The following is a 60,948-nucleotide window of genomic DNA, read 5'->3' on the forward strand; positions in this document are numbered from 1 at the left end:
TTCAGGGCTTAAGTCCCTTAATTTATGAAGGTTTTGCACCATTATTTTAATACCACAGATCACCCCCTGACTTGCAGTGGAATAAAAGGAAAAATTAACTTCTCTCTCCATTTAGCAGTGACTCATGTTACAGCCCGGATGTCTGTATTGGTAGAGATCTTATGCCTAAATTAAAGATTGCCAAATTCGGCAATCATAAGATCTTTCCTCTATTTATTGATACAACCAAAGCTGATATTTTCTCTAAGTGATTTGAAGTAACAGCCCAGAAAGCAAAGCAGTATCTGGCTGCTACTTCAGCAGTGTTTCACACAAACTTTTTCTGACTGTTCTCCCTTTAAGAGCAGGATTTAATATTTTATCTAACAGGATTCCCTTGTGTTTCTGTAAATCTCTAAAGTCTTGAAATAAAGATCAGGAACTGATAAACATCCTTTATACATATTTATGTCTTTATACTTCTGTATGAAGAGTGCAAAATAGTCATATGCTACCTGGGGGTTACAACTGGGATGTGATCACTGCTTCTGCTAGTGTTGGCCTCCACCAGAAAGCAGGCAGGACTCTTGTGGCCAGCCAGGAGCATGCATATTCAGTGCAGGAAGCAAGAGCCACACTGAGTTCTGGGTCAGCCACGTGTAATCTGGATGTGGCCTTCAGCAGACTGAGGTTCACGTTTGAAATACCAAAGTGCAAAGGAGCTGACACCAAATTCAACCTCTCTTGCTATACAGCAACACTAAAAAGTACATTTAAGGAACAAAGTGCCAGACAGCACTAAGACAGGTAATGGCAACCAGCTAATAAAAGAGATGTTATCACAACAATTTCAAGTTATACTAGAGAGCAGAGCTCCAGTTTCAAAAAGCTTGACATTGCACAAGCACATTCTAATCCCCTTTTATTCTGTGATGTGAGAAGCATCACTGTGCTAATGGCTTGGGTGTTTCGTTGCATTTATTTTCAAATGAATAAATTTAAAATCTGTATTAAGAAAGTAAACAAGCAAAGGTGAACCTTGTTTTTTCTGTGAACACCTACAACAGATTTTTAAAAAGATTGATGTAAAACAAAGCACAAGGACAAAAAATGCGTCAGAAGCATTTGAATGACAAGGAAACTGAAGGCGGTGCAGCAAAAGGCATTGGTGATTCAATAACATTCATCAAGATTTGTACTAGTACAGGACCTCTTACAGATAAACAAGAAGACACATGGACAGAAAAAGAACCAAGAATAATTGCTAAGACTCTCGGGGCACAGAAAATAGACTGGAACTATAAGAGAAACTGTTGACTGGCAGTAACTATTTGCACTCATCTAATTCCTTCATATCATAAGCCAAGAAAGGAAAACTGATATTCAAGTAAAAGCCAAGGCAAGCCTCAGGGAAATTCCAAGTTTAAATGCTGAAAGCTTGTAATAAGTCCCTTGATTTTAGAAGTTTTACACAGCCTGGGCCTATGAAGAGTGTCCTGACAAAATAGAATAAAATGCAGATTTTTCCCTTAGGAAAAAGTTAATAGTTGAATTAATAACAAATATTCCATTGTAACAAATCTAAATTACTTGAAACTGAACAGACAGAAAAAGGAGGAAAATATTCAGGCCCCATGTTCTGAAGCAGAGGAGTGCTTAATCAGATGGCTAGGGCAAACATTGCCAATGCTTTGCTGTCAGCTAGGAGGGATTACTGTACCCCTGTCCAAATTATCCCAACTGGCACACACAGGCTGCTCTCTGCATAAACTCCCTGTCTCATTTTCCATGAGGAAAGCTATCGCAACTTTTTCAGGACAGTCAAAGTGCAAATAGGCATGATTTATAACATTGGGCAGATATCAGAGAAGCTTCTCAAAGAAGGTATTTAACTGTTTCCTTGTCTCTGTGCTTGGGGCATGTGATGAGGCAGATGCAAAGAAAAAGAAAGAAGAAAATTAAAGTGCAAATCAGACATTTAAAAAAACGGAATTTCCAGTAGGAAAATCAGCTAAAAGTTAACATATTTTACTGTGAAGCAGGGCAATGGTTAAATCATTATTGCTTCTCAGAGCAAAGTTCTGAAATATTTAAATCACAAATCTTGAAACAAAATAATCTTTTCAGGTGTTTGAGCTGAAACAAAAGAGTTATGCTTATTTATTTTCAGTCAGAATCATGAAAGTGAAACAAAATCTGAACCCTTTAAATAAGAAGTTTTGAATCAAAACCTGTACCCCCTTAAACAGGTAGGTTGCAATCAAAATCGAAACTTGATGGCACAAATATATAAGAAATATGGCTTCCCCCCTTCAAATCTTCCTCAAAACAACTTTTATCTTTCATAATGACCTTTTGTGTTTTCCACTGAGTTGGAAGCCTGATTTGTGAATTGTCTTTGAATGTTACTTCTGTTCCTTAGATAAAATATACTTCTCATCTTGGCGTAGAACAAGCTTGGGTTTTGTTTTCTGTAATGTAGCAAGAAGCCAGATGTGAGCTGGCGTTGTGTAATCAGGAGTGTTAAAATATCATTAAATCTGCAACTAAATGGCATTTGAGAACCAGAAGCAGGTAGACCTTACTGGCAAGTCATCTGCTGTATCTTTCTGGTATGGATAAAACCAGTGGATCTTCATATTTCCAAGGAGCACACTATAAATTGACAAACGAGATGCAGAATTATTGAAGTGCCATATTACTGTAATGTGCACCATCAGTTGCTTTACCCTAGTGTTTGAATGATGTGGGGAATGGGAGACAGGACCAAAAATGTACAACAGCTGTTCCATTAACAAAAAGTGCTTTCACTTTGGTTCTTCTCTGGACGTGGACAGTAAAATTACGGCAATTGAGTGCCACCTATATACTTGTCATTTTGCAGAATGACAGAAACTAGATTACTTCAGATTAACTTCTCATTTAGTTCAGATTTCTAGCTAAATGTAGGTCAGAACACAGCCTCACTGACACTGAGGCAAGGAGCAGGTATAAACTGATTTATTGCTGTAATTCTATGCCTGCCTTGGTCCATCTGTTTCCATAAACCCTATGACAGCTGAAGTGCACGTGATGCCTAGTTGTTGGAGAGGATTTGTGATCTTCAGAACTCAATCAGTTGTAATTGCTATTTCCACCATGCTGCTGCTTCTACAGCAGCATATTTACACAACAACAACAGCAAAATACACTTGTTGATGTACAACATTCCTCTCGAGGCTGTTCCAGGCCAGAGTCCAAGCCAGCCAGAAGTACACACTGCACCAGCAGCAACTGGAGCCTGAGCATTTTCACCCTGCAGAATGGGACCTCAAATGGCCATTGCTCCTCTCCCACCTCGCACTGGCACCAGGTATCCGTAACATGAGTTTGCTTCAAGGAATGTTCAAGCCCACTTCTGAGGGCAGGGCGCTGTTTGGCTTTTCTGGTAAAGTTCCTTGTTGCTATGAAAATTTTCCAAAACAGGCGATTAATCTTGGAGGAACATTGGGTGTCAGGATTTCCAGGATTGTCCCGGGATTAAAGTATGCACAAGATGTCACTGAGATGATTTATTGCTGAATCAGTCTCATGTTTATTGAAGGATGAGACAGAAGAGTCATTACGAACAGCATCTCTAATCTCAAAGGCAGCAGTTACAGTAGCAATAGCAGAAGCGGTAGGCCTGGCAGCTGCAGCAGGTACAGATGCCAGGCAGCAGCAATTCAATGAGGCAGCAACAGCTTGCTGAAGAAGCAGCAGCCTGCCTCACTATACCTCTACAAGGCTTTTTATAACTTTTTTAGCCAATAAGCAAGTGCCACAAAGCTTGCTACACATTTGTACCAATCAACACTGTATAATTTGTCGCAATGCGCACTTTCTTATCCAATGAACATATTGCTATTATAGCCTATTGCACAAGCTTACACTAATACAACTTAACTTTCTAGGAAACTTTATTATTAAACTTATTATTAAACTCAAAACTCTTTACTCTTTTATTTATCACTACTATTTCTTGTATAAAGTATATTTTTACTACATTTCTATTCTTATAAGGCACATTTATTTCGAAACTACAAAACTGCATTTGCTTTAGTTTTGCAAAAGCTTATTGCTCTAAGTCAGGCAGTTTTCGCCAAGGCCACAAATCGAAACATGTATCCATTTCTATCTGCTCAAGCACAATGTCGTTTATGTATTCTGTCAGCACCTGCGGGCTCTCTGTGAGAGAGCTCCCTGCAACTTCATTTACCACAATTGGGGATATTAGAAGAATTAAATGTAGCACTTGAAAACCAACCTAAAGCTAAAAAGTTGAAAGTTTACTCACTTCATCTATTCAAAAATTTACTAATTGTATCTTACAGCTGTGTCTCATTTTCCCGCTGAGATCTGAGACACAAAATTATGAGTCATCAGTATTTATTGGCAATATTTATGTGGATCATCCTTATACCATAATGCTCTCTGGACCCTGATGGATATTATAAAGAAATTTGCTACATGGAGAGATTTGTCTAGCACTTAATGGAATTAGTGGTGATCATTATTTCTCCCATTATTCATCCCAGTCCTCTTGCCATCTTCATTGATGGCCGTGCTAAGAAATCACTAACACCTACTCTGAATATAGCCTGCATCCACTGTGTAGGACAGAAACTGAAGCAATTGACTGTCTTAGGCCCTGTGGGCTTGACTTAGGCTTCTCCTTGTGTTTATAGCAGTGAAATCATCTTTGTGCAAATCAGAAATATTTGACTTGAAGTTAGGAAAGATGCATAGCTTTGCATACCAGAGGCGAGGGTAAAACAGCTTAGGCCTCTTTGTGACCACAAAGAATTCTGTCATTTTCACTTGATAACTTTATTCCAACTGTTGCGCCTTCATTATAGCATTTATTTATATTCTGTTGAAACATAGTGTGGTCACATAATGATAACGTATACCATTATTTAAAAGTATTTATTACAAATAAGAAGGGATTAGGTAATGCGCTGGACTTCTCAGTGGGTTGGAACAGATTAAGCTTCTTTGTGAAAACTCTTTTCTTCTCTCATCCTAGTTCTGTAGCACTCTTAGAGCCGATATCCAACTGCAGCCCAAATACACAGAATGCTCATGCAAAATGTTAAGCCTGATCTTTCATCATGACAGCTATCATGCTGCTTTCCATTAAGGAAATCCTGTTAGAGGCTTTTATCATTATGAATCAGGGGGTGACTAAACACCAGTCTCTGATAATACAAAAGATCCCTGTGATCTTGTACCTGCTTTTGGTTTGTTCATCCCCCACCACCTGCACTTGTGTTTCTGCAAGTAGCGATTCTGAATAGTAATACAGAGTGGAAAGTTGATTTATATTTTAAAACTTTTAAATTATATTCATTTCCAGTTTGGAAGCAGGAAAAAATACTATCTCTATTGATTTAAGACTTTGGATAATATGTCTCTCCATGCCTTTAATAACATGATGGCTAGCAGTGAATTCACTAGCACTGACTGATCACACTGATACCCTGCAATTGTGAACAGCTGACTTAATCCTTCAGTTGTGTGCTTCTAATCAGATGTAACAACCTGGCTATAGATACTGCTACATCCAGAGTACAGGGACTGAATGGCAGGGAAGCGACTCTCTAATTGGATAATTCAGGTTACTTAAGAAAGAACATATCAGTAAAACAGCACCCAGCTGGCTGTTTGTGAGGTATTAACTGTGCACAAAGTGAGGGAGGTATTTTATGAAGCACAAGCTTGTGCTGTGACCCAAGAAGTAAATAAGCACTATAAATACAGCTATTATTACATGTCTGATATATAAAGGATGGAAGCTAGTCACTTGGCAGCTGTAATTTCTTACTCAGTTGGCAATGCACGTTTTTACAAGGGTAGGTCATTTTAGATACATCGTTATAAAGAGTCACAGTGCCATCTAGAGACTGCAGACAGACAGCTTTCAGAACTGGTACTAGAGGAACAGAAAGGCTTTGTTGTCATACTTAGGTTTAACACATTATGCCTCGAGAACGCTGCTTTTCACTGAAACAATAGCTTGCTTTGTGGTTATTAATATCCAGTTTCGAACACGAGCCTACCTCTTGTCTTCATGAGGTTTTTTTGAAATCCGATCTTAAACATGAAAATGCAAAGAAGACTGGTGACCGGTGGGAGCAGGCTTAAGCAAAACTAACCTCACAACCAAGCAGAGCCCCTGAAGTATTTTTGGGTGAAGTGCAGCTGTGGTGTTATACACCAGAAGGCACTATGTACTCGTGAGATAATCCGAGGGAACTTCAGAGCAAATGCAAGTTGCTCATGCTTTCCCTTGCTCTATTTATTGGGGTGGGAGACAAGGCTCCTATAGGAAGTATTTTGCATTTCCAGCCTTTCTGATTAGTGTTGAGTTGGAAAGCCTGTGTGCTCAGTGTTGGCTGTGAAAACACAGCCTTCATGCCTATAGGAAGGAAGGCAGGCAGGCAGAGTGGCAAGAGAATCTGAAGAGCATCACCTCTCTTTGCTCCATTTGTGTGAGGAAAAAACACTTGGCAAAAGTCAGTTACCAGAAAGACCAAGGCAAACAATCTAGGATTAGCAAAGAAGAAAAGTAACACATTCTGTTTATTTTTTTTTTTATTAAACCAAAGAGATTTAATTAATGTCTTCTAACAACAAGAAGCCACTCTGAATTTTCCTGACACCTGAAGCAGTCACCTCCATCTGTGTCAGACAATTTGGGATTCAGATGGCCCAAGAGGAAAGAGCCAGTTTTGGGAGTTGGGTGACATGTTTCATGGCCATAGTTTGTATAATTCAGTCAGGCATCCAAAATCGATTGGGTTATGTCTCCTGTCTCTGTGGAGAAGATGCAAAAATTTCATTTATTCCCCACTTCTGGGGATTTGGGAACCCAGGGCCCACAGAGGTGTTGTAATTTGAGTTTACACTTCATATTCTTGGTGCTTTGGAGGAGAAGGGAAAGGAAGATTTGGAGGCCTGGAGGCTTTGCAGGTTATTTGGAAAGCCCGGCAATTCCCTGGAACTGGCAATCCCCCATTCTGCCCTTTTCAGTGTCTTTAAAGCAGTTTCAAAGCTGGGACAACAGCTACCCACAGCCTTTACACTGGATGCTGTCGCAGAACCGAATGGGAACTTCAGGAAAAGTTTATCAGGGAGACCGTCCTGCTGAGTCACAAGGTGCAGGATGGATCATCGTGCTTTCTAAACTCCTTCTCAGAGAGGAGTCAAGCTGCGGCTGGATCCAGTCCTATCCCCAGAGCTGGTCATGAGTTTATGTCTAAAGAATTGTATAGGTGAAATAGAACCTCTATACAAGTTTGTCCTGCAGGACTAAGGATGGCAAAACAGATATTCAATATTAATAAAATGAATGATTTTTTAAAAATTGTTAATGATTAAGTAAAAATGTGGGGGAAAAAAGGTAAAAATTGAAAAAGTGAAAATGGAAAAGAACACAAGGTCACAAAAGGCTTTAATCAGAATTATTTACTACACAATAAAACTACAAATATAGTGCACTTCTTATTAAATCACTAATGTCAGAGTTAGCTTATCAAATATATATTGATGTTACTCACCCATACCAATGGGCATGGGCAATCACTTTCACTCAGGCTTGAGGAGTATCCTTGAGGGACAGCCCCATGCAAGGGAAGGATCTTCACACACCTTAGAGAGGATTGCTAGAAATCCCCTCCATGAAAAAGTGGATTGGTCTTTTATAAAATTACTGACTGTCAATCATATACAAATATGTGTTGTTGTGCCTACTGTGGTAGGCTGACCTTGGCTGGGTACCAGGTTCCCACCAAGCCACTCCACCGCTGCCCTTCCCAGCAGGACAGGGGAGAGAGAGTAAGATGGAAAACAACTCTTAGATTGAGATAAGGCAGTTTGCTAAAGCAAAAGTATGGGTGTGCATAAGCAAAGGGAAAAAAAAGTTTATTCTCTGCTTCCCATCAGCAAGACATGTTCAGCCACTTCACAGGAAGCAGGGCTTCAGCAGGTGGAGTGGTTGCTCCAGAAGACAAACATTCTAAACAGCAAGAGTCCCCCACCACGTTCCTCCTCCCCTTAGCTTTCATGTTTGAGCTGACATCCTATGGGATGGAATATCTCTTTGGTTAATTTGGGTCAGCTTTCCTAGTTGTGTCCCCTCCCAGGATCTTGCCCACCCCCAGCCCCATGATGGGGGTGGGGTAATGTGGGAGAGGCAGTGCTGATGCTGTGCCAGCACTGCTCAGCAGGAGCCAAAACACTGCTGTGCTATCAACAGCTTTCCATCTATCCATGCAAGGCACAGCACTGTGAGGGCTGCTAAGGGAAAATGAACTTCAGCTCAGCCAGACCCAACACACCTACTCAACAAAATATGCTTTATTGCTAAAAGAGATATTATCAGCTCTTGGGTTTCTCCTACTCGACATTTCTGGCTCTCACACTCCTCTCAGGGCCTGCACACCCATGTTGGTGCCAGCCTCAGCCCAGAAGCATCTGTCTGGCACTTGCTCATGATGGGTCTAAACTGCGATCATTTGGCAAGATGGTCTCAGCGTTCTTCCACACTAAAAATCCTCTTTGCTCAATCCGTCACTGCCAACTTGTAAATAAGGCAAAGTTTGATCTGCTGTACCCTGGCCTAGGCAGAGCATCCTACTACAGATGCTTGAAGACCTGATTTCTCTACATACCATGCAAATTTAAAATCTTCGTTTTTCCCCTTTAAGCAGAGTGAAAATGGAGTTTGGGTAACTGAATGATAATAATAACCTACTGTGTGGGCTAAGGAAAAAATCACTGGCAGGCCTATTGGAGCCTCATGTGTCCCAAAAGTACATCTTGTTGAAGAATTACTCTTCCCCTGGCAGAGGGAGAGAGACCCTGCTTTTTGTTGCTTCAGGAAGGAGCACATGAGGGTGTTTAACTATCAGACTCTCATCTCACTATTTAGTTTTTGTCTCATGAAAGGGTTTTTTCTCTTTGAGAAATGAAGGTAGAATGGTGCTAGGAGCTTGATGACTATCACAGCCAACCCAGGATTACCCTCCTGCAGGAAGAGCCATTGTGCATATTTGCATCCAGTGATCACTACGAAGGGTAAGTCTCAGCCCTCCCTGAGACAGCTGCTACAGTGTGTGTGTTGGGGCACTGAGGATGTTAGAGCCAAAGGAAGCCCTACCACTGCTTTTTGCTCCTGCAGTTGTTCTGTGGCCCATGGAGCAGCCCTGCTCATCCTGTACCACCACAGTGCTGTCTCTGAAGAAACCAGGGCAGCCCCACGCTGAGGTGGCTGTGTAAATCCCTGCCTTGCTGCCTTCTGTACCTATTCATTAACATGTAAGAGGGTTTGTTTCCACCTTATACAAGACTGGAATTGATTCATGAAAATGGGACATATTAAAATTTTGAGGCTGGCCTCAGCATCCTGCTGTAGCCCTCAATCCAGGGAGAAAAGTCAAAGCAAAAGGAATGCAGTGTACTGGGAGTTATCAGTCACCACTGGACACAGGGTGACCATGTACCCATCAGCCTGACTCTTTCCTGAGATGACAAAATGAACCTTCCTTTTCTTTTCCCTCTCTTAACTCAGCAGCATGAAATGTAAAGGGGAAAGAAAATGGCAGTATGTTCCAACCAAAAATATTTGTACAAGGGAGCCCCACAGAAGCTTCTTGAGATTGGTCTCAATTACGGGTCCTATTCCTCCACAGAGTTACTCTATGAATGGTGGTAAAAACCCTCTCTGCCTCTTTTTAGATAGATATAGAGAGATGTGTATCGCCTAATTATAATATGCTAATACAGAGATGAGATCTCTTTGTTTTGTTGATTTATATCAGTTACCTTGTTGGTTCCTTCTTAGTTTCTATACATAATTTAATTGCAGTTTAAAACAAATAACTGGACAAATCCTGTAACATTATCCAGAAGTCTGTTTTCTTTCCCACTATGAAAGGAATTTCTCACTTGTTTTGGGGATCTAAAGTTTAACAGTTGAGTACCTTTCTAAAGCCAAAGTCTACCCCACCTGTGGCTGGCCCAGTATTTGATGTAACCATTGTATATTTGTCTGTAACAAGCTGAGTGAGATGTTATTTTATGGAAGTTGTTGAGGAAACATACAGAGCAGCTCTCAGTTTGAGAAGGCAATTTAATGGATCATGAAGTGACAAACCAGCATGACAGACCTCCCATATTTTTCAGCAGTAAAACTGCTGAAAAAACTCCTCACTGAAACAAAAAGCCCAGCATGTAGTAAAGAGCAAGGGCTGCAGAGTGGAAGGGCCTAATAGGGCTCTCAGAGGGGGTACAAGAAAACAGATCTACTTGATAGTCTGCTGAGAGCTCTGCTGTTAAAAATCACCTTTTAGTATGAGACAAATAATCTCCAATTTTGCAAGGAAACTTGCGGGTAAAATCTAGCTTTGCTGCAAATCCAGATGTTCCACTTGCACAGTTTTACAGTCATGTTGAAGGCTTCTTCCATGGGGCTGGGGATAGGCTGACACCCAGGGAGCAGGCAGTCCCTGGGACGACAGTTTCCTGGTGGACCTTGGCTGGAAGCAGCTCCTGGGTCAGGTCACTGTCCCTTGGGAGCACCCAGGACACCCTGCAGCCATGCCAGAAATCCCTGGGGGCTGCATTCAGGGCCTTTGAAGTTTGTAAGTAAAGGGTTTCTGCACCGCATTTTCTTTCTTTTAGTTCTAATTACAGTTGCAGAACATTTGAATTTTTTTTGCATATATATTAAATGGTATCTCATACCAAGTTTTTTTCTTCACAGGTGAGTAATAAGGTCCTTGTGAATTCATATCCAAAAAGATGTATTCTCTAGATCACAGAAGTGAGGTGTTGAGCTGCAAGTAGGACAGACTCAACAAAACAAAACAGCGAGGGCTCTCCACGTTTACACTGCCAATGTGTCAGGTTGCAGAGCTAAGCTGAACCACAAATGGTTGCATAGTAAGGTTTATTTTGCTCCTTTTTAATGGAGCATATCTGTACAGATAGATTATAACAGTCTTTATGTAAGCACAAATTCTTACCCTTCTCTCCTCTACAGGAGTTAAGTAAGCTCTGTTGAGACTCCCAGACTTCCAAAGAAAAATTGAAGTGTTCATGCCGTTAATTTTCATTTCTGCTTCCTTCTTCCTGATTAATTTAACCAGTGCAGTGGAGTTATTTTCAGAGGCACCAAGCCAGAGAATCATTTCACTCAGCTTTCATGCTGTGAGATGGAGAATTTGGGTTTGAATATGAATTTGATAGTAGCAACAGTAGCAGTGGGAAGCTTTATCTGTCAAAGGGAGTCAAAATGGAGCAGAACTGAGAACTCCATCAGCAAGAGAGTCTGTTATAGCTGTGCTGCAGTAGTTCAAGTCCTTTATTTTCCCCCTCTTAATCAGGTGACAAAAAGTGTTCCTGCATGGCTCAGCACTTCTAATCTAGGCATGCTGTAAAAACACAAAGCTCTTGACAAATGTTGGCCTCTACTAATTTGTGTCAAAAAGAACAAAGGTTCTATAACTTGTTTGGGGCTCTATAAGTGCTGATTTGGGCTGAAATGCTAAATTATAATCTAATTTCCTAATTTTTCATCTAATTATTTGCAAAAAAATGAAAACTAGTAGAAGAACAGCTAAAGGTTAGGGAGAATGCTTCTCACTGAGAGACGCAGGTGCCTTTGCAGGCAAAGAGTAAGCTGCCAAAGTGAAGATCTTAGGCTCTGAAATCCACAGAAAAGCTGGGAGCCCTCACATGGCCTGCACTCAGGTCACTTTTATAAACGGCCCTTGAAAAATAGAAAAATTCACCTGCTCAAATACAGCTGTGCTGGAGATCAAAAAATAACCATATGAATTTGATCAGAGAAGCTGAAGCAGTGTGGGAAGAATATCCTGCAGTGCAGTTCATGGGCTATGTTCACATGAAAGTCATGGTACCTGTACTTCATACTGCCTTAATGAATCACTCGTCGTATGAGTGTTATGTCTTTAAACAAAATTTGATTAAATGGTCTTTAGATATTTTCCTCTTTTTATTATTCTTGTCAGCTTTTGATTGTTTTTAAGGACAATCAAGTCTTGTTTCACTTTTTTTTTTCCCTAGTTCACTTCCTTTCCCCCCCTTTGTTGCCTTGCCTCTGCCTTTCCCCTCCTGTGAGGCTGACCTCAGCCAACCTGCTGGGTGAGTGTAACTGGCCTTGAGACACCTGCCGCTCTTCCCATGGTTTTAGTGACCCTCACTTTAAGGACTCCTTACAGGATCTCACTTGTGCTTCCTATTGCATGCTGCTCATTCTGTGCCCCTTTTGTCTGTCTCCTTCCCTTCTGTCCTATGATCTGCCCTGTTGTGATTTGCACTCTCCTTGAGGGATTCCCTTTGCCTCTTTCTGGCTTTCCTTTGAGCAATCACAGAGGATTCCGACTGAGACGACTGGCTGACAGGCCCCTTTAATCTAATTGAGACATTCTCTTGGAATCTAGGGCTACCAAGCCAGTTTTACCTAAAACCATTCTTCCATTGTGTTCTCTACCACAGAGCACAACTAAAGGGACATAAAGCTGAATGTCACCTTTGCTGGGGCATCTCTAGGTTCCCATATTCAGTCTTCATCTCAACTTTGCAGCTTCTGTCTAGCAAGGACATGTCTTTTCCTACTGATTTTTACTAAGATAAGATTTTTATTAAGATAAGGTTCTTATCCCTAGCTGTCCTTTCACAGTATTTATCCTCTCTTGTACAAGAACTGTACTCACTTTTGTATACAATAAGTGTATCTTACACTTTCTTTTTCTACATATCCACTAGTAACCATTTTTGGAAGTGGCATATAAAAATGGCTTTTGGCTTAAACCAGATGGGCAATCTAAATGCTTTCTTTGCTTTTGATATGCTCCACAAATTCTACTTTAATCAGTTTTCCTACCCTATTCATTTGACCCTATTATTTTTATGTCTATGACTTAAACTCCCATTTGTGTTTTAGCCTAGTTGATACTTTCAAGTATAAGCTTCTGTATGGGGATTCATGTCTGTCTTGCCCAAGGTATGGATCCAAGCCCAAGATTTATGTGAACTTGTCTTTTAAACTCTTGAGAACTGGGACCATCATTTTGTCCTGTGCATGCACTGCATGTACTTGGAGAGCCTGGTTCTCTGATCACCTCTCTGTAGTACTGCCCATACCATCACTAAAGGAATAGGATTGTATGAAGGAAGCTTGGTAGTTGTAGGGTAGTAATTAAATGCTGGCACCCAAGTGGTTTAGGAAATGATGCAAGAGCCCTCTGAATTTTATAGTTGTCATCCTGTTTTTCTTTACATTATTCAGTGCCTAATTACTATGGGGGGGAGGGGGGAAAGTGTTGTTTTCAATATTATGCAAAGGTGGCACTGTTCCAAAGTGGCAAGCTGTAGTTGCCATGTACACAGCATTCTGGACATGGTACTGTAAGTTAGTGACTAGGAAAATATTAGTAAGAGAAAATTCACAAGGTAAAGATGATGTCACTGTTAATATGACTCCATATGTGAAAGACAAATGAACACCCTGATCAGTCTTGTCAAATATTAAGATAAACACTCCAAGTTTTATAGTGCAGTTGTGTTTGATGGATTTTTCAGCAGAAGTATAGAAACGTGATTAAGTGAGGTTTGTGACTTCCTACAGCTTTATTTGCACATTTCTTTACAGGAAGGCAATGCTTTAGGGGCATTATGATGTGAACTGATTTCTTATTGCATTTCATTAATTGATTTATGTGATATTTGAGACCAATAAATGATGTCTTAGAAGCTGAATTTTCAGAATATATTTTTATATTTTTCTAGAAAAGAACTAAAATGGCTACATACCTTCCTTCTGCTCCAATTAAATTGTTTTAAAATAAGTATGCCTCGTATATACACCAGTGATTCAGTATTATTTTACTCTAATTCACTCCAAGGGATCTATTAACAAGAGCCTGCCTCAGAGGCAGATCATAACACTTAAATACAAACATTGCAGCTATTATAAGCTCAGGGAGTAGTTGAATATGGATCACTCTGAACCCTAACAAGGTGGTAGCCAGTGAGAAGGAAATTATTGTTTTATGACTCTATCCTGCAAGAAAACTTTTAAGCAAAATTCTAGATAATTTCCAGACCAAAACCCACTCCTTACACATACTCATGTATCTTATACACCTTTTTTAACTGTTTAGCTCTGTGACCTTTTAATTCAAATTTTAGACAGACAACTTTGAACTACTATTTTCACTTCATTTTGAATGACCATTTTCTTTTACTTGTATTTAAAAAACAGGCAGTATGTTAAGAGGGTTATAAAACAGGCTTTTTCTCCTAGGTTTATATTTTATTAGAAAGCTAATGGCAGAGCTCTGATGCCTTCGGGCTCCACAGACAGCTGCAGCAGCAATCTCTAAGTAATAGACACACTAGTTCAATTTTCTTCTTGAATTTAAATCATAATGATTTTTCTTTCAGTCTCAAGTAAATCTTGCCATCAACAGATACCACAAAAAAAGTTTCTCTGTACCCAGGCACAGTAAATTGCAAAAGTACAGACTGGTGTAGATATCATGCTAAAGTGGTAAATTGAAATTCAATGTGATTTGTTGCTGTAACAGTTCTTCTTGCAAAAACCTTATTGGTTCTGTTTGTAGAGTAAGCCACAGGATTGTGACTGCCCAGCAACACAGCTCATCGAGAACTCAGATTTTCAGGAGATTTAGCTAAAACTCAACTTACTTTCTGTTTTCTTATTTTGTGGCTGTTTTTTGCTTTCTGGTCAGATAACAAATAACCCTTCAGCTCCTTCCTTTATTCACAACAGTTCAAGCACACTGGTTTTGCTTTTGACCGCAGCTTTTATCTAGCCCTACTATCCCACACTCTGCCTGATGATTCACTGAATGTTTAACCCTCAGTGTTGTCAAGCAGCCTGGCTTCTCCCCAGATTTCCTGTTCTTACAGGAACTTACACTGTCAAGAGCTTTGCTGTGTTAGAGCTGCAGCCAGGAGACATTGCAGACCCAGAGCTCCAAGTGTGCTTGTTAACATGAGGCGTCACTATGAAATGACCCCACTAAGTTTTACAATAACAGGAGGGAAAAAAAGAAAGTTAGTCCTGGCAACCAAATGGCAGAAAACCAATTAGATATACGGTCAACCAGGGCTTGGCACTGCTGCCAAAATGTTGCACGTCTTGTTTCTCTCACAGCTATTCTGTGAAGGGAAGAGTGGCTAATTATCCTGCTCTTCTAATCAAAAGACTTTGCTTATTTATAGGCATCAAATTTTATAGTGGTAGCCAAGGTGGTGTCAGAGAATAGTAAAGAGTTGCAAGAAAAGGTGACTTGTGGAAAAAGACTGAAGGAAGTGATTGCATTAAGTTCACAAGACATAAGATTGACTAAAGGATGTAATTGTTTTGACATACATAAGACTTTTAGAAAGTGAAACTCTTATCTGTTTTTTCCCCATGCTATGGTAGAAGCAGGCCAAGAGGCAGTCTGTCAGGAAAAAGAACTTTGCTTTTCCCCCATTCTTTGCCATCTGAAAGTCTAGTCACTGCAGGAGGCTATCCTAGGAACTTTGAAATCTCCTTGAGTGGATGAGGAATGAAAAACAATGCAATCTTATTTTGGAGTGGAGTAAAATGTAAGCGCAGATTCACAACAGCCATTGCTTGGTTTGGTGTACCTAAGATTGTATAAGATTCTCAGAGGCTTGGCCTGGTGCAACTGCCTCAACCACCCAAGCCCCACTGCCTTCGGGCATCACTGCCATTCCAGCTCCCCAGGTCTCTCGTCACACATTTAATAAGCGTTAATGTCATCAGCTCCTATTTCTGACCACTCTTCAGACTTGGCTGAGAAGGCAGCCTGGATATGCAGGTTTGTGTAAGCCAAAAATACTTGTGAGATTTGTGAAGCTAGAAATGTTTGTATTAGGAAATGTTTGCCAAAAGTTTACAGCTACATTAGGCTCATGGAAATACATTGTTATGTGATCCCAACATACACAGTAAAGATTCAGTGCTGTGTGGTACAAGTTTTGGTGAGGCTTATGGGGCACCTCTGCGTTGATTGACAAGGAAATCTCCAACACCTTCCAGGTGTTTACACAGCATACATCAACAGGTATCCCAGGCTGGGATCTGCAAGGCCTGTTGTGTTTTTGCCAGAAGCTGTGTGGTTTTGCCCTGAATTAGCCCTCAAACACACACACACACACACACACACACGCGCGCACACACACACACACACACACACATTTAGTGACTGACCAGACCATATTTACAGTCTGTTTCCTTTCTCCTTCCCAGACCCCTTTCTGTGGTATATTTCTATGATTTCTGCTTTTAAATCAAGCTCCTATTCTCAGATCCATTTGAATACTACTGACAGGTAAGGTGAGGGAAAAGGACAATGTTAATTCCTGAATGCTAATTCCTGAATGCTCTCAGAGAGTTGTGGAGACAACTGAGGAGGAAGGTGATCAGGCCAGTGGGTGGTGAGTGCTGCTGGAAGGAGACCCCAGCTCCCATTTCTCCTCAAGCACTGTCTTCTTTTCAAGGTTTTTTTAATCAGACAAACACTCTACAAAGCTGTCAGTAGCTGTGGTTGCTGTTTCACTTTAATTAACTTCTAAATTCAGATCTGCAAATCTACTGAAACTACTGTCTCATATTTCTGCACCTAGGTAATGAGGTCTTTAGGGAAAATTGTGAAGAACATCTATTTCTTACCTTCCTGAAAGAGAAATTTGCAGTTGTTTCCTATCTACCATCCTTTCAATGCAAGGAGAGAACCTGCCTGAAGCAGGACAGTGCTGAACAGCTGCTGCTCTTCATTTGCAGAGCTGGGCTTCTGGAAAAGCCATTCACCTCACAATACCTCATGGAAATTGTTTATTTATATGACATGTAGAAAAAAAGCCACAAACAGTTTTAACCTGTAGGAAAATACAAGTGCATTTGATAACAAGGAGAATCTTAGTCACATGTTCTTAAGGATGCTTACAAGGCCAGAGTATTTCCCCCCCAATATCACTATCTCCATCCCATTGGAGGATAAAAGAAGATTTTTTCCAAATGCAGTCTGTCTACAGACAGCTGAAATTGGAGGAGCTAAGTACATAAATGAGTTCATCCCCTTGGGAGTCAGGGCTTGTTTTATCAGTAAACTGTGGTCACTGCAGGACAGACCTCAGCTACAGCGTCACCTTGGACTTACTGTTTCTAGGTTTCTCTCCTAAGGGTATCTTTTTTCCTTATGTCTCTAAAGTTCTTTGAGACAAAACAGTACCCTTCTAGAGGTGCTTTATTCCTGAGCTAACTAAGATGCCATCTGGAAATGGTCTTAGTCTCATGCATGATCAACATGCAATTAGACACACAAATGTTAACATAAGATTTTTGTGTGTACAAAGTTGTCAGAGAAAAAACGTGAACGTAACAGCTGCATGTGCAATGTGGCTGTTCTTGCCTACAGTGTGAGGTCAGTATTCACCTTGTTTTTTTCACAGGTTGTTTTTCTCTGTGATCAAGATGACAGCAGTCCCTGCATCTCACACTATTCCCCTAGTAAACACCTTGTGTCATTCTACAGCTTATTTTGATGAAATTTGTTTAAACCTCTGCATGAACAGAGAGAACAAAGTGTCAAGTTTTTTCTGGCACTTTCTATGGCCTCATGACTGAGGCTGATTAAAACATCACAAACACTCATTTTCTCTTCTCAAAAACACCTGAAAAAAGACAAGAGTGCTTTTAGATAACTATATCCTCCCCTATATAGTCCTAGCTTATTCCTGAAGCATAGGATTCTATTTGCAGGGCTTTGAGCCACTTTAAACATAAAAGTTATCTTACAAATATAACTATACCTCACTGTCAACTTAGCTATTCCATAGCTTAGAGGTGTGATACAGAAACCAAATGTCTGCTGGTATAACGTGACAAAAGTCTCTTCCTTTTTGATGTGGACTGTGACCAGTGCAGAACAAGCCTTTCCGGCCTCCACAGAGCTCATGAGCTGTCAAGCTGCAGAGCTAACCCATCTCACAGGGGACAGTTCAGTAAACAACACAGATGAACGACTGCATGTCCTTGGCACCTCCAACTTCAGGTGTCTGCAGGAAGCTGCTTTTGGAATAAGTCTTCTTTTCATGCCAGGCTTCTGATTTGCTCTAGAATTGCTTTGAAAGGCAAGAGACCTTGTTTTCTTTTATCCATGGAGTTCTCATTCCCATTTTTTCATGGAAAGATAACAAGGAGAACCTGTGAAGAGCTGCTGAGCAAGAAGAAAAAGAATGGCAGCTATTTAATACGGGAGAGTGAGAGTGTGGAAGGAGCCTTGTGTCTCTGTGTTTTGTAAGTACCCTAATACTGATTTTTTATGAGTTTTCAGTTGGATCCAAAGACAATAATCATCTTTTCTAACATTCATAGTTCTTCCCTGATATTAACAGCCTCCAAGGGAGTGTGTCTATGTATTCAAGTAGTGTTGGTTGCTTTAGGTTTCCTTTATAGTGAGAGGGTGGCATTTGCAAAAAACCATTTTGTGTAACATATGATAAATGAACTATAATCTGTTGATGCTGGTCTCTCTCTCCAGACAATAAGGGGAGCCCAGAGAAAATAGCTCAGCCTGCCAAAACATGTTAAGAACCCTACTCAAAGTAACTGCCTCTGTAATGATGAGTAAACAGCATTTTAGCACTGTTGAGACACTGAAAAGTCTCATGGCGTGTTACAAAACACTTCCTTCTTTATAGAATTTCTGTCTGATGAAAGCTCAGCCTCGTGTTTCAAAGGAATTTTACCTGATATAAGAACATAGGCTGAGACTGAAAATTAAAAAGTTCTGTTTGAATTCATATGACAAATCCACAGACAGGATGGGCATAGAAAACTGCTATTTCTAGTCCTTAGCTTTAATTACTACCATTAAAATTTTATTATTTTCTTTTTCTGTAGGGAATAGCACTTTTATTTCCCTTTTTACACTTTTCATATATAATTGATCTGTTCATAATGCATTCAAGGTTTAAAAATTAGAATCCAGGTCTTTGTTTGAACCTATGAGGTTTGACATTTGTTGAGGATACGTTTGAGTATGACATGAAAACTTTTTAACACATCTAATTAATTTAAAAATATGAGAAGATGCTTTTATCAATCACTAAAAATCCATTTCTTATGAAACAAATCAATGGAGAAGGGAGAAAAAGAGAGAGAGAAATGGAGTACTACTGGGTTGGTGGGTAAAAGAAAGGAGGTCTGCAAAATGACAATACAAGAAGAGAAATAGCAAGTGGGGGGGAAACAGCCCTCGGCAAGGGAGCTACAGGAACCTGCTTTCAGTATGATGTGGAATGAGGCAATGCAGGGGGTGAGGGGAGGGCAGGGAGATGGGAGGGAATGCGCATGCAAACCCTGTCAAAAGGGACAAATGGGGAACCTGACACAGAGGAAGAACGGCAATGTTAGTTAGAACCTGGGTTAAGCTTTGTGCTACACCAGCATGGTTGCTTTCCCTTCCATCGTCTCTTTTTTGTTTTAAGGGCAAAGCAGATTTGCCTTCTGATACCTTGCAGACATGCTTTGGCCTGTCACATATGTCTGCCACAATATTCTGCTCAGGCATATGAAAAATCATGTGACTTCCAGTTTGCCTCTGTGGGTTTGTAGCGTTAAACGCTGATAAAACCTGAAGTGTTTAGTGGATTTGACTGTAACTCCGACATGAACAAATGCCATAGTTAAACTGCAAGGGTGGCAGCAGTGGTGCACAGATGGTGGCTTGCACAGGTCAGAGCAATGCTTGTGTTCAGACAGCACATGGGATGGTGTTGTAGTGGCTGAGAATTGCCTCAAAGACGGAATGGTTCACTAGGCAGAGGAAAACTGCCCTAAAACTGGGGGCAATCAACACTGGAACTCTTTGTGATGTTTCAAGGCAACTTTTGAATTAGCATTGCATCTTAACACCTTGTTTAGCACCTAAGATGGTTGATGTGCAAACTGACAAACCCTTCTCAAATTAACTGATGCGTGGGCAGAGATACTGATCCACTTGCTACAGCAAACAAACAACCTTTTTCATCCTTTTTTTATTGGGATTTGCGGGGGAGTGCACTCCCATGGAGAACCTGGGGCTCAGAATGGTGGGTCCAGTTCAAATGCATCTCTCCTCTAATCAGGCGTGGTGCACGGCTCTGCTGATACACCTTCCTCCACAGAACACTGTCTCTTTCATCCAAAATTATCCCAGATCTCTCACAGTGCCACACTTCAGACCTACTGTTCTTGCTACTGTTCTCCTTATTGTTCAACAGGCCGTTCTCCCTCTCACCTCACTTTTCTTCCAAGCACCTTGTTTGTACCCTATTACTAGCTCTTGATAAGCATTTAATAGTTAATGTGGAAACAGAAGTTTCCATTTTAATGGTAGTTTCATGTTCATTAAATAAAAATTATAGTAGCTGAATAATATCCAGACAATAATGTTTTAAAATCTAGTTGATCAGTAAAGAGCAAGTATCAAAAATGATCAGTTCCTGGTATTTCTTTTTATCACTTTTCTGTCTCTGTGCAAAGAATGAGCACTCACACTGATAAAAAGTACTCTTCAGCAAGGAATGTGTAGATTTCCACAGGTATCTCAAGAAGGCAAAAACAAAAATATGCATCCCTGTGATACCACTCTTTGAATTAAAATAAATCTGTTATAACTGGAAGCCTTACACTGATCTCAAGTCACAGTAACTTTTTTTGCAGAACAAAGTAGTTCATTTTCAGAGTAACCCTTCATTTCTGTGCAAGGCCCCTGAGCCAGGTTTTTGCCCCAAGATTCTCCCTCTCATGACAGTTCACTTCACATAGCCACATAGGTACAGCTGAAGTCCTCCTGAGGAACAGGCACACCAGTTAAAAAAACTTGCTTTCAGATGCTGCTCCCCTGTCTCCCCAACCTCCTCACTTATTTGTGATGTACATTTTCATGCAGGTCTGCTACCTTTTTTGATCATGGTCGCCTTCTCCACCTCCCAAATTGCTGCTACTGTGGTACCTGATAAACCTTTTATTTCTGTTGACAAAATATATCCAAATACATCAGTAGCCTCAGTGTTCAAACACTTTCATATTATCAAAAATAACAATAACTAAAACCCTGGGAAATGCAAAGGAGGAATATTATTCTTAGAAGTAGGAGCCATGTAGTCATTTTCTGGATGCTGGTGACTGGAGGCTATTTTCTGCCAACACCTCTCCAAGAATTCAACTGCCTTCTTGTGATAGAAATGCAGAATGAAGTTCAGGGAGGTATCACGCATGAGGAAGATAAGAGAGAGATGACAGGAGGTGATGTCTGTGGAATCAAATTATGCTCATAAAAGGCCTGTGTTAGGTTTAGTTCATATGTTCTTTGAAACCCATGGTTAGAGTAATCTTGTATTTCAAGATATTAAACCTTCACTCATTTTGTAATCTCTAGGCTCTCTTCTGTTTTGCTTTTCTGTCTTTGCCTCATTCAATTTTACTGCACAACTTCTCATGTCTTTAATAGTGTTTGCACATATGTCCACTTTGTTAATGTGATGTATTATATATACAACATTTTTCACAGCTTTGAGGACCTCATCTACACTTACCGAATCTTCAGGGAACACCAAGGATATTTTAGAATACAGGTGAGTAATTCTCATTACATCTCTAAAGACTGCATTAACGATCATAGATTTTTTAAAAATCATAGAATAAGAGTTCTTAGATTCATCTATGATCAATGATCATTTTAATCTATGGTCATTTTAGTCAATGATAATTTGACAGATCATAGATTTTTTTTTTTAATCCATAAACACAATACCATAGAAAATATTTCCAAGTTTGCTCTCTACTCAATTTTTATTATCTATGAGCTCAAAATTAGCTCTTGTGTTTGTAGAATTTCCTTATAATCTAAGTGGCTCTGTTATTTATTAACCAGCTGCTTTCTGATTTGACCATTTCTTTTTTATAGCACTGATGAAAAAACTATTACTTTTGTTACTTTCTCCTGTTCCTAATTAGCTTTTTCTACTTGAAAGTGCTGCCATTGCATGCAGCATCTCATAGGGATCTGGGATATTGCAATGATATTTTTGATTTAAAGAATGTATAATTCTGTATGATTGTGAGGCACCTGAACTGATGATGCCAAATAATGCTGCTAATTCAAGAAAAACAAGTGCAGGAGAGACTAACGCATCAATCAAATCCCCAGGCAATGTGAAAGGACACCTATAAACTCACTCCCCTGCTTGTAGTAGGACAGCCAAGAGGACTGCAATATTAAGCACCATTAAGTGGAATGAGGAAATCACTCCATAAAGGACACTCCAAGCTCTCATATGCTGATAATTTATTGCTTACTAGCGGTTTTTCCTGAGTACGAAAGACACAATTTCCCATGAAGAAGAATGGTTTGTTGATAAAAAAAATTCTGGTTTGGACCTTAGTCACTCTGCTGGGGTTATGCTGTCATTCCTGTCAGCAGGTAATAATAACTCAGACACTTTGAGGTTTTTCAAACCCATTTTTCCTTACAAAGTTTTGCCAAAAATGTGAAAGAAGAGTTCAGTTATTAAAGAAATTAATTCAGATTATTTTGGTTTGCTAAAATAATTGATTGAAATAATACATTGATGGTGGAGGAGAGGTGGTTTGGGTTTTTTTAAAGGCCAAGAGAAAGCCATGAGCTTTCTAGAATGCAGTAGGCTGGCCCCAACCAGCTAAGCACCCCCACAGATGCTCACTCCCTCTCTCCTTAGCAGGACAGGGTGGGGGAAGACAACAAAAAGAACAAAAGTGAGGGAACTCCTTGACCAGATAAAATACAGTTTAATAGGTAAACAGGTAAAGCAAAGTTGTGCACACAAGCAAAGCAAAGGAGTTTAGCAACTCCTTCCCATTGGGAGGCAGATGTTTAGCCACGTCCTGGAAAGCGAAGCCTCAGCACACACATAACCACAAACGTCCTCACTTTCCCTGAGCTTTTATTGCTGAGTACAGTGTCCGATGGGGTGCGATGGGATAGCCAGCATCCTGCACAACCCCAGCCTGCTCCCCAGGGGAACCAAGTCCAAGAAAAAGACAACCTCGAGGCTACATGAGCACTGTTCAGCGACAGCCTTATCAGCACTGTTTTAGTCACAAATTCAAAGCACAGCACTATGTAGGCTGCTATGAAGAACGTTAACTCATCCCAGCCAGACCCAGTACACAGAGGCATTGGCACCCAGTCCATGCAGGGCTGAATGGAAGATGAAGGATGCAGAAAACTAACGAAAATAAATACATGTTTCTTTGCTAGCTAGCAGATGAAGTGAAACCAAAGCCCTGTTCTCTTTTAATGACTACTGGTAGGCTGCTCACTGTCTGTCACTGCCCTGAAGTTTACAGCACTGTAAAGTCCATGCACAGATCCCTGCAGGGCTGAGCTGCAGAAGTTCAGTCCTGTTGTATGAACCCACACTTAAAAAGCAGTTTTTTGCACATGTCCTTTGCTTGCCAATGCTGATATTTTGTAAAATTTTTGGGTTCTGTTTGTCACCTACTTATTTAAAGACAACATTTTAAGTAAGAACTAAATATGTTATCCCTAAACTTATGCTCTCAGACCAGAGCGCAGTGTGTAATGCTGTTGCTCTTCAACACTCTGCTGTAGTGGGTTGCTGCAGCACGCATCTACACCAATAATTTAAATTGATGCTCTTTTTGAAAAAAAAATATGGTGATGGAGGTTACTTTTAGTGCCATAGCCATGCCTCCAAACAGGTGTCCCTTATGTTTTAAGGGCAGTGCAATATTCTGTCACCAAATCTGTTTACAAAACAGCTCCTTGGTAAATAATAAAGAACCTGTCATTCTTTTCATTTAGGGGACGCCATGTGAAGGGCACTTGCAAAAACATTTTGTTATCCTTTCCTTACAGACTTCTGAAGGTGTTCCAGAGAGGACGTTCAAAACGTTAAAGGACTTAATATACGCTTTCGAAAAGCCAAATCAAGGACTGATAACAAATCTCCGCTACCCAGTGAAGAAACCAAAGGCTTTGAGAAGAAGCCAGAGGATCAAGTCAGGAATGGACAACATTTATGATGGTAAGAAATTTAGCTCCGCCTTTGTGGGTTTTTTCAAGATGACGGCATTGACAGGTTTGTGGTGAATACTTGCTAAATGTCCTCTTGCATGGACGTAAGTTTTACATCCTCCCATCTCTCTTACGTCCACTGAAATGGTTATTCTTAACTCACAGGTTACTTACCCTCACCCATTACAAATTAACAAATTAAGATCGCTAGAGATAGACAGTGATGAAAAAAGCTGCCTACAGCTCTCTCGGTCATGGGTGTTGACACCTTGAGGCTGGAGAAGACTGAGAACAGTTTTTACCCAATTTTTTACCCAATTTTACCCAATTTTACCCAATGTGCGTCTGCCAAGGTACCAGGCCCTTGCACTTCTCTGGAGATTGAGGGTGTCCTTTACATTCATTGCCCAGGTTCTAAGATATTTTTATATCAAAACTTTATTCAGTTAATCCTAAAATGGGCAAGTAAGCAAGCCAGCTTGTGAATTGTGTTGGGGAAGATGAAACAGGAAAGCCTTGGAAATATGATTGCCTGACAAAAGATTTTGGGAATATGAAAACTACAGGCAACATCGAAATGAAAGCCACTTTTGAAATACCAGGTCTTAGTTACTGAACAACTAGAAAACAATGGTATGGCCGACTGAAGTAATCCCCTCTTGATGGAACAATACCCTCTGCTTGCAAACAGGTCCAAGGGTCAGAGCAGACCCTACTAGCTCAGCAGAAGGGGTCCAAAGAGTAGTTTTTAGAAGTTAAGATGTAACACTCTATGGTAATATAAGAACTCTTATAGGCTGTATGTAAATGCTATAGGATTTGTATCTTGTATTAGATTGGTTAGTGACAATTAGAATATTCAGTACAGAAGATGATTTATTGTATTGTAACCAGGACTTCAGACTTTCCTCACTTCCACTTCTATTCTTGCTCTTACTCTTGCTCTTACACTCTCTCTCTCTCACCCGTTTACTCTCTTGCTCTCTTGGGCCTGCTCAGAGCTGAGTCTACCAGCTCTGAGCAGTGCCCCAATACCCAAGCCTTTTACAATAAACCGGCTGTGTCCCAAGACCTGCCTATAGAGATCTCTCGTCTCCATCCGTCACCGTCTACGTCCGGCCGTCCCGACTGGACCCCAGAACCCCCATAACCTACAGTCTGGCGCCCACCGTGATTGACGAGCCCACACCCAGCACCTGCAGCCTGGCACACAACGTGATTGAACGCCCGGTTCAGCTTTCTCCATCTGTAGGACTTTTCTCCATGGACGGTAACTAAAAGACCAGTTATAGCCACCTAGAACGTGTCGTGAGCACGGCATACCGATGCTGCGCATCGTAATAGCTGGAGCTCTGTAATTCTGCTGAGGCAGCCTTCGAGCACGGGGTTTACCTGGAGCTCTTGGAGGCAATTGCCTGGCAGCCCTCGAGCACGGGCCGCCACTGCTGCGCAGCGGCCCCCTGGAGCTCTTTGAGGAGGTCTGCCGTATCACCCCTCGAGCACGGACACGCTGCTAAGCAGTACTGACCGGAGCTCTGCGGAGGGAAATCTGCCGCACGCCCCGAGCACAGGCGAGTAGTGCTGAGCACCGCCCGCACTGGAGCTCAGTGCGGACCCACCCGTGAGGTCCTGAGCACGGAAAGCCGTTGCCAAGCGACGCCTGAAACCGGAGCTCTGGGAAAGGACCGAAAAGCGGCGTCCTGAGTGCTGAGTGGAGTGCCTGGCCAGCCCCGCACGACAGACATCTGAGTAAGGACGCTGCTCCTGCGACATCACCTAAGTGAGTATCATACTGGTCTAAAAAATGGGACAAACCCACTCTGCCCATGACAGAGATCTCTATAAGCAACTTAAGCATTTACTTATAAGCTCTGGTCCTAGTCAGTTGCCTAAACACGAGCTAAAAAATCTTTTAGAATGGACCCGACTTAATTTCCCAAATGCTGACCGTTCAGCCGTCTTTACAAGAGACTTTTGGGACACAGTTGGAGTTAAGCTCTTTAATAATATCTCCTACCGGGATATGGCAGCTGCACAGCTGCTCCCAGCTTGCAGAGCGCTGGTAGAGCTGTTTGCTGCGGTGGCGCCGCCCGCAGCAGTCACCCCGCCGAGCCTGGTTCCAGCTGCGAGTCCGCCCCTTGCCGTCGCGAGCCCGCAGCGGAGCACGGCCCCCGCCCCTCCGCCGGACCCCGTGGCTCCGATACCCGCGGTCCGCCTGACGCGCGCCGCCCCGCCCCCCGCGCTCGCGGCCCCCGCGCCCGTTACCCCCGGCCCCAGCCACCCCACCGGACCCTACGGCCCCTCCCGCCATCCCGTTCCTCCCCGCTGCCCCATCCCCCGCAGCCCCCGCTGCCCCATCCCCCGCGGCCCCCGCTGCCCCATCCCCCGCGGCCCCCGCCTTCCGTTCCAGCGTCTCCGCGGCCCCGCCCCTTGCCCCTGCCCCTCCGTGCCCCCCCCCCGGTTCCGTCACCGCGGCTCCACCCCCCCCTGCTGCCGTCATTGCTACCCCACCCCCCGCTGCTGACATCATGATGGCCCCGCCCCCCGGCGGTACCCCCGGCGGGGCCAGCGCCTACCCCCCTGCTACCTACGGGTGTTACCCCTCCCCCAGCCGCGCCGGTTATGGCCATGGCTGCCATTATAGCCGGCCCCCCCCAAAGCCAAGCGGCGACCCTTCTTCCAGCCCCCCAGGTCCCCCCCCCCCACACGGCGCCGATGATAGCCATTGTTCCATCCCCGTCCGCCGCTGCTGCGTCTTCACAGTCCCCTGCCGCTCCCGAAACACTAGTGCCTACAGCGCCGGCCACGGCTGTCCTGCTGTCTCCGGCACCCCCTCTGCACGTTACCACAGGAACCCTACCCCCCCACCTTGCCGTTCAAGCGCGCACAGCACGCCCCGAGCGGTCCCCCGGCCCCGTGGCGGCACAGCAGCCGCCTGTGTCTACTTCCGCTCCTCCTGCCGTTTCTGTGCGGTTCCCCAATCCCGGCACACCATCGCTTGCGCTGGGAGCGCCCCAGCTCCGCGAGCCACTTGATGCCGGTGCCGCGCTGCCTGCACGGATGTCTGCAGTCTCCCCCGTACCTGCCCCTGCTCCAGCTACGTCTCCCGGCACTGCAGCCCCGTCTCCCGCGGCACCACCACCCACCCCAGCCCAGCCTACAAGCTTCCAGCAGCAGCACGCCGCCATCCAGCCACCAGCCCTCTTGCCTCCCGCGACCGCAGCCCCAGCCCCTGGTTCTGCAGTCCTGCCATCTCTCGCTCCGCCCGAACCGCCCGCCACACGGACTGCTGCCCTTACAGCCTACCGCGCGGACCTGATGACGCAACACGCGCATGCGCCATTGCTGCAACTCCCGGACCAGTGGTATCAGTCCGCTCAGACTTCTCCAACCTCAGCACCGCTCCCGGGACCAGCCGCGCATCCTCCCGCGACTCCGCCGCGCAGCTCCACCCCGCCTCCTCGCCCGCCGCCACCGAGATCGGCTGCACCACTCCCGAACTCTGCCGTTCCATCGCTGCCCCTGCCGGGTCCCATCCCCGCGCCGCAGCCGCCCCCGCCGGGGTCCCCCGACACCGTACAGCCGTATCCCTCCGCGCAGCGCAGCCTTGCCTCAGAAGCTGCGAGCAGGGGGGGAACCGAGAGCAATAATGCAGCTCCAGTGGCAGGGGAAACGGAGAGCCCCTCTGCCGGAGCTGATGCTTTAAATCTAACACAAGTAAACTCTGAAAAGCAGCCAGATTTGTTTGCAATAAGCCCCAGAGTCCCGCCGGCAAGCGGCGGGGATCTTGCAACCCAGAAAGAGAAAACGAGTTCTGAAAGTTTGTCAGCGCTACCTTCTGAATCAAAAAATCCTCCAAAGTGCTCAGATTATTCTAAATTAACAGATTGCCATGAAATAAGACCCCAAATCTATAAAGATGAAAGTCTTAGTCTATTAACTAAGCCTGTGATAGCTAGCCAACAGCCTGACAGTCCTAAAATGTGGGCTCCCATCTCCACTCTCCAAATTAAAGAACTAAAAAGTGCTGTAAGATACAGTGGCATTTGCTCACCGTATCTTAAACAACTGCCAAAAAGTACCCTAAAAGGAACACATCAAACTTTAAAACGCATTTTAAATCAACAGAAAAGGGGAAAAGCCCAGGCTACACCTCAAAGAAGGTTGAATAAAGCCTTGTATGTTTTTAATTTCTTGAACAGCTCTGCAGAAGAGCCTGAACCCCCCATCTTCAGACATTTCTTAAACAACAAAAAAGCAAAACTGAAAGAGCACCCTCCAGTTTTAATTAAGAATTTAGCATCAGGAAAAATAGAAAGACCTTATGATCTTATAATGTGGGGAAAGGGATTTGCATGTCTCTCCACAGGTGAAGGAACCAAGTGGATTCCAGCAAAGAACGTGAAGCTGTACCACGCATCAAAGCCCACTGTCGGTTCCACTTCAGGCAGTGACCCCGCGAGTAGAAGCCGAGAAGCCAGCACTGAAATGTGAACTCGGCAGAACCACTGAGAGAAGATTGTCTGCCAGAAACAGCTTGAGAAAAGAATGGAGTTTTAGCATTATTTGTGTAGATGCATGTTGCTTTTAACCTTTTGTTTTTGTTTTTATAATGAAGCTTTACCTGTAAATCAACCAAAGACAAAACCTAAGGGACCTAGCTAACCAAATTACAACAGATAACTCGTCTTGGCTAGACAGTTTGTTTGATGGTTGGAGCTTTGCACCCTGGCTAAGGGAACTCTGTAAAATAGGCTTGATTATTCTAGTAGTAATAATTACAGTTTTAGTAGCAGTACCTTGTATACTTCAGTGTGTGCAAAAAATAACGAGTAAGACTATGTCTAATATCTTAATTGTCCGTCGAAAAGGGGGAGATGTTGGGGAAGATGAAACAGGAAAGCCTTGGAAATATGATTGCCTGACAAAAGATTTTGGGAATATGAAAACTACAGGCAACATCGAAATGAAAGCCACTTTTGAAATACCAGGTCTTAGTTACTGAACAACTAGAAAACAATGGTATGGCCGACTGAAGTAATCCCCTCTTGATGGAACAATACCCTCTGCTTGCAAACAGGTCCAAGGGTCAGAGCAGACCCTACTAGCTCAGCAGAAGGGGTCCAAAGAGTAGTTTTTAGAAGTTAAGATGTAACACTCTATGGTAATATAAGAACTCTTATAGGCTGTATGTAAATGCTATAGGATTTGTATCTTGTATTAGATTGGTTAGTGACAATTAGAATATTCAGTACAGAAGATGATTTATTGTATTGTAACCAGGACTTCAGACTTTCCTCACTTCCACTTCTATTCTTGCTCTTACTCTTGCTCTTACACTCTCTCTCTCTCACCCGTTTACTCTCTTGCTCTCTTGGGCCTGCTCAGAGCTGAGTCTACCAGCTCTGAGCAGTGCCCCAATACCCAAGCCTTTTACAATAAACCGGCTGTGTCCCAAGACCTGCCTATAGAGATCTCTCGTCTCCATCCGTCACCGTCTACGTCCGGCCGTCCCGACTGGACCCCAGAACCCCCATAACCTACAGTCTGGCGCCCACCGTGACTGCCGAGCCCACACCCGTAACCTACAAATTGTATTCAAATATGACTTATTGATAACAGGCATATAGCCTTGTGCTCAGGATCACAGCTTTGGAACCAGAGTTCAGCCTTTCATTGCTCTTCTTCTGCTAATTTATGCTCATGAGTCCCAGGTGTAGGACAAGGGTGTGATGCTTCTACCTGACAGAATTATGCAAATGGATACAATAAAGACAGATGTTCTCATAAAGCTTTAGACTGTGTTGTTTAGCCCCATGTCATCCTTACATCCTTGTTTTGAGAAGGATGACTGCAGATCCTGTTGGTAACTTGCTGGCATCCCTCACACGCCTCTGGATGTCATTCTTCATGTTCCTGCTGTACAACACTCAGCTGCTGCATCCATCAGGTCATGGGCTGCCAAATAACCCTGAAAGTGTTCCATGACCTCTGGCAGAGTGTGCCAAGAGCCACAGCGTGAGCAAGGGAAATCCTTTCATTAAGTACAGGTATCATAAAGGAAATAAAACCTTGGAGTCTCCACCCTGCCCTGTGATTTGCATCTCATGTCCAACGGCAGCTCAGCACAGTGGTGTTATGATCCGGTTATTAAAGTTCTTAGAAATGCCTCTGCCCAAATTAAGGTGTAAATGAGACCTTATGCCAGGGACAACAGTATGGGTTTCATCTGATAGTAAATATGAGACGGAGAGAGAGAAAATGGAGAGTAAAAAGAAGAGAAAGAAATCTGAGAAAGAGGTGGAGGGGACAGAAAATATCACCCATCCACGCATCCCAATGATGCTCCAATAATCCTCTCCAGCTGGTCTTCTTGGTGGTGAAGGTCCCCCCGAAAAGCATAGAATCCGATGGGTTAGTATAGCTCAGGCTAGGTAGGAAAACCCAGGGACCTCCCTGGGCAGGGGAGTGTTTGCCACTGGCTTTTACAACAGCCTCTGGCTTTGTTGAATCACGTGCAGTCCTTCGGTGCAAGGCCTCAGGAATGACTCTGGGGGGCACTTCGGGGGGCCTTTGATGGATTAAGGCACCCCCTTAGTTGCCTCTCACGTGAATGTCCCATGGATGTAGCCTTCCTGGGGTGGGGGGTCCATAGCCAGTTTTGTAAGGGAGGATGGGTTCACTGCCCTTGAGCAGAGGTTATGACACACCAAAACTTCCTCCTCCCACCTGGCTGGGGGGGAAATCTGTGCAAACCTGCTCCCAGCAAATGGGTCTGTGGGCTATGGCCTCCCCCACCCCGAAACGAGCCAGAGATGATTCTTAGCAGGACTGCTGGGTTTGGCTCACATTCTTTTCCTTGTCTACTTGTTTGTTTCAGGTGATTGAAGAACGGGTTTTCCCTTTATCTAATCTTAATAGTTTGACTTACAGTCCAAAGTTCCAGTCAGGCATCTTCAGGGAGGCTTCCTTAGTTGTAGCTTCTTTATACAGTTGTTGTTACAATGAACAAAACTTTATATCAGTGTTTGAGGCATGAACTATTTCTCTCTCTGACAGGCAGCCCCTCTGTGCTGCAGTCGCTGGGGTTTCACACACAAGAGCAGTGCAACCGCTCTGGCCGAGCTCCCTCAGCACTGTGTGCACTAAGTTGCAGTTTTGGGGCCAGGGCCTCAGCAACCTTGCTGAGGGGAAGCCGCAGAAATACATTTCCCATGTCTTCAACAATACCTTGTCACCTGTATCACAAGGCAAATATGCCACATTTGCTCTAAAAATGTTTTTCTGGTATCTTATCATTGCTGTTACAGGGAGATGGAAAATACTGCAGTAGCATGGATATGTTTTTAGGAAGAATCAGGTGTAATAAGTATTTTATTTTTGGTCCTGCAATAGGAATTTTTCTAGAAGATACACAACATCCTCATCTGGACTCACAGGGAAGAAGACAAACCCTTTCATTTCAATGTCAAAATACGTGTGGTCTTCCATAAAAATGGAGGCTTTTTAGAAATAATCAAAATACTTTGGAATTGTTTTCCATTAAATTTTGATTTAAATTTCACTTATACAGCATTCCAAACTTCCCTCTCAGACCGCATTATTACATGCCCACAGAGGGGGCTTATGTTAATATCATGATGGCTCTCTCTGGCACCGCCCAAAGCACAGCAGTGCTCCCTAAAGCAAGCACCCTATTTCCCTGTCCCATCCCTCATGTGCCACCAGCAGCTGGCTTTGCTGCACATATGGGACTGAGTGCTCCAGCACGACCAGTGGAACACCTCAAGGGACTGGGGTCACAATCCTGGGGGTTGGAGATACTTGAGCTTTGTTTTCTAGCCTAGGAACAGCTTTTCTAAGGCCAGCTGCTTGAAGAGCAGCTCCATAGTGGAGCTTTGACTCCACAGCATTGAATTTACTGCCTTTTCCTTGGCTTCTCAAAAACTGTAACCAATCTGACAAAGTGTAAGAGAGAAGGGGGTTTTTCAGGCTCTCCTCCTTTAGTTGGGATGAGAACTTTTCTCTTGGGTATTTATTTACAGAAGAAGGGATGTGTTATGCGAGTCACAGGTATCTTGGCTATTGATCTGATCTACCAAGAATGGATGATTTCCGACATTTGACTGTTTCTCAGGAAGGAGGGGGTCTTGTGGATATAACTGTTTACAAAAGTGCTTGCTGGCTCAGAAAAGGCAATGCAGGCTTTGCCTCCAGGTGTGTTCCTGGAGAATCCAGCTGATAGGACAGGGGGCCTAAACATTGGCCCTGCAATAGCAGAGAGAACATTGAAAAACCAAATTGAATTACTGATACTGCCCTGCCACAGGCCGTGCTGCTTCCCATGGCCTTTCAGAAGAGCCCCTTGCAATGACATCTTTTTTTGTTTGTACTGATTACTTTACAGAAGCTGATGACAGCGATGGTTACGTCACTGTCTTACCCTGAAGGATCTGCACCTGACAGTTTGGGAAGCGGCCATTCCAAGATGTGCCTCAGTGCAGTGCCTCAGCCAGGGAGAGCTTCCAGCTGGGTGTCCTCTGCTCTGGATCTGGAATTAGCCTCCTCCTTTTGCAGACTGTCAGAGTAGCTGTATTTTCTACCAGTAGATCCAGTACAAGCTATTGTGCATTTTTGCTCAGCAATGAAAGAATTACTTTTTGTTATAGACACATAACATACACATGTACGTATGGGGAAAGGTATCTTGTGTCCATGTATGTGTCTTTGGTGGTTTTTAGCCAGCAAATTGTCCAAGATGTTGACTCCTAGAGAGAACATTCTGTTAGAAAGCAGCAATATAAATACATCAAATGAATGGGCATAAAGCAGTGATTAATGGCAGAATTGATACGTGTTGATAAAAATATATGACAAATTATTGGCATCATAAGATGCTTTAAAACCTCCAAACTCTGTTATTTTGCACATGATTCAAGTTACCTCATTGCTGGAGGAGTGGATAGTATTTCAGCAATGTCAAGGAATACTAGTAGTCTGTAGTTTGAATAATGCAAATTGAAACAAAAAAGCTGCGTTAAATCCATGCCATAAAAAAGTAATCAACCAGAGGAAAATGGTTTGAAATACTTTTAATGCTGAGAAATGGTTCTGGCACCTTACAAGAGGAGTGCAAGTTCTACATGCATGTCAGCATGAACACATTCTGTTTTTAATAGGCTCTGTACATATGGGAATGCTTACTCCATTTCATCTGCTACAGCCTTTAGTTCTTTATTATGTGTATGTCTTTTGTAATGTAAGAATTTGCTTTAATATTACCCCTAGTTTTAAATATTTAATTAATACTTTAGTTCTGAAGGTAGCCTGCAATCTTCACACAGCCAGAACTGGAATATATGTCCTGAGTCTTCCGGACACTACTACAGACTCCCTCACCATTTGAGACTGAAGAAGAGATTTGTATTGGTTGTGTGTTTAAGACCCTTCACGAATTATTTATGTATTTTAATGGGTAATACTAGTTAGATTTTTTTCTATTATGTTTCTCTCACACCATTATTTGTCAAAGGAATTTTAGACCTTTCAGTGCTTTGGAGTTCATTATGAATTTAAGAGTGCTGTAGAGTTTTTGGCTCCAGGTTCAACTAATATTTGTAGCATGAAGGAGACCCAAAAAATGAGGCTATTAATTAACCCGAGCAATGACAAGAAATACTAAAATGTGTATCCAAAACTTCATTAATTGAAAAGAAAGGAGTTGTCCATGAAAAATGGTATTATGAGACATAAACATCCCAGCCCTTGCTCTGTAGAAGCACAGAACTGATGTGTCAGTAAATTCTTTATCTGCAGAATCGAGCAGCCTGTCTGATAGCAGATTATCACAGGTACCAGACTGAGGAACTGCTCTGCTGAGACACCCCACCTACAGCAGCACGGTCCTTAACAGAGCACAACACTGTAGTTTTTCTGAAATGACAGTCTCAGCAGTCTTCCAGGTGCTCACTCAGTCACACTGATGTTCAGCCTTGGGAAAAGGCCGAGTGACAAGGAATCCCTGCCTGTGCCTCACGGTGCCTACCGAGTGACTGTGATGGCTGAGCAGGGGACAAGGGCTGGGCTGTGGTGCCTTTCAGCTGGCACTTGACAGCGTGTTTTGGACTCGGATTTACAACAGTCATGGTGGCTGCAGCTCCTGGTGTGGCATCCAGGACTGAGGGTGACTCCAAGCCCACGCCCCAGTCACTTCTCCAGCGTTCCCTTGCGGCAGTCATGTGAAGGAGGAGACACGAGAAGGATCAAGGACTTACAAGAGGAAAAAGAGACACAATGACATTTACATTACATTCCTATTACTCGCCTGTGCTTTACAGCAATATTTGTCCTATTAACAGTATAGGAAAATGAGGCAAATGTAGACGTTCCTACACATATTTGCAGGCCTAATATGGCAGAAAACAACCCGTGCACGAGTTGAGAAGACATTTTCAAAAGCTTCACGCAGCAGCATCTACTTGCCGACATCCGAAAGGTGGGGGTGAGTGCGTGCGCGTCCATGTCGGGGGGTTGAGCAGTGAGGGGGCGGAACCTCTTGTACCTCTTGGACACTTAAAGGTTCGAGCACATGGTGTAAGGAAAAACATGGTCCAAGAAGGGCATGATCCCGGTGTCTCGGGGCGCTCCAACTGAAGGGGCACGAGGAAAGGATTCCTGTTGCAGCTCAGGCAGCGGGAGCGGGCGCTGTGCCCGCAGCGGCCTGCAGGGGTCGCTGTGTGGACGGATGAGCGGCCGGGTCGCGGGTTCGATCCCCCCCATCGCCAGACGCCGCCAAGGCTTCCCTTTCCTGCCGGAGAGGTCAGGGAACCACAGGCAGGTGGGGAGGCTGGCTGCTGGCCGGCGTTAAGTCCTCCCCAGAAGGAGCGAAAAGGATAATGGGGACTAGAAAGGCATCAAGAAGGCGAGGCAGGGCTGTGGGCGCCAGGTGGGAACTGACAGCAGCTCCAACCCGGAGGTGGCCCTCTAGAAGCTGGGCGGCTAGAAGACTCAGCTGACCCAACCAAATACAGCTCCGCTTAGGAAAAGCATCTCTCTGGATCGCCCTGACGGCACATGAGCGCTAAAGCCGGTGTCACCGATCCAAGCGTCTGCATTCCCCGGGTGCCTCGCTCCTCCCGCGGCTCTCGCCGCCGCCCCCACGCCGAGGCCGCTGCCCGCCTCTGTCTCCCTTAAGCAAGATGGCGGCAGCAGCGTCTCCCGTGGTGCCGCGCGGCGCCGGCGGCCGCTCGCGCTCAGTGGTTGCTGCGTCAAGATGGCGGCGGCGGCGGCGGGAAATGCGAACGAGGGCTGGGTGTGGAGCGCCTGAGGGGCTGGGCCGCCATGGATGCCCCGGGCTGCATGAAGGCCCTGCTCCTCGCGGCCACGGAGTACCGCGCCGCCAAGACAGCGCAGAACGCCGCGCTCCTGCAGCGCAGCCTGGAGGTGAGAGCGGCGCTCGTCCCGGTGCTGCGGTGGGAGAGGGGCGTGAGGGTGGCTGTGGTGTTCTTTATTATAATGTTTTATGGTGTGTTTGTGTGTTTACAAAGGCGCGTTGTAAGCCTATATGCACCCAGGGCAAGCAAATAGTATGTGTTACAAGGGGCTTTTTTTTTTATATATCCCAAAGTTCTGGCACGCATGAATTTCTTTTCACGCTTAAAAAATAGAGTTTGAATGACGAACTGGTGTTGTATCTGGAGTTTTCCAGTTCCGTGCGACACGTTTTCAAACGCGTTTTCTGCTAAGGAGGTGGGCCAGTGCATTTGCTTGATCTCCAGCTACAGCACTGTGTACAACTTTTGTGGTGGCCTTTGACCGAATTAATCTGCAAGTTAACTTTCTCAAATACAGATTTCTTTTAATTGCTAGAACGTTTATATGACAGTTGGTATCTAGCTTTGCTTTCGTCTCTATATCCCTTGTAAAGAGACACAGAGGGAATACACAAACCAAACATTATGTGTCTCCATTATGCAAACTATAAATCGTGTCTGCCTGTATTGATGTGAAGGTGTATAATTTTTGGCCTCTTCTTATATAGGGTTCCCCGACCTCAGGTTCCATTTTTGCATCCCAGTGACAGAGTGCTCCGAAAACAGCACTGACTGCTGCTGATCCTCCTGCTGCCTTTGGGTCCCTGTCTGCGCTTTTGTAAGGCAGGCTGAGTGCTACATGTTTGTGTTGAGCAATCTGTTGGGTTGTTCTTTCAGAATAAATAAACCTGGTACTTTCCAAGCATTAAGGAATGGAAAGCAGATTTTTTTGCGTTACTTTTTTTTTTTTTTTCCCCCCAGCAGGTGTGAATACGAATGTCCCATTAGAGTTACATTCTTGGTTTGTCAAGAAGGATAAAATCTATTTAATACAATCCTTGTGCTTTGACTTCTGTGTCAATTACATTGTTGCAGTTGAGTAAGCAAGGTTGTTTTTCTCCTCTCATCTCCAGGTTATCTCTGGACTGAAGCTTACCCGTTTTTTTGCTTCAAACCAGATTCTACCAAGTGAATGTCTCAGTTGCCTTGTAGAGCTCCTGGAGGACACTAATATCGACCCATCTCTGGCCTTGTCTGTGATTACTTTGCTATCACAGCTAGGTAAGGTTTGCATCTGAACTTTTTATTTTTTGTCCGGGCAAGGGAAGATAGGACAGGTGCTAATTCTGTGGCATAGCTGATGAATTTCTTGGAAGAAGCATAAGGTGTGAAAGATGAAGTATTTTTCATTTAGTGGAGTGCTTGTGCCACCTGTTAAGATGTTGAATTGCAGTGAAAAGGATATTTGAAGTCATCCCTGTGAAATGACGATGACACGCTTGTCAGAATTCATTTATCTACTGGGTAGGGTGAGGAATTAGTCTCTTGTCCTTAATATTTGGAGCTGGAAAAGACTACCTTTTTAATCAAGTGAGAAACCTGGCTGAGGGTGCAAAGATAGGGAGAAGTCACATCAACTACTGTCATCACCTCAGTTTACCTCTCCCACTGGAGTGTTTGCTGGCAGTGTGGGCTCTCCAATGGCCTGGGCCTGTGTGCATCAAGTTTCCCACTGCAAGAGAGGTTCTACTGCCTTTTGCTTGTGTCTCGAGAAGCCTTTTTTGGGTTTTTTTTCCTCTCTACTTCATGGAAGTGGGACTTTATTGTCCCAGAAGCTCAATGCTCAGAGCACAACCTACATATACAGGGAAAAGTTATTCCTTCACTGCTTAGTTTCTCATCATATATGAGTAGTTATTCAAGATTTGAGTCCTTTATGATGCGCCCTTGTTTATGCTCTCTGATTCATGGAGTTTAAGCCTCTCTGAGCTTCCTCTTATGTTTTTGGAACAGTTACTGTAAAATTTTATTTGTTGCTGGGGTTCAGTCTGGAAAATTTTAAGGATTAAGTCCTCTTCCAATTTATCTCTTTTTTTAACTGTTTTGCCACATCTCTTTGAGGATTGCCTAAGCAGAACTGGATTTTATTTATTTATTTAACTAATGCTAGGTAACCTTATCAGGTTATCAGTTTTAGTCTACTTATCCACCATAGCACAAAGCAAGAATCTGAGCTCATTGAGTTTAAGATCTAAGCCTTGAAGGGCAGGTTTCAAGATCTCAGAACTGAAACTTGGTAGGTAGGAGGTACACTATCCTTTCAGTGTCCAAGCATCTTGAGGAAGTGGATTAGTGTTACAATTAACTGTATGTCCAGAAGTGTGGTAGAGAGGTAAGTGTGTAGGAGCTGTCATTTATTTGTAGTTACCTTTAAAACATATGAAGAGCTGATCAGAGACTTTGGCTTCTGCTTCAGTTGGTAGCTAATACAACAGTTTCTTTTGCAATTAGATGCTCTTGCTAACAATTCTTAAATTCCAGCTTCAGACACTGAGACTAGAGAAGCTCTCCAGGGCACCTACAATCTGACCAGTGTGCTGGCAGGAGTGGTTCATCGAAGTTCTACTAATCTGAGTGATCCAGTCTTATTACAGGTAAAGGAACTTATGCTTAATAATATTTGGCTACTGTTGCATAATAAAAATTATACTGTATGCATGTAATAACCCTTCAAGAGCTCTATTGGAAATAGTGTGTTGAGGGAAATTTGATCTTAGCTGTGTACTTTATTTGCTGTATGAGGTGGGTATGACAGGAATTTAATAATTTATAGAGTTCTTTGTACTCTCTTTAATCTTATTGTACTTCTCACCTACTCTAATCAAAAAACTCCAAAAACTCCTACAAAGCAAAAATAACAACCAACTAAAAAAAAAAGCTATTTTTAAAAAGTTATTTCAGTAAGTCACTGCTTGGGAGCTCAGAAGATTGTTTTCCAGTTGAGGTATTTGGTTATTTCTTCTGACGCAAGCCTGTTTCATAACACAGGCCTGGAGATCATTTTGTCTAATCGGTACTTTGACAGGTAACTGTGAAGGAGTGAAGGGAAAGCTGTGGCTGCCTTTTTTCATGGGAGGTTTGCAGGGCATGTGTGGCCTCCTCTTTTCTGGTCATTGCCACCTGCCAGTGAATGCCAGGCACTGTACTGATCAAAGCTTACAGTGAATGTCTGACGTCTGTCAGTTTGACCTCACCAATTTTAACCTGTCCTTAAAGTTTTCTTCATTTTTTTCAAATATGCACAGGTTTTCTCCTAAGCTTTCAGCAAGTACTTCCTGGTTGCCTATTGTCACTTGTCTTTTCCTGAAAAGCAGAAAATTAATTTAGTAGTAGTCCTGTGCCCTTTGTTCTGTGGAAAGTAAATCAGGCATCCAGTAAAGATCCCTTTTCTTGTGGTTTGCATATTTCTCAAAGCACTAGGAGTACCACAAGATCTAGGGTTCCAAGTGACTGGCCAGTCAATGGGAGAGATTTTGTCATCACCAGATAGATCCAATGTTAAGATCTTGAAGCTCTTAGATATCTAAATGGTGAGGTTTTGTTTTAGCTGCTAACCTTTGCTGTGATTTTTGTCATGTTTGAGTGTATTGACTTCAGTTATGTCCCAGAAGAGTGCTGTATGAAGGACTTTACTACCCTTAGATCTGTTGGCAGTCTTTAGAGCAAACCTGTTTTTCTGTAAGCATCCTTTCTGCAAGAGGTTGCAAAATGCTTTTTGGATTTTGATGACGCTTCTAGACCTTTCAATAGGACAAAGCCTGTTTATCACTGACAGAATGGAGAACTTGCTGGTGAGGCAAAAGTGGAGAATTGGATGGGCTGAAAAGGTAACTCTTCTGTAAAATAAAATCTTAATCTTTTTGGGCTTTTAATAGGTGCATCAGTATGGAAGGACATTACAGTTTGCTTGCAGCAGTTTATGTAATTGTTATGTTAATGTTAGAGCCTGAAAAATAATTCAGTTCTGGTGTCTTGATATTTGTCCTTTCAGTTTCATCTTTTGTAACATTCGTCTCAAGATGCTGTAGGACAGGCATGTGAACAGTCTTCTGTTTCCTTAGGGTATTCATTTGCTGCAGAGACTAACCTACAACGTTCCTGTCTTTTGTGCTGGTGCCAACATCGACGGATTAATTTTGTTTCTAATGCATCGTGTGTAAGTGTGTGCTCAGTGTCTTTTCTTATGGGAAACAGGGAGCTAAGTTTCTAAACTTGCTGTAGGCCATTAGAGTGCTGTACTCACCTGGTCCCCAGAGTGAGCTGTGCTCTGAAGTTAACAGAAACTTTCCTTTGAAAACCATGTACTTGTTACAGATTGTCAAATGCAGTGATTGTGGGACTTTGGGTGATGGAATATTAACTGGCCTCTTAGCTCACCTCCACACCTCTGGGAGCAGGGAGCTAACAAAGAGAAAAGCCAGGAGGAAATTCATGCTTGTCACTAGGAGCAGACTTGTTAGTTTAATAAAAATTTGATTCTAGTGCCCTTGTAAGAAGTCTAATGAGTATTAGAAGTGTACGTAATAAACAACCTCTGACAGCGGTGAGCTCTGATCACTGGGGTTTTTTTCAGATGTACTCAGTTAAAAGCTGCCCACACTGCGTGGATTACAATCTGAATTTTGCTTTGCATGGTGAAATGGTGTCTCATTAAAAGACAAGCTCCTGCCAAGACACAAAACAAAATAAAAAGTCCCCCAACCACCTAGCTCTCCCAGCCCCCACCCTACAATTTCTTGTAATTAAATTCAAGATGCTTCAATGAAAACATCTTTTGGGCTTTTCTTTTAAGTCAGTCCACTGAAGATGAGTTAACAATACCGTGTTTAGGACTCCTGGCAAACCTCTGTCGTCACAACTTGTCTATTCAAAATCAGATAAAATCTTTGGTAAGAGTTTTGCTTTTATGTCATGATTCTCTGGCTTAAGGATAAGAGTTAATTGACTCTAGGGAATTATCTTAGTATTTCTTAAACACTTTCTTTCAGTGATGATAACCCTGACCTGCTTGTTCTGCCAAATGGGCAGTTGTTTCTCCCATGTTGGAGAAAATAACCATTAGAACAGGAAGTTGGATATTCTCTTGCTGTGTTGTTGCCCTGGCTTGCGTTATGCATTTGGTTTTTGCAACTGTTCTCTGCAGCCGAAAGGTGAATTTAAAATTTGAGCATTCTTCCTTAGAAAAACTAAATGTCATTAAAACAAAGACTGTAGTTGGATTTTTGGTAAGCAAGAAAGAGATTTGCCTTTCAGAAGATAAATCAATAAAATAGCACTGATCTTCATGTCAGGACCCTTGAATCCTCAAATACATATGTATATCTGAACTACTTGGTTCTTCCTGTGTCTTCATAAATCAGTGCAAACATTTTATTTTTTAATTCAGAAATAGAAATTCATCTACATAGCAGCATATGTTGTACTGTTACCTTGGAAGAGAGGCAAGGGGCAAAAAAAAAAAAAAAAGGAGAAACCATTGTCCAATCTGGTCACTGAGCAGAGAAGGGATGGGAGTCAATTTTCAGTGATTATTTTCTTTTACAGAATTTAGCAAAATGACTGTCTCATCTTTCTTTAAAATAATAGTGGAATTTCATCCTTGGTTGGTTCTCTGTTGTTTGGGGGGTTTTTTTCTCATCCTTGGGGCTTTTAATGAGTACATCGGTATGGTAGGATACAGGCTCAACAGAGAACATTAACATCAACGCCAGTATTGTGCAGTAGAACAGTAAAATAGCTTTCCTAGAGAACTGTTACCATACTAACGTGTTTTTGTATTATTCACCATTTGTATGGCTTATTTATGAATATGTAAAACCTGTAAATTTGGTGGGTTTGTAACACCTGTGTTTCTCCTTTTTGCTGTAGAGCAATGTGAAGAGTTTCTATCGTACCTTAATAAGTTTCTTGGCCCATAGCAGTTTGACTATGGTTGTGTTTGCACTTACGGTATTATCAAGCCTTACCTTAAATGAAGAAGTAGGAGAAAAAGTAAGTGAGTCTGAAGTTGTTTTATTCTTAAGTTGTAGATAAAACCAATTGTCACACTGGCCAAATAAAATTCTAATTCCAGCTAGTTTTAATAAGCAAGAGACCCAGCAAAGTATGTGCCTATGCGTAACTTTCTTCTTCCTTTCAGCTCTTTCACGCTCGAAATATCCATCAGACATTTCAGTTAATATTCAATATTGTTGTAAATGGAGATACTCTAACAAGAAAATATTCTGTTGATCTACTCATGGATCTTATGAAGAACCCCAAAATTGCAGATTTTCTTACCAGGTATGGCTTCATTCCCTAAAAGTATTTTTCCTAAGCTCTAGTTCAGTTTCTTTGCTGTATGCTATTTGAATTCTAAACCAAGCATTGGGAAAAAAAATTCCAATATGCTTTTTGAATGTTGCTAGTTGATTATAATTATAACTGCTATATCTGAACCTAAGGTGTTGCTGGGTTACTAGTTTGACACAGAAGTGTGAATCAAAACCTGTTTTTTTCATTGTCACTGAAGGAATTTTGAATACCCTGTTCCATAATTTTTTGTCTGGACTGTGTTGAGTCAGACAACATGATGAGTAGCTATCCTGCCTTTTACAGTGCTATATAAGGTTGAGGTGGAATAGTATGGTTGAAGCTGTAAGAAGTGATAATTTTACAGGGGGAGGAGTGTTAGAGTGGTTCTGTTGACAGCTTGACTAGTAGTGTTCTGCAAGTTCAGCTAGCAGAATTTAGTTGCTGATTTTCAATCAAGCAGTAAGAATAGCTGAAAAATCATAGCTTATTTTAAGGAATTTGCTTTCATTCTTAGAATATTTTTAATGTTTATGCTGTTTCAAGTAGAAATTAAATTATCAAAACTATCACTGTACTTGAAGTGTTTGGGGGTGAGAAGGAGAATAGCACACTTCCATTCATCGCTTGATGTGAATGTCTAAATGTGGTGAAATTTCAATTTTATTTTTAGTTTTTTTTCTTCTCTATTCATGCTGTAGATATAAGCACTTTACCTCTTGCCTTGGTCAAGTATTGGATCTTCTTCATGGAAGGGATCCTGATTCATCATCTAAGGTATTTATACTTTTTTAGATAAAAGAGGCTAAGAGGCTACAAATCCTAATCTAGTTCCTCTTCTGCTGTTATGAATAGATTCCTTGTATACAAGGTTGGTAATGAAATACACTGACTTCAGGACTCTTAAATGACCCAGAGAATCCCCCAAGTTTATATTTTCTAGTTCTTCAAAAGGCTGTCAGGTTAAATTTGTAATGTTGGGGGTTTTGCCAGATTGTGTGTCTGCTTTCAGGCAACAGATGTAAAGGTAAAAAGCTAACATAAACACCTTTTATGCTTTGGCTAATAAGAAATTCTGGGATGTACCAGGAATGCAGTGTATCCCACTTTGCTCTCTAAACCTTGAATGAATACTACTCAATCTTCAACTGGTGATCAGGGAACCCTGATGCTAATTTCAGAGGTTTAGGAGTAAATGCTCTCACCTTTGTTGGACAAATAGATGCCACTTCTGTTTAAGCAGTGAACTGTTACATTCAACTTTGTCTCACTACCACCTTATGTAAATGAAACATTGACTATCTGTCACTAAAGGCTAAAATATGAAATGTGAAAATGTTGGTCCTAAATATATCTGTGAAACAGATCTGGAGCTTTTTTTTATGAATATGTTACACATCCTAGTTAATAATAGATGTTACTATTTCTCTCTGTGTGATTTTTGTTGTTCTTTGGGTTTATGTAGAGAGGCATGTTGACAAAGAACTTTTCAGGGTGGTTTTCTCTTTGTGCATGCTCAGAGACACGTGCATCCATTCCTGTCTCAGAATGTTTTCTCTTCAATAGCTTTCTTCATGCTGAGTGTATACCTGTTTGTACTTTTTATTGTATCACTAGCTAGCAGTCATGTCTGAAAAAAAGAAAGCAATACACTGAATACTGTCACAAGCCTTCACCAGTCCAGTGAACTGTTTCTGCTGCTAACCTGGCTTTAAAGAGAGAAAATTATTCCTCATAAAACTTAAAAAGGAGTTGCATAGAACTTGCGTATCTCTTTAGACTCGTGTTACGGCAGTTGCAGTTTCTGGATAAGTTCTTGATTTAAAAGCATTTGAACTCTTCTTCATTTCACACAGATCTTAGAGCTGCTGCTTGCCTTCTGCTCTGTGCTAGAACTGCGTCACACCCTGCGGCAGGCGATACTGCAGCCAGCTGGTTTGCCAGTCTCTGGAAACACCAGGCTTGTGACTCGCTCAAAGAGTTTTGAACCATCTGTGGCATTGGTGCACTTGTCAAACCAACCATTGGAAGCCTCTGAAGACTGTTCAGGTCTAGCATTGCAACTATTCAAAGAGATTTTTGAGGTACCAAGACTGATAACTGAGCTTCTTAGCAGCTCTTATTTTTAAATGATTTTTAAAGAACTATTATAATTTGACTTGAAAAATAGCACATAAAAAAAAGTACCTGCAATAAAGTTCATTGTAAAATAGCTATGTTGAAATAAACATACTTCATAAAACAACTGTTCTTTTAAAGACATGCAGTATTTTAGAAATAATGTCTGTGTTGTAAGTGGGAGACATGGCAGTTTATGAAGTCATGAGGTAGCTAGAAAACTATCAGAATTCCTTTCTAGAACTTACTGAAGTGAGTAAGTTCCTGCTGTTTCTGTTCTCTGTTAACTTCCAATATGATACTGATTAGCCGTCTTAAACCTGAAATAGGAAGGGGCTGGGAAAGCAGAAACACAGGCAGGGGTAGAGTGCAGGAAGGGGTAGAGTAAGCTTGGCTTCCTTGTGTTGTACTTTTAAATATTGACATAAAATAAAATGTCTTTATTACAGGATGTTATTAACAATAGGAACAGTGAATCAGCTGAACACTTTATGGATCTTTTGCTGCCTGTTCTTCTTGATCATCTTCAGATGCCAGAACAGATTGTGGATGAGCTATTAGTGAAGAAAAAGTGTGAAAGAATGGTCAAGGCTATTAATGTCCTGACAAATATCCTTTTTATGTGCCTATTGGCAGCTGATTTATTATTCCTCCACCATAATCTGCTCTAAGATGTTAGAAGACATGTCCACCTTGGGTCACTTTAATAGCTTCTAATGACAATAAGTGCCCTAATTTTACTTAGGAGTGTCATCTTGCAAGATCTAAAGTAGCTTTCTAATTGCTGTGAAATTACTTTGTAATGCGGTGGTGCAGGATAAAATGTTGTGGCTATTCAACAGAACAGAAGCACTTTGCAGATGGAAAACAAAGACGAGTGTTTTCTGTTGAAATTTTGTGGGGAATTTGGGCGGCCATCTTCTTGATCCATGTAGTACTGTTGCCTGGCTAAGTCAAGTGCAGCTCCCAGCCAAATATGATACAAATTTAGATCAGAGAAACACAGAAAAATAATGTGGAATGATACAGTTTTACACTCCTCATTGAGTCCTTAGTGTCTGTAGTAAGTTTAGTAAGGAGAATGTGACTGCAGAGAGTAGTCCTGCATCTAAGTTCTGTGGGGAAGTCTCTCCCAGCTCACTTCTAGGTAACTAGTTCTTGTGTTGGGGCCTGCCTGGTCCCTGCCTTTTGTTCACTGTGTTTCTTTATGCCACCCATTTTATTGAGGTTTCCCTTAGCTGTCTGTTTCCAATAAGTGTGTGTATTAACTGAAAAGCGGAGCTTACTTGGCTTGTGAGTTAGGCATGATTTAAGTGGTTTATGTTGTTGGGTATTAAAAGCATTCTTAGAGTCTCTTGTGCTTTGATGCCTTAGCTTTTGTGTCCTTTATTATGACAAAATGTTGCCTTTTGGTGCCAGTCCATAGGCATAGGTATATTGAATTTTTTCTTAACTCTGCCTACTGCTCTGCAGAGATGACATACTGAAAATGCGTGTCTCAAAGGTGCTGACTGCCAGCCAATGCACGTGTCTGATAGAACACCAGTTTCCTTATAGCGGGATTGATACTGGTTTTGGGACAAAATTGGTGGACTCTAAAATGTGGTGAGCACACATATTTATCTAATATCTAATCAAGCATGACTGGTGTGAGAGTTGTGATATTGTTGCAATGGAAAGAGTATGGTAGTTGAAAGTACCATTTAAATGCATATAAATCAATATTGGTATTAAATCAAAATTAGCATTTTTGTGGAATAAAAAGTAATCTTGCTGGTCAGTTCAATCAGTAAAACCCAGCTTGTGCATTCAGATAATGTTTTTGGCATAAGCTGGCGATCCACTTATGTGGAACAATGACCTTAAACCTCATGCAGTAGTTGAAGCTGATCCAAGTTGAAGCTTACCAGAACTGCTCATGGCACATGATTTCTCATTTTGATTTTATGCAATCAGAGTTCCAAAATATCACACATCAGTATGGGGGGAAATTGTTGCACTGAAAATTAAATTCACATTCCTTCAGCTCAGTGTCATTAACCTGAATGCCAATATAGCTAAGAGTTACTTGGCCAAAACCCAGTGAAATATAATTAGACCTATAATTAGACCCTCCTCACTTCTAGCCTGGAAGTGGTGTTTTTGGTCTTCATTGTTGCCATCCTTGGCATGCTGGAGAAGCTCAGATACATGTCCAAGGAACTCAATATGATCGCTTTGGTTTTGGCATTGTTGCCTTGCTAGACCTATTTAATTTCTTTGTGAAGGTATTTATTATTTTTTTTTAATTGACTGAATTTGTCAGTGCTGATTTGACATATCTCACCTTTTTTTTTTCCCCACCCAATTTGCTTTTCTACTTGGATGTTTAAAAGCAAACTTGCTGCTGATATTATTTTGAAAATGCTTGATCTTATGAGCAGATTGCAGCAGGATGTACCTGGTATGAAGGTCAGCTTCTACAAAATGTTACAGGTATAATTTTAAAACATTTTATGAAATGTATTTGTGAAATAGTGTCACTGCAGTACAGTTGTTTAGGTCTAAATGTTTTGCATGCTTGTCTCTGAAGTCGGTAAAGCTTCTTGGAAAATACAGTCCCTTATGCACAATTCCTAAAGGTTGTTTCATTATTAATTCTTCTAAAATAAGAGTAGTTTGCTTTTACTCCAGTCACTTGTTTTGGTAATGCATATGAAATCATACTTCAGCTGCCTGGTAAGAATTATCCTTTTAAGACTGCATTATGACTGCAGTTTAAAGGTAGCAAACTAGAAAATAATTACCACAACAATATAATTATTTGTAGGGTTGGTTACTATTAAATATGTACATGTAATTTGGAACTTTGCATGGCCAAAGTTTCTGGTACCTATTGGTCAGACGATACCTTAATAATTTACTTTATAGATGGAAAAGCAATCCAGACAGTCAAACACTTCTTGCTGTTTTGGGGATTTTTCATTCAAGAATGGGAATTGTGTGATTTAATGGGTAACAATGAGTTTTACAGTCCACGATTAATCTTTATAACTTCAGCTAGTGACCTTTTACGTTGAGTATCAAGCACTTGAAAACTTGCAGGAATTAACTAGTCTCTTTATCTGTTGTGTTGACTTTAATGTAAAACATGATTTCGAATACTCAGAAGTATAGACCATTTTTAAAATCACTTGCTGACTTCAGTCTCGGGAACTTAAAAGGGCAAACTTCAAGAAGGTAACTTAAGTTTTAAATAAAACATTTCTGTGCTTATGGGCCTTGATATTGTAATGTTTTTTTAGCTTGTGTTTGGTGGGGTTTGTTGTTTTTGTTGTCTGCTCTATCTTGTTTTGACCAAACCAATTTCTTTATTAGGATCAACGCTTGATTACACCTTTGACATTTGCTTTAACATCAAACCATGGAGAGCAAGTCCAAGTGGGACTTAGAATACTGTTTGAGGCTGCTCCCTTACCAGATTTTCCTGCCATAGTGTAAGTTATTTTTGTGGTACTCTGGTTAGATTTGACGTTTTTACAGGCTTAGTGATATTCATGTTTTTTGGAGTACTATTTTCAGAAACTTTAGAAATTTGTCTTGTTTCTGCTTTACGTGCACTTATGAGACAGTAGTGATCCTGGAGGCCAGAGGAAGCCATCCCCATCCTGATGGTGTTCATTTTATGTCAGATCCTAGAAAGAACAGGAGCGATTGACTCCTGTCCCTAAGTGCTCATTTGTCTTGGAACTTAGGGTGCATCTAATATTCTGACTGTCAGATTGCTCTCTACTGAACTCTGTCAGACATTTCAGTCTTCGGTTCCTGAAGCTTTGGTCACACTTTTGCAGTTGCTTCCAGGAAAGAACAGGTTAGGATAAGACACAGGCAGATGGCAGTTCAGGTAGTACTTAAGGTGGTTTAAACTAGGGAAGAAGTATTGAGAAACTCTGTTTGATAGAGTCCTTATTTGTGTAGATGTAATAAAATACAAAAAAAAAAAAAGACTTTAAATTGTATCAGAACCTGGAGTTGAACCTGACAGACGTCAAGGGCAACAAGAAAGACCATTACATCAGCAGCAAAAGCCAGACTATAAAAATGTGTTCCTTTCTGCTCAGTGGGGCAGGGGACCTGTTGGCAAAGGACATGGAAAAAGTTGACATACTGAATGCCCTGCTTGGTCTTCACTGGTAAGGATTCCCAAAGGCAAAGCGATGTCCCTGAGAGCAATGGGAAGGCCTGGAGGAAGCAAGACTTACTCTGGGTGGCACTGGGTCAAGTTATGGAACGTTTAAACTAACTGGATGTACGGAAGTCCATAAGACCTGACAGGATGTGCCCTTGAGTGCTTAGGGATTGCCTGATGTCATTCCAAGGCCACTCCAGAATGTCTTTGAAAAGTCACGGTGATTGGGAGAGGTTCCTGAAGACTAGAAGAAAACAAATGTAACTTCTGTCTTCAAGAATGGCAAAGATGATCAGTAGCACCCTGGACTGCACTTGGAAGAGTACTGATGACAGGGCAAAGGAGGTGATCATTCCCCGCTGCTCAGCTGTGGTGAGACCACACCTGTAGTGTTGTGTCCAGGCCTGGCTCTCCAGTGCAAGAGAGATATGGACATGCCAAAGTGAATCTAGTGTAGGGTTTGAGGGATGAGCATGCGTTGTACAAGGTGAAACTGCAAGAACTGAGCTTACTTTTGAGAAGACTTGCAGGGTTCTTATCAGTGTGTTGAAATGTCTGATAAAAAGGAACAAAGGAGATTGGAGCCAGGCTTCTCAGTGGTACCCACTGACAGGATGGATGTAGGCACAAACTGAAATATAAGAAAAAACCTTTTAGATTTCTTGAAATATCAGAAAAGAAACCCTTTTACTATAAGGGGAGGTCAAACTGGAAAATTTTGCCCAGAGAAGTTGTGGAGTCTTCATCCTTTGAGAGAGTCAAAATTACCAGGCATAGTCCTGGGCAACCTGCTAAGAGCAGGAGTGTTGAGTTAGGTGGTCTGTAGATGGATCCCTTTCAACCTTAATTATTCTGTAATTATATGGGTTTGTGGATATAAGAAACATTTTTATAATGGCCAATAATGAATAGTCTGGCTGAAAGAATGAAAGATCTGTACAATCAAATATGTTTGGAATTGTACAATGGAATAGCCAAATGACATGTCTGTAGATGCAAGTTAAAAATAGGCTTTTGCTCACTTAAGAAGCAATTGAGACAGCACTTCAGTGAAGTGGTTGGGATAGCTTAGTAATTAAGGAATTTATCAAGAGGAAGGAATTTATAACTGGTGCCTCTAAAATCAGCTCTTTTGATTTATCATTCTTATTTGAAACATGTTATTCGTACCTGCCTTGAAAATACCAACCACAAATTACATACAGGCACTGAAATATAGGTGCTGTAATTACTTTTTTCTAAGCTTTTGAGTTCTCTTCCCTATACAAATTTAAACAGATTGCAGTTTTATCTGCATATTTAATTTTGGTTAAAGTTTAGAAAACTAAATGTGCTGTACACAATACAGTATTGTAAAATAGAATTGCAGGCAAGGAAACTTGCAGCACACTGAGGTTTATGGGTAGGACTCTGCTTTAGCTTGATTCTATCTTCTTATTTTTATGCCAAATAAAAATTCTTACTAAATACTTTCTCAATCTTCTTTGAGACAAACAGTGGCCTACTTAAGTTGAATAATAACAGGCGAAATAACCTGTTTCACAGGTTCGTAAGAGACATGATCTGTTATGCTCAAAAAGAGCTGAGCACCATGTCCTTTCTGATGGGATTCTGTATTTGTCTCTAAAGTTTAGCCATGATACTTTTTTTCCCCCCTTTTTCTGTATTTCTGGCCAGTTTGGGCACGTGTCCAATACACATCTTCGTATTCTGTTGTAATGCAAATGTGATTTTGTTATGAATTGTTCTCCTCTTCAATCCTTGCAATGGTATTTGTAGCAGGTTGTGTCATTAATAGCCTCATGTTTATTCAGGCTGGGTGAAAGCATTGCAGCAAATAATGCCTACAGAGAACAAGAAACGCAGCACACAGCAAAGAGAATCCAAATGCAGTCACCTGTGACCAACAGTACTTCAGTGAGGTGTTCTTCATCCTGTCCTTCAAGTAATGAATCCAAAGCTTCAAATATTGAGGAATTAATACAAAAGCTTCATTCTGGACTAGAGGTTAGTAGAATTTATATACCCTTGTGAAATATTTGACACTTTTTTCACTGGGAGGGATGGAAATTAAAATCCAAGTGTCAGACTACTATGTGTGTAACAGTTAAATTTGGTTTAGATTCCTGTCTATTTGGAATGTGCTCCTTTTACTGAGCTGCTGAGCAGAATTCAGAGATGCTACCAGAAGGCAGGGCTCCTTACTGAGGTCCCTCTCCAGTGGGTTTGCCCGCAGTCATCTTAGCTGTCAGATGCGGAGGCAGGAGCCAGGTCTGGTCTGACTGCCTAGACTTGCTGGGACACATACAAGGAACCTCCTCCCTCTGCTTCCTAAGAAATAGCATGTGATGAAATAGAGACGCTGTGCCACTTTAGAAAAGCATGGTGCATCTCTTGAGTGCCTAAACACACATACTTACATTTTCATTTTGATGGATGTAGCTGACTCTAACATTTGCAGCTCAGGTTTTGTGGAAAGGTGCTGTTATTATTTCAGAAGACAGTTCTTACTTCCCTCTGCAGCAACTTGCATCATGAAGGAGACACTCAGCCAGGCACTGCATACCATGTGCTTTGTGGGCCATCCTGGCAGATACTGAATATATCTCCTCTTTCCCTTTTCTATTCAAAGCAAATTAGCTGCTTTGTAGCTGCTTTAGACTGAGTGATGGATTGTTGATTCTATGCTCTTTTGGCTTAAAAGAACAGTATGCAAATTGGGAAAAGGAATAGAAAGTTTCTTGATAACAGCTTGATATCTGTATTAGTAGCATTGCCTCCAGCCTTAGCTTTGCAACTCTCATCTCTTTGTTGTGACATAAAAGTGAAACTCAGAGAGCTACCAGTTCCAGTCAGCTGCCAGAATAACAGTGAAGAAGGTCAGGTGAGTCTTCCTTGGCTTACTTTTTACTCTGCCACTGGATGCTCCCATTGATCATCCTTTTCAGGACTGCATGTGACAGTCTGTGGGTACATTGCTGTGTTTATATTAATGTGAATCAAAGCAGCCACAGGTGCCTACACAGCACTAGTACAGCAGCTTCTAGTAATGTGACAGACTGTAAACCTGCTTTGATTTTTTTTTTTTTAGGGGAGAAAGTTGTTGATGGATTGTTGAGTGATTCTTTTCTTAGACCTTCTAATTAGTAATTCAAAATCAATATACACATTCACTTAAAATATGCAGTACTTCAGTTCTGTGTGTATATTTTGTAAAGCTTAAATGCTTGTAAAAACATAATTGAGAAAACACTTTTCATAGTATTACTGTTCAGAGAGAATGAAGGGAACCTCATTCTTAGAGCTCTTCTTGGAGTAGTCACTGCCATGACCTTTTAGATATTTTAAGCTTGCAAGTAGGAAAATAAACTACTTGTTTCATACTTTAGGGACAGAAAAATGAGCTGAGAACTGGAGCTACACAGGGTCTCCTGTTAATTTTCAAAAAACTCCTGTTAATTTTCATTCTTCATAGTGGTTCAAGATGGTGCAGAGATGGTGGCTTTTCCGTAGGTGATAAATGTCTGAACAGCTGGCATAGTTTGCATTTGGTTGTGCATCAGCATCTATGAACAGCTGCTCAGAACTGGTGTTATAGCAGCACTGCCTAAGAGAAACATCCTGAAATCACTAAGTAGCATTCTCACTTGACTCAGGCATATACTTTAATTAACACTTAGGACTTTTTGTGCCATGCATGGTGCATTTCCTCTAGTAAGTCTGGGTTGACACAGCAGGTTCTGTCCTCAATAGTATCCTTTCTAGTATCCTAGAAAAGCTTTCCTGGGCCTTTTCTGTTAATTTATATGTTGAGAAGGCAATGGAGTGTGAACAAGGAGTTTTAACCATATGCATTTTGTGCTGTTAATGTTAAGGCAGATTACTTTAGGTGTCCTATGAGGGGACTGCTAATTCTCCATCAAAGATCAGACCAAGGGGAATTATTTCAGAATGGTGATTTTACCTTTTTATAGTGCTGGACTGATAGTCTTCTGTGGATGACTCCCACTTAGCCTAACCAGTTCAATTGCTCACAAACTTTCCACAAGAGTCGGGTGGGTACCTTTGAGTAGACAGCCTCAGATACAAAAATGAGAATTCAAAAAGCTGGTGGCAGGTGGAGTTCACAAAACTTTTGAGCTCTTTAGGCTCACATTACCTGTGTAAGTAAATACAAATTTCCTGTACCAGTAATTGCAAAACTTTTCCACAGATGAAGGAGCCCTTGGCTGATGTGAGGATGTCTGACATAATGGATGTCTACGAGCAGAAGCTGTCAGCGTTAGCAGTGAGTACAACCTAAAGCACATGGGGATGTTGCAGTTAGTACTTTCAGAAAATGTTAATGAGAAATATCCTTCCTATATGCAGTCTAAAGAAACGAGGCTGCAGGATCTTCTGGAAGTAAAGGCAGTAGCTCTGGCTCAGGCTGAGAAGCTGATGGCTCAGTACCGGTGTCAGAGAGCCCAGGCTGAGTCTGAGGTAAGTAGCAGAGCCTGGAGGTGGGACTGAGCAATGATTGTCTGGGTACCTTTAACTGTGATCAGATGTGGAAACTATACTGCTTATCTGTAAGCTGTGCTTGCGAGTTAGGGCAGTCTTAATTTTCAGCATGAACATCCTGTTTTCCTCTGGATTGTTCTTTTGCACAGTTTTCTTTAATGTCCTTTCCCTTACAGAAGTCAACAAAACCAACCTACTCTGCTCATTATCGTTTGTTAACCATTAGTGTTAATTCAGCAATATTGAAAATTAATAAACCCACTTGCTAGAATTCTCTATAGAATTTGCTAGTATATGAAGAACTGTTTCCTCTTTGTGTCTTTGTGGGGTCTGTATTTGAGCTGCATGTTGAAAAGTGAGAATAATTTCTATTCTTTAAAGGTCGTATTAAAGATTGGGCTACAAATTACTAAATCCATAGCTAAAAAGTATTGTCTTTTACTTTGTTCTTCCCTCTTCCCTCACATTGTTTATAAGTGGAGCTAAAGGAATTTAGTGAAGCAATTAATTTGTAGTTAATATTAGGTGAGAGAATTTATTCTTCTAATGTAGATGATGGCATTTTGGTGTTAGATCTATGTCCTCAAGCATGCCTAATACAACTTGAGAAACAGAATTCCCTTTAATATATGTGGCTTTTTTTTTCTTTTTATTTGGGGGGTGTGTTTCCATTCAAAGGCAAGAACTCTTGCTGCAATGCTGAAGGATGCAGAACGAAGAAATGAAGAGCTTAACGATTTGCTGAAAGCTCAACATGTAGAATCTGAAAAAGCACAGACTGATATTGAACAGCTCTTTCAGCACAACAGGAAATTGCAGGCAGTTGCTGAAGAACATGAAATACTGAAAAAATCCTCTCTTGATCTTCTTCAGAGGTAAGATGAGTAAGATCTCTGAACAAGTATTTCATAGGCAGAGATTTATGATGTCCTTTATTGGGCTAGGCACATTAGAAGAGCAACATTACATGCTGTGTCATGTTTTTAAGTGAAAAGTTCATTATTTTTTCTTTCTTCTGTGTGCTTGTCAATAAGTTTAACTTAAGTAATTCAAGAACTTAAATTTCCATTGCATTTGACGTAGTTAAATTTACTAATACATTAACATTCAGCTTTCAGTGGAATGAGAACTGAATTATAGGTGCTGAAGGTCCAGTTCAGGGAATAGCACGAGCTTTGTATAAAAGGGACCATTGTTCTCTAAGACACAGAACTCACAATGTTTAGTTTCTGTTAGCATTATACCATGCTCTCAGTGTCTGTCTTTGATTTTGCGTGCTGTCTTGATGACATGCTGCAAGAGTTCTGGAGAAACAGCCAATACCAGTATGTTTGCGTAATGTGGGACTCGGCATCGTTGGTCACGTCTGTACCAAACTTGACTTAAATTAGGTAAAAGTCAGGTAGGGAGGAAGGAGGCACATTGTGTGTCCTGAATTATTTATAAGCATTATTTCTTTGGCATCTTAAGCTAAAAAGAATATGTGAGACACACAAAGTACATGAAGATAGAAAATATTTGCAATTAGAATGTGCTTTGGAAGAGTAAAGGCTTAAAAGAGCTTTGACTTCTCAACTCACATGAACTGGTCTGGTCACTAGGTGTCAGCAAGGCAAGGAAACTGATAAAATTGAGAGCAAATTTCTTGCTTAGTAAGGGGAGCAGGCATTATATTAGACAATTTTGAAGGCATATTGCTGCCAATAAAGGAGTCATTAAGGGAGGAAAATATATAAAACCTTTTTCCATTACGCAATTTCTTGAATAAGTGTCTAGTAGGTCATTGTGGAAGTGCCTCCATTTTTGCTTGAATTATATGCAGCCATACACTTTGTGAACATGCATTTGACTAATTCATGTGAACTAAATCAGCCTCAATCTAGTATCTAACAGTTTTAAATTCTCTGAACTAGGAACAAAACTTTCTAATCCTTACAATGTGTTTCTAAAACAAAAATTTACTTTTTTAAAACAATCGTCAAATATGCTGTTTCTTAAAAATAATCAGTTAACTGACATCAGGGAAGAGAAGCCTCAGGGCCATCGGGGGAGGGCCTTTTGGTAGGAAGGTAGGAAAATGTTTGCTTGGAGCATGAGATCTGCCTTATAAGCCTGTGTTAACTGCACACTGCATTGTCTTCAGTATGTTCAGTTTTTAGTATCACAAGACAACTGGAGGTCATAGACTGACTTAAAGGGTCCCTTAAAAGATGACTGACATACACAAACTGTTACAGATTAGCTCTTGGCAAATTTCTAAAGGTATTTATAGTTTTGTCAATCCCTAAAAGTTTTTTACTGGAGGAAGGTTTCTTCCTGATCATTAATAATTCAGGATTTGTAAGGAATCCTCTGAAGCTTGGCTGGTTTGTTTGTCTGTCTCTTTTCTTCTTCCAAGTCAAGCATTGGAACAGGCTGCGCAGGGAAGTGGCTGAGTCACCATCCCTGGAGTATCTAAAAGATGTGCAGATGGGGCATTTTGGGACATGGTTTAGTGGTGGACTTGGCAGTGCTGGATTAATGGTTTGGCTCAATCATTTAAAGGGTCTTTTCCAACCTAAATGATTCTGATTTTGAGTATGTTCATTTAAAAAAAAAACAAACCCAAAAAATCTAACACACTAAAAACCAGCTGTCACCAAAAAACCCTCAATTGTACACCCCTCCTTCAGAAAACACCTTGCTTGTTGCTTGAGTGGGATGGTTGCACAGATCATGTCAAATATTTTTATTTGACGAACTATTAAAGTAAAAGCTCTTCAAAAGCAATTACACTTCATTTGTAGGTATGAAACAACTGAAAGACAATTTAAAGATCTACAGATTACATGCAATTCACTAAATAAACAAGTGGAAGCAATGAAGAAACTAAATGAATCACTCAAGCAGCAGAATGACAGGTAAGTTCAGTTTAGTCTTTTTAAAGCAAGTTAAACAGTAAAACTAAATAGCACTTTAGTCTCAGTTTTTCAACCGTACTTTAAGTAATATCTGAGAAGTGAAGTTAGAGGAAGCCAAAGATGCTTCAGGGTTGATTTGTACATTTATGTTGGATGAGAATCTGTAGTACTGACTTTGGTGATTTATTTTGTTTGCTCCGTAATTGGTTGGAGTTGGTGAGGAAATATCCACAGACTTCAGCAACAGCTGGAAGAGAAAGATGATGACCCAATTCTTGGGTGCATTTGGGAGAGCGTGGAGGTGTAATTTTGATTGTTGTTGAATTCTTAAATGCTTTTATCACTCAAAGATTTCCATGTATTCCCTTTTAGCCTGCAGGTTTTCTGTTAATGTTGTCAGATTGGAAAAAAAACCCCAAAACAACCAACCCTATTAAATGAACACATTTGAAAGTTATATTAGAAGTCGTGGATGGGTGGTATTCTGCCTGTGGTATAAAACATATTTTCCAACTATAAAACTAACATTATCTATGTCTTCCTGAGGAGTAATTGTAATTTTTCCTTTTTGATGGCTTAAAATAGAGGTCTGATATACCTTTCACCAATGTAATGAAGGGAATATAGGACTCTTCTTTGACAGATTTTATTTAATACATAACTTTTCAGAAGATGTCTCTAAAATATGTTCATAGGCAGGCCTTGTATTCAGTTGAGAAATAAAGTGCTATTCTTGGTTTTACTTGCAAAGTTCACTTCATCCTTCCAGGCTCTTGCCTTGTCAGTAATCAGAGCAGTCCAAATCATTGCCTTGAGTTCTGATTCAAATGGAAAATTTTCATACTGATACATTAGTTTGCTACTGAATAAATTTGGCCACTTACATTGAATGGTGCAATATGCAGCTCAGGGTAATTGGGGAGATATTCTGATGAAAGCTGACCCTTGTTAAAGCCAGGCTGGAGGAGCAGTTTTTTTTATAGATACTCTTGAACTGCCAGAGAAATGGAGACCATGGGAAATATACGTCACTCCCTATTGCTAGAGGCTGCAGCTTAGAAACTGGTAGATAGGAGGTGGATAAACAAGTAAACAAAAGTGACAGCAGATGCCATGTAGGCAAGGCAAGTGGCAAGTAGAATATGGCTTAGAAATTAGTCTAGCTGGTAATGGAAAACTGTGTTAGCTTCAGGGAATGTAAAGTGTTCGTGTTACAGCTGTACTGCTGGTAGATGACAGTACCTCAGTGTTAAATGGGTGTGGAAACTGAGCATTATCCGAACTGGTGAGAAGTGAGGCAGGCCTGCACACGAGCTATGGCGCTGTCTTATGGTATGGTCACTCTTGAGTGTTGTGTGACAATCTGGGAGATGTTCAGAATTACGTTTTTTATGTACAGGTGTCCTTGCGTGGATAATACCTGAAACAGATTTTACTAATTGCATGGTCTCTTTAGGAGCATAGTAAGACCTAAAACCCCAGCATCTTTAATCAATAATGGCAGGGAATTTTTACTTGCGTTGAATGACAATTTCAGTTCTGCCACAGTTTTTTGAATCATTTGTGGCTGTGATCAAAGGCACCAATTTCTGGGTTTTGTGTTCCAGGTATCAGCCTTTTCAGTAGTTTCTACCATGATCAGAGAAGGGCAGTGACTATTTCATGGTGGCAGGAAGGAAATAAGATCTATCTCTGCTCACACACTGCCCATTCGTAGGTTTGATGAAGTTCTTGACTGCAAGTGGAAACGACACAAAAATCATTCTAGCTTCTTAGGACAGGGAAATGGTGGCATATCTTTAATTTAATCATTAAAATTTATTTCTCTGCACTTTCAGGACTGCTGCACAGTTAGTAGAAAGTGAAGAGCACAGAAATGAATTACAGCAACAGCTACAGGAGAGAGATGGCACAATAGCGAGTAAGTCACCTACCTTAAGGTCACTGAAGCTAGAGAACCAGCTGCATTAACTACCTGTTATTATGGCCTCTAGATAAGCTGCTATATCTTACTGGGCAACTTTTAAATCTTAAAAGTTGGCCACAGGTACATAATTTAATAGCTGAATGAAACAAATACAAATTTGAATTTTTTAGAAAGGCTGCATGAAGTTGATTTCCCAGACTTCACTGAATCTCTGCATAGTGTGTCCTTTCAGGATCTTCTTACAACATGTCCATTAGAACAATTTTCTGTAGGAACTGCAAATTAGAAGAGCTTAATTAAACTCTCTCTGCAAATGCCTGGAAGCAACCACTAAAATTTAACATTAGATGGCACTACTCTGTAATTCAATTAGCAGCCATGTTGAGTCTAAAAACAAAAAGTTAATTAAAAAAGCACCTTGTTTCCCAGGCCAATGCAGTATCTGTTTTCTAAGTTTGGCATCCAGTCTTTTAATGTGTTCATTTTCTTAAGCCTTGCAACAGAATATAAATGTTCTGGAAGAAAAAATAAAAACTCAACAGAAAGAAAAAACAGATATGGAAAAAACTATCGATACTCTTAGAAAGGAATTAAGTGAAACAGAGCAAGCAAGGGAAGAACTGAGTATCAAGGTAAGGAATTATTTGCACCTGCATTCCTGAGACTGGAGTTTTAGGTATCTGTTTGATAGCGTTGGTGAATCAGTATTTTGGTGGTTAAGTACCTGAAGATCCTAGAGTAGTCAATGTAGTAGTGAATGAGAACAAATTCTCTCAACTTTATTGTGTACCTCTTGAGTTTTAAGTCAGGATCAAGTTCTAATGAGGTTCTGTGAGGCATGTGTGTGAGTATGTAATGTTGGGAAGGGAAAAACCTCCCCCAAACCTGCGGCATAATGTTAAATAACAGAGTGTAACACATTCCTCTTCAGTAGTTTTGACTACTGAAAATGTAAGTCAGCTTGCTTTCCCTCCCTTTCTCACATTGAATTAAGGTACATGTGTATGCACCAAAATGCACCTGGGGTTTTTTTGATCATTAAAATTCTAACAAAAAACCCCATTTTTATCTCCAAGAAAAAGTGTATTTTTTCAAAAGAGAGACCACTTTAGCTATACCAAGTTAACAGATAATATTAACAAAAAAAAAAACCAACAAAAAACCCCCAACTAAATCCCCCAAACTTCAGTGCAGCCTACATGTCCTTGGCTGCAGGTAAGGCTCCCTCTAAAATCACAAGGCAGAGACTCATTTTACATGCAAACTGATAAGCAAATGCAAAGTGTGCAGTCTGGCAAACACATTTACTGTATTTCCGTTTCCTGGAAGCAAAAGCTTAATCTCTTCAGGCAATATTATCCAGTATATAGCAAATATTTTTTTTGTTCTCACTAAATATTTACTGGTGTGGTGCTTGAAATGAAAGGTAGACGGTAGCACAATGATAACGGGGGGTTGGTGCTTTCCCATGGTATCCAACATTTTGCAGTGTGGCAGTAGCTGTAGTCACTCATCTGCACCAAATGTACAGCTGAGATTTCTGAAATAAGCTTGTCATTTTAAAACTGCTTTTTAATTACTTGCTTAAGTTCACCACCAGGCCACTCAGCTTTCACTGTATTGTGTGTTTTTCAGTTGGTAATGGAGGAAACTATAACATTTTGTTTGTTTCTGCAGGCATCTTCTCTGGAAGTTCAAAAATCCCAGTTGGAAGCATGCTTGGAAGAAAAAGAAGCGCTCGTAAATCTGCAGAAGGAAGAATTGGACAAACACGCCAGCATGATTGCAATAATTCACAAACTAAGTGGTGGCAAGCTAAGTGCAGAAACAGTAAACCTCAGTTTGTAGGGCTCTGTTTCCTGTGCTTTCTGTATTCTGTTAAGTGAGCTAAATTATTGGGAGGACTGCCAGCTTTGTACACAACGCATGCAGTTTGGTTGCCTTTTTGCATAATGCAGTTATTGTTTAGAAAGGTCAGCAACAAAAAAAAATGTTATCAGACCTGCTGAATAAAGGGGTTTTGTTGTTTTGCAAACTCAATTGGGGAAGAAAGCATCATTAACCATCAATTTTTGTTTCAGTGTAATGGGTTAAAAATTTTCAGTGTCAAAGTAAATTTGCAGACATGTTTCCCTTTAAATCTCTTGGTCATGGAGAAGGGGTAAGTAAATGTTGGGAGGGGTTTTGTTGTTTGGGTTTTTTTTTCTCCTTTTGTACCAGAAAGTGCTCGAGTAAACAAATTCTAGTAGGAAATGCCAAGCATGTTAATAACTTAATTGATAAATGCCAGTTTGACTTTGTCAAATGGTGGAATGGGAGGGAAAAACATCAAGCTGCTCACCAGAGTAAGGCAGCAATAAGGTACACATGTGCAGAAAATGGTAAATTAATCATTAGCATTTATGTGACAGAATCCAGGCTATATAAATATTGATTTTTTTTTTTTCCCCCCCTGAAAAATGCACTGTTTCAATATGCTATTCTAAGCCAAGTGTAGCTGAACTCTGGGTTGCATAGCAAGTAAATGCATGGGCACATCAAGGCATTTTGACAGCATTTCTGTCTTCTTTCATGGCAGTGTTTTTTCCAAATGGTAATGCATAGTGGCAAATGGAACTAGCAAATAAATTGATGTCTGTTTAAAATTTTGTTTAAAACATATATCTTCTCTTTATTGTAGGAAAACCTGGAGATTTTTGTACTTAATTCATACAGAGAAATACCTGTGCAAGGGGTTTTGCTTTTAGGCATCTTGACGTTATCAGTTCTGTAATCAAAATAGTTCTGTAATAAAGTTCCCTGTGCTGTTTTCATATTCATGTGTGCTGTATCCTCTGTGCTATTGGACATTTTTTTCCTTTCCCCAGAGGCTCTCTCATTTAGTGCAGGGAGTAGCTGGCACCAGCACGACAAAGAGCTCTGCAATAGAGTCAATTTTTAATTATCTGTGTCATGTCAGGTTGTCAGTTGGCTGTTCTGCAAGTGGAGACTTTTGTGCTTAGTTCCGAGCACCCTCACATCTCAATAGCAGGCACTCCAGTACTTCTTATCTGAAAGTAGCTGCCTTTTATTCTACATTATCTGGAAAAAGTTTTCCATTCAGCATGTGGTTCTATATGGCTTTGTTTGTTATTTCATTCATGCCTAAAAATACCCTTTATTGTGTATTTATTTTTCTGTACTATGTCTTTTCTGTGCTGCGTAGTTCACTTTTGGTGTACTTACTGTATATAATGACACAATAAATGGTTTGGAGTTGATGGTCTTCAATTCCTCACCTGCTGTGTGTTGTCTTCATCTTAGCACTCCTCTTTAGTCTCAATTCTGCATCCATTGATCTTTTTCTATTTTCCTGCTAGTGGTTTTATTAGTCTTTCACTTTCCCCATCTTCTCCATCTCTCTTTCACCCCTCATTCCAGCTGACAGTGCCTACCCTGCTTTTCCCTGGTGAAATCTCTGTCTTTTATTGAAATTAGGAAGCTTTCCTTTTGTGCTGTTTTGGATCTATTAGTGGAGTCTTTCCCACCTCTGAGATAA

The 60,948-nt window shown here is 41.4% G+C and overlaps 2 protein-coding genes across 2 annotated transcripts; both read left to right on the forward strand.

The window, feature by feature from the left end:
* The first annotated feature begins 18,052 nt into the window (after positions 1–18,052).
* Positions 18,053–36,658, forward strand: SH2D1B (SH2 domain containing 1B). The gene is made up of 5 exons (XM_048295230.1): positions 18,053–18,364; positions 21,624–21,687; positions 23,973–24,141; positions 32,539–34,626; positions 36,577–36,658. Exons 1-4 carry the CDS (start codon positions 18,225–18,227, stop codon positions 32,577–32,579), a joined length of 414 nt encoding a protein of 137 aa, XP_048151187.1. The 5' UTR covers positions 18,053–18,224; the 3' UTR covers positions 32,580–34,626; positions 36,577–36,658.
* CIP2A (cellular inhibitor of PP2A) lies at positions 35,366–60,225 on the forward strand. Its single transcript, XM_048295229.1, has 21 exons — positions 35,366–35,573; positions 36,577–36,724; positions 37,985–38,097; positions 39,565–39,659; positions 40,296–40,392; positions 41,372–41,494; positions 41,643–41,785; positions 42,496–42,571; positions 43,651–43,878; positions 44,362–44,521; positions 45,376–45,517; positions 46,288–46,387; positions 47,270–47,388; positions 49,895–50,087; positions 52,294–52,368; positions 52,452–52,562; positions 53,262–53,458; positions 55,370–55,483; positions 57,322–57,404; positions 57,903–58,042; positions 59,088–60,225. Exons 1-21 carry the CDS (start codon positions 35,472–35,474, stop codon positions 59,256–59,258), a joined length of 2,730 nt encoding a protein of 909 aa, XP_048151186.1. The 5' UTR covers positions 35,366–35,471; the 3' UTR covers positions 59,259–60,225.
* The last annotated feature ends 723 nt before the right edge of the window (positions 60,226–60,948 follow it).

This window comes from Corvus hawaiiensis, chromosome 2 (assembly GCF_020740725.1).
Source record: "Corvus hawaiiensis isolate bCorHaw1 chromosome 2, bCorHaw1.pri.cur, whole genome shotgun sequence".
Taxonomy (NCBI): Eukaryota; Metazoa; Chordata; class Aves; order Passeriformes; family Corvidae; genus Corvus; species Corvus hawaiiensis.

Excerpts from the sequence above, each read along its gene's own strand:
- SH2D1B (XM_048295230.1), top strand. The coding sequence starts at position 18,225 with ATGGAGTTCTCATTCCCATTTTTTCATGGAAAGATAACAAGGAGAACC. Across the intron at positions 18,365-21,623 it reads GCCTTGTGTCTCTGTGTTTT|CTTTGAGGACCTCATCTACA; the intron begins GTAAGTACCCTA and ends CATTTTTCACAG. Across the intron at positions 24,142-32,538 it reads AATGGACAACATTTATGATG|AAGCTGATGACAGCGATGGT; the intron begins GTAAGAAATTTA and ends ATTACTTTACAG.
- CIP2A (XM_048295229.1), top strand. The coding sequence starts at position 35,472 with ATGGATGCCCCGGGCTGCATGAAGGCCCTGCTCCTCGCGGCCACGGAG. Across the intron at positions 47,389-49,894 it reads CCAGATTTTCCTGCCATAGT|GCTGGGTGAAAGCATTGCAG; the intron begins GTAAGTTATTTT and ends ATGTTTATTCAG. Across the intron at positions 55,484-57,321 it reads CTCAAGCAGCAGAATGACAG|GACTGCTGCACAGTTAGTAG; the intron begins GTAAGTTCAGTT and ends CTGCACTTTCAG.